General features: G+C 41.2%; 1 protein-coding gene across 2 annotated transcripts; it reads right to left on the reverse strand.

The window, feature by feature from the left end:
* Positions 1-7,989: 7,989 nt before the first annotated feature.
* Positions 7,990-60,461, reverse strand: NIPAL2 (NIPA like domain containing 2). Of its 2 annotated transcripts, XM_058833246.1 has the most exons (12): positions 58,708-58,832; positions 43,937-44,198; positions 42,378-42,446; positions 38,034-38,205; positions 28,463-28,522; positions 26,384-26,505; positions 20,386-20,482; positions 16,293-16,428; positions 13,880-13,968; positions 12,019-12,082; positions 10,598-10,692; positions 7,990-10,285 (listed from the first exon to the last, which is right to left on the reverse strand). In XM_058833246.1, the coding sequence occupies exons 2-12, from the start codon at positions 44,180-44,182 to the stop codon at positions 10,191-10,193; spliced, it is 1,245 nt and encodes a 414-aa protein (XP_058689229.1). In that variant the 5' UTR covers positions 44,183-44,198; positions 58,708-58,832; the 3' UTR covers positions 7,990-10,190. The 2 variants fall into 2 exon arrangements, with proteins under 2 accessions (XP_058689229.1, XP_058689230.1); XM_058833247.1 differs by lacking the exons at positions 43,937-44,198; positions 58,708-58,832 and adding an exon at positions 60,113-60,461.
* Positions 60,462-60,948: the final 487 nt, after the last annotated feature.

A 60,948-nucleotide genomic window follows, 5' to 3' on the forward strand; every position in this document is an offset into this window, starting at 1 on the left:
CCAGAACAAGAACATTTGTGCCAGAAGAGTGCTGCCCTTCCTCTGTAAGCCCCCCTCGTCCAGTCACATCCTGTTCTTTCTCACAGGTACGGTTATTACCAACAATCCTTGGCTGGCTATCAGTGTTTGAGACATACAGATTAGCCCTTTATCTTCTGGCTTCTACAGCTGCCTTTTATCTAAGTGAATTTATTTGTACTGCAGACACACCCATGGGCCCTACCCAGATGCCTCTGAGCACTCAAAAATGCTGCATATGAGACTGACCCAGAAGGGTTCAGGATAACACTGCAAGCAGAAGGTGTCAAACACCAGTGCATGCAGAGGACTCAAACTGGTGCCCTGACTGTTGACAGCTCTGGTGCCTCTTTCATTACCAGAGCTATACTTACTTAATCTGATTTCAATTTTTTGGAAAAGGGAACCAGCATATTGCCCTACCCACAAGCAGCTGGGAATTCAGGAGAGTCTCTTACCTGGACTGGGACACAGTATTTTGTAACTGCAAGCTCAAGGCAAGAGTCTGAATGCTTCCCAGTAGGCCCCCAGCTAGCCCCAGCAGTGTGGTTATTAACTATTAAAGTAAAGCACAGGCACTCTGGTATCTGCTGTGGCTTCTGCAGTCTGTGGGCACCAACAATTGCTGAAACAGAGGCGGGACCATTCCTGTAATTTTTTTTGGACTCTGCTGTAGTTTGATGTTGAGATAACCTTAACCAGTGCTTTAGTGAAGTGTGTGTTGCACATTTTACCCTGTTTCGTGCAGCCCAGCTGCCACCTCACTCTGCCAGTGGCTTGGTGTGTTTAAAGCCACCATTTAGCATAACAAAATGAATTAACATAGGCTTGCATTTTGGCCAGATGAGCATGATACATTTTTAAGGTATGGTTTTGTTTTGGCCGATGGTTAATGACATGTTTAAAGATGTGATATTATTTTGCATAAGAAAACTTACTTATGCATCATAATTAACTAATTTTACTGTGTGTTAATGACATTTACTGCACGTTGCACAACTTCAGTTCTAAGAAAGAAATAATAAAATGGTGCACTCTGAGCACTGAGTGGCATGGAATGTGGCACTTTAACACATGATAGGGCAGGTAAAATGAGATACTGATTAGTGCCACGTAAGTATCCAGTTAACCACACATACCCACAATCAATTTTTTCTCCAATAACACAAATTCCAAGAAAAAAAATATCCTGGGCTTGGGCACAGCTGGCAGCACTGCTTTGTTCTCTGCTGTAAGATCACATTTTAAGCTGAACATAAAAGTGCCAATTTTTTCCCATCTGAGAGGAAATTTTTCGTATGAGGACTTTACTTCGGAGTGCCACTGATCACTGTTTATAGTTAATGAACTTAACAGTATTGTTTAACTTCAGTGAAGAAGGTAGTGAAAACTGTTTATTTCTTAGCAAAACAACAGCACTGGATTTAATTTCTTTTTGACACAGAAGGAAAGAAGCATCTTGTCCTGATGGCAATATGAAGTGCTGCCGCACCACTGTCTGGACCACTGCAGCAGAGTCAAGGCTGAGCAGAACTCCTCCTTTCCCAATAGTCTGGTTCTTCCAGTTCCTGAAGACACTGCTAATAATCTTCAGACCGGGAATGGATTTCAACTTGTGCTTTTAAACTTCACATTAACACTTTTACCTCTAAGAGGAACCTGAAGCAGTGTGTACCCTGACCTCACTTAGGCCACAGAAAACCATTTGTTTTGTAAAGTGCTGCATCCTTTGAAGCCATGCCCACCTCTCGGGCCCAGGACTGCAGGGCACCCTCCCCATGTAGCTGGTGGATGGGTGATGCATCCCTCATCTGCTCTGAGCAGTGATCGAGGTGAGCAGAGGTTTTCTTTGATGGACAGTGATGGCCAGGAGAGGATGCTCAACATGTGCTGTCTAATGGTGCTGGCAGAGCTCTGCAGTATGATGCCAAGCAGCCTGGGGGAAATGCCATTTTTTACTCAGCACATTCTTTGCAAAATTACAGTTTGTCAGTGCTAGAAGTGTTTAGGAAATGTGTCTGGGAAGTACATGTCAGGGATGCTTCTGGAATTAAAGTGAGTACTTGTTTGACATAAATAGGAAACATGAAAGGCTCAGCTCAGTTAAGCATGTGTAGCATCAGACCCTGAATCAGGGAAGAGGGGCTGATGTTCAGATTGCTCCTTGGCAAAGTTACCCCAAGACTTCTCTCCTTTCCCTGCCCTTTCATGGGTGCCTTTTTGGGTTCCCAGCTGAAGACTTTGCTGACTGCAGCTGGAGATTAAGGGAGCACAATAGACAGGAAAGTAGGAGTCTATTTATCCCTGGCAACTCCTGCCTTTTTCTAGTTTGGATGGAAAAGAAGACGAAAGTCTATGGAGCACTTGAGTGAACAACAAATGGCACAAGAACAAATGCAGTGAAAGGGAATGCCAAGGTTGTCATCCCCCATCAGCAGTTTGGATGGGTTTCCTCCTCGGAGAAGCACGGGGGAGGCTGCGGGACCTCATGCAGGAAGCAGGTGGTGTGCCTTACCCAGAGCCATGCGTAATGGCCAGGGAGCTGTGCCGCACGCCGGCCAAGCTTCAGCAGATGGGCTGCAGTTTGCTCCGCTCAAGGATATTTTTCATGTTATGTGTGGAAAAGAGCAGTAACCCTTGTTTGTTATATGAGGCCTTGTAGGATTTTATTTGGAAAAAAGCCATTTTTGAGATTAAAAAAAAAGCCATTAAAAATGTGAGTCACTGTAATCACTTTTAAAGTGCTCTGACAGGGCCTTTTACTTGCAAAGACTTCACTATTAAAAGAAACTTTTTTTTCTTTTTTAATGAAAAACTCTACCACAAGTTATCTCAGGCTAATTGAGGTGACATTAGGGATCTGTTCCTTTGAAATTACCAAGAAAAGCCACCCCAAACACCTCAGAGCACTAGATCCAAACTATTCACCATGTAAAGCTGCCAGCAAAATAGCTGCATCTGTTCTGTGGCTTAACATAGCACCTTGGGCTGTAAAAGCACCACAATATTCCCTCCACTGCAAATGTATGTCAAATCCTATATCCCCCAAAGGGCTGGGGGCACTCATTCCTTCTTCAAAGAGAAGCAGGACCTGAAGCACAGGGTCCACCCAGGAGCTGGACCCTGTGGAGTGCCTTGGGAATCTCAGGGTGGGGAGATCCACAGCCTAAGTAAATAAATGGCTGCTCACCTGAATGATGATTCAAAGATGCCAGGGCTGGCACGCACTTCCCACTGCTCTTTGGGGTTTGGATGGCCCCAGTCACCATTGCCAGATACTTGTGTTCTCTTGGAGGGAAGATGCCCAAAGTACCGCTTTCAGAACACAGGCAGTGAGCACTGAGGGACAGAGAGAGCAGAAACCTTTCAGTTATATACTAGCATCTGTCAAATATCAGCATCTCTTCTGGTGCCCCATTTCCATCCTTGAGAAGAGACCAACTGACCTGGGCAGGGTCTCCCCACATCCAGGCACTCCTCCCAGAGCCTATTTACTTACCACACCTCAAACAGTCACTGAATTAGTCACCCTCCTCCCAAATCTGGGCTGAGCTCTCAAATCTCTCAGGTGCTGAAGAAAGGGCAGCTCTGTGATGCTGCTTCTTACCACTGCCAGGTACCACCATAGTTGTGTCAGACCCTGGGCCAGAGGCTTTCAAAGTCTGGACTGTGCTGGACTTCCTGGAGACCTCTGGGCAGGGGCACCTACTCTTTGGACCACCACCAAACTCAGGAATGAGTCAGAAACCAAATCACTGAAAATAACTGAGGCTGCTGCATCTCTGGGTGTGCAAAACAGCCGACGATAAATTACAGTGTCAAAACAAAGTGCAGGCACATCCCTGGAGAGGTGGCAGGGCTGCAGCTGTGGGAAGTGGGGAAGCCAGGCATCCAACCACGGCACGCTGGGTCTCGTCCTGTTCTGTGCTACTTCTTCAGTGCTGCTGCAACCTGATTTTTACTTTGTGTTTGGCCGAGTGCAGACACTGGAAAAATGGAGAGAAAGCAGAAAACAACCACAGGAAACAATTTGAGGGCTGACAGAAATATCTGATGGTGAGAGACTTAGAAAGTTTATTTCCAGCTTGGTGAAAAATCCATCATAACGTATTTTACTAGAGGGACTTACCAAGTACTTTAAACCACTGGCAAAAGGCAAATAGCTACAAGCTAAACAAGTTAAAATAGACATAAGGCAGAGTTTAAAAGCAAACAATGACTCATTGCTAGTAAAAATTACTAATGGCATTGGTGGTTCCTCTACTTTGACTAGTAGGAGAGGATGGGAGGTCTTCTTCTGTAGATGGGTCAAAGGGTTCACACAAGTGCTTGGAGGAGGTTGCCTGACTTGAGCTGTAAAGGAGGCCAAGCCAGATGACATAAAGCTGACTTCTTGTATCAACAACCTTCCTTATTCACAGCACTAAATCAAGTCCTGCAACACATCCACGCACCCAGAATCCAGTCAGTATTGTTGGGACATGTTGCTAGTTTACTGTTAAATATTGTCAGGGAAAAATAAACATATGGGTAACTGCCATGCTTAGTCATAGTAAATTATATTCCTCAACTCTTTTGCATTGTAAAGCACAGAACAGCAGTTCTTGAAAAATCAATAGAAGGTCAGTAGTTTTTTGTTGTATTCTATTGCTGAGCAATGTGTTACCAGCCATGACCTTCAGTGACAGGTAATAGCTGCTTAATTGGCAGCCTCTGTGCCATGCAAACATTCTCTCCTATTCTTGGCTGAGGGCATTGGAGAGCATTAGACAGCATAAAGCTCTGCAGCTGGTACACACGCTATTGAAACTCAAGAAAAACTTTATTTTTTTTTTTCAAATGGACAGAAAACTCCTGATCTTATGCTCATGCTGCTCTGGATTTATGCCCACAAGCTATCAAATGGAAGACAAATGACAGTGCTGTTATTTCAAGCAGTTTAATGATTCTGGCAAAAGACCTGGTAGCAGACTCCAAAGATTTCATCTAGGCAAGGCAATGCCTATTCCAAGAGTGGAAATCTTCAACTGGAGAGCTGGCAAGTGTATGTTTGTGCTGGAGGCTTAAATCAATCATTTCTATTTTTCCCAAAGTGATTTAGCAAAGTACAGAAATTGGCTCCTTCATCAATGGCCACAGGCCACTTTTCATGTTTAAGGTATTAGTGCCATGGACTAGAGTGATATATTAACTTCATGTAAAGCAGTCAGTGTTAGCACCACCTGTTTAATCATTCCTTTACAGTAGCTGTAGTTTGAAAACTGTCAACAAGTGCCTTGTTGACACTGTCAAAAAGGAGCCCAAGAGACCACTGTACATTACTGGTGCCCTGGAGTAATTTCTCTGTGTTCATGCAAAACTTTTCTGCCACCACAATAAATTTCTGAGTCTGCTGCCCAACAGTGTCCCTCTCATGGCTGCCTTGTTATACTGACACAGATTCCCCTGGGACTGATGCCTGAGTCCATTAGCAACCAAAATACTGATGGGGATTTGTACTATGAAATGCACTTTGAAAGTCTTAGACAAGCTTTAGGGGCCTAACTGAAAAACTGGGATTTAGACTAAGTAAAAAACCTACTCAGCAGCCACCTAATCTGTTACTCAGGCCTGGAGATTCTTGAGGTGCTAATAATTTTGCTTCTGTGGATACCAAAACTGTCCATGCTTACTCTAGTGGTAATCAGAAAGTAAAGGGAATGTAATCCAAGACTGCAGGTTTACACAACTTCCTTGCTGGGCACTCTCTATAAACATTTCCCAGGTCATGGGAATATGCTGACAGTACTGTATCTTCTTATCAGAGCAATCCTGTGCCATAAAGACAGCACACAGTCTAATTTCCCTATAGGGAAGACCCAGCAAGAGCTCTGCATGAAGGACAGTACATGCCCAAGAGGCATTGATATGATGCTCAAGGCATCCCATTTAGCATGTCTCAAAAATATGTTTATGTGCAGTTCAGGGGCCAAAATGGCTACACGTGCTCTGAACGGACTTAACACACAGCAAGAGGACAAGGATCCTTCCTTCATGGTCAGGAGTGCTTAATATGTAGTGATGTATTTGCCACTGCTGCCTCCTTTTATGTTATAACCAAAGGGTTACATCAGCCAGGTGCTTGGGAGGTGCCTCTACAAATTTCCCAGCTTCAAAAGGTTGAAGCATCTCCTATCTGCCAAGGGAATGTCGTATTTCCTCTCTAGGCAAAGAACAGTCATCCCTCCCAAACTGGTGGGAAATAAATAAAAAACCAAAACAAGACCTGAACTAAAACCACAACAAAATTATATGAAATCACTATTTATTCACTGACTCTATCCCAGAACCCAAAAACATTGCAAACTCAGGATTTCTCCAACTCCTGAGAATCGAGAGCATTAAACATTTCTCTAAGTGGCCTTGGTTTGTAAATCTTCCAGCTTGGCTCTCCAATAATAATTATGGTACTTAGCCTCTATCTCCTTTCAGCTAGTTGCTAACACAGTCCAGCTGATTTCTGCAGAAGGAATGAACAAACACATTTGAACAAGAAAAATGTCAAGCCTCAGAGGACAGTAACAAAAGGGCACACTGACAGCTCAGTCTAATCATCTGCACCCCAGTGTTACAAAAGGGAGCATTTTTCTCTGCCAGCAACCATCCATCCTGCATAAAGACGGTTGGAAGGAGACATTGCATGGGTGAGAACGGTTTGAGTACAGAGGACTTTTCAGTCCATTCTTCCAGCACTGTTTATGCACCTTATTGCAAACCGTCACCAAAAATAAAAAAATTAGCCCTTAGAATCATTTACAGTCAGACATGTGCCCAGGATTTATCTGTCCTTGGGACACTGCTGGTTGCCACAAGCTGCCTATCCCAGTCCCACTTTGGGCTATTCTTCACTCAGTATACACAAACCAGTGAGTCTGGCATTTGAAAGAACTTCAGGAAGCTGTCAGCTGCATTTGGGGCATGGTGATACAAGAAGAGTAGTCTTAGCAGAAAGGTTGCTATAGAGAATCTCTTCAGAAGGAGAGAAATAATATTACAGTTCCCCCGAAGCAAGAGAGGTTGCACTCCCTTTCCCCCTTTTCATATCTGTCACATCACACGTCCCAGTCGGTCTGGTTGGGGCAGTTCAGAGAGCCACCCCAGCAAGGGGAAGGATGCAGATGCTTTCTGCAGGATGGGTGAGCTGAACTGGCTTGGGAAAAAGAGGATGAGATTTTTGGCAGTGCTGATCCATTCAAGCAGCTTGCCAGGTGCATGAAACCACAGCTTCAAAGCACAGAAACTCAAACCCTTATAAAGTTCAGACTCTTTTCTTTGGTTTTAGGTGACCAGTGCCCTTACATGCAAAATGTGAGTCTGCCAAAAGCTGGGCTGGAGCGAGCAGCAGGTGAATACCAGGCCCCTCCCAGGGGAGAACAGATAAAACCAATCCAAACTTTGTTTATTTTTTGCCAGCTGAAAATATTGGTAAATGCATCCTGATATTTTCTGGCAAAAATCAAACAGTGCTGCTCTACTCCAGAGCTCCCATTTCCAGGCCCATGGCCAGTTAATACTTCATCTCTTGCTGCAGCGTGACCAGCAGTGGAACAAGCACTAAATGAGTCCTGCTGGTCCTGCTCTGTCAAAAATCCCAAGCTGGAGCCTGAGGGACCACGTGAGATGCTGCCTGCCCACCACACCTTCTCCTGGTTTGGTTTCTGCAGATCCCATGGAAGATCTGTTCAGGAAAATTAAGTCTGCAGGCACAAGATCTGCAGCTTATTTTCTGGCCCACATTTTTGATGTCAGGAAAACCACTGCAAGAAAATAAATAGTTTTTAATCAGAAGGACTCCTGAGACCTTTTTTCATTCCAGTGCAAAGGTTTTTGTTTTAGTAGGCATTTGCCTGTGGTGTTTGCAACCTAAGTATGGCAAGCAGGATCTGAAAATAACATTGAAACTGATTCTTGAAACAAGTCATGTCTGTTTCTTGGCAGAACAGTAATGAATTCTCATAACTGAGTTTTTCCAATCCTCTAATACATCAATTAGTTGGAATATATTAACATCTCAAAGATCATGTCAAATCAGAACTTTTAATTGCACATAATTTCTACCAGTGTTTTGGTCCACAAATTATTTTGATATACAATAATAGAGTTAATATAAAACATTTTAACCCTTGTATTTTTTAAATAAATGGACAGGAAAGAAAAAAAAATTAAGAAGAAATACAGTAATTTAAAATAAATAACTTTTGCCACAGATTTTTACATTTGATTTCTTGCTTTAAAGAGAAAATCCTACACCTGATAATCTTTATTACCTCCTGCAGCACTCCAGAGCCATGGAAACAGATTTCAGAAAGATGCCCAAGGCCAATCATTTAAAAAAACCAACAATACAAAATCCTTTTACCCATTTCACCATTCATTTCTCAGGTCACAGAATGAAAACCTGTAGGCCTCTTATTTCCATCTTTAGCACATACCCTCACTTGAGACTTAGAGAGCAGCTTAAATTTGACTTGCAAAAGAAAGACAGGCATGTCTTTACTCCCTGGAGAAAGTCTGTAAAAGTCACATGCTTTTAAAAAAATTTTAATCTTTAGAAACTTGAACTCGAGATGTTAGGCAGGAAAGGAAGACAAAGCCAAACAGTTGGTACAAATAAGGCGCAGACACAGAGCCTTGTCCTGTGTCAGCTGGAAAAGACCCACATTGAAAAACATCTTCACAAGTCCCCAACTGCCATAGTTCCTGGGACATTGCTGCACACAAAATACTGCAAAATGCAGTTCTGTGTGTGCTTAGCAGCGTTTGAAATGAAACTGTCTTATGGATCTTCAGCCGTAGCTATCTTAAAATTACATAAACAACTATTTGAGAAAAAAATAGACCTGAAAAAAATACAGTCTATGGCCCCTACCCATTACTGCCCCTACCCATTTCTGAAGATTAATTCAATCCTAAAACAAGACATGAACATTTTTCAAGAGCATTTTCTTTTGTTTATGCAGGGGATGTGACCAATCCCCACTGTGCTGCCTGAGGTGGATCAATACTACCACGCAGAGACAAGTACATCCATGATGAATGCCTAGAAGAAACTTTTTTGATGGGACACTGGGGTGGAGAGACACCAAATGTGAACACAAAGCCTGTACTGTCATTGTTCCCATCGCTGCTGGCTCTTCAAATCACTGTGGAGACAACCATTTAATGAAGGGGAAATTGTACAGTTACTGTGACTCTTCGCGGTCCTGTTCTTTACAGCCTTTCCTCATCCTCATTACCAGTGGTAACAGGAGTTGCCCAACCTTTTTAGGGGTATTTTCCCAAGACATACCAAGAGAGGGACCCTGGCTACCCCACTGCCTCTGAAGAAACATGCATTTTCTTATTTTGCTGAAAACAGAAGCGAAAACTCAGACCAGACTCTGTTAACAGATTACAGAGCCCAGCCCAGTCCAGCCCAGCGCACAGGACTCCTCTGGAAGGATGTAAAATGTCAGGTATAGTACTCTAGTCCTGCCTTGGCTGGGCACCTCAAATGCGTGCGTGTGCCCACGTGCCTGTGTTTATGGCAAATACTATCTTCCCACCCCTCACACAAGGACTGATTTCCTTGGAAGATAAGAGAATTAATCTGATGGTAGGAGATAATCAGGATTGCTCTTCTACACACAAAACAAAATTCTTTTTGTGTACCTGTTTGTGTCTACTGCATATATGCATACAGTTTTGACTCTTGAACAGGATGGAGGAGGTTTAAAAAGGGATTATATGTATAGCAGAATACTTTGAAATCACTTAGAAAATTCTAATTTCTCGCCTTTGTCTTTAAACATTGACACAGACCTAAGGAGTTCCAAAGGGGAATTTTTATAATCCTGTTCTGTGCTCATTGCATTTAAAAGCAATTAAAACTCTAAAAATGTCCTCAAGAGGCATTGATACTAGGAGACTATTTCATTTTATTAATGGTTATTTGGTTTATGTTAAGGCTTCCTTTATCTTTAGATCACATTTGGTACAATCATGGGATAAATGAATTAGGATTAAATAATACTATGACTCATCAACATAAAGAAGTTCAATGTATACTTGAACATGCTCAATAAAAAGGTGCTACTGATCCTTGTTCCAGTGGTGTTCCTCTTGTTGATTGGCACGTAAAGTACTTTCTTCTTTCAGCTTTGCCTTCTCACTGAGTCATCTTCCTTATTCAGTGTGCCATAGCATGAACTGTGAGAACCTGGTTGTATTTTGCCTGTCAGTTTTTGTCCTAAGGAAATATGGTGAGAGAAGGAAAAAACAACAACTCTGTAAAGAATTTTAATAGAACAAAATTCCCCACCAATCCATCATTTAAACATTCTTTGCTCCAGTAATCATTGTTTTCATTTGACTAGTTGTAACAATAACTTGGAAAAACCCAGAAAAATTATTTGAAAAATCTGTTGGGAACAGGAATAGAAATTAAGGGAACAGTATATTTATTAAATATGACTAGAGCACATTTGTGACTCAGTTCTCCTAGGTCATCCCATTATCTGATACCTCATTTAAATAGAGACAGAAAAAAAGTCCTACTTACCAGGAATATGTCCACAGTCAATAAAAGGAATTTGTAAATGCTTCTCTGTTTTATTTCTTGCAATTATAATCACACCAAGGGAAGATAGGAGACACCTGCAAAATAACAGTGGCACAGTATCATTAGAAACAGTTCACTGCATTGAGATGAGAATTTCTTTCCATGTTTCTTTTTCAGGGACTTCCAAACCCAAGTTGCTGAGTTTATAAAGAAACACTTCTTCCTGGCAGCTCTGTAAATTTATTTTGGGCTTCTTTCAGTCTACTTTTTCCCTTCTGAAGCTTTATTATCAGTTCCAAAGGCTCCACAGCCAAAATTACACTTCCAGCAATATATACCTAATCAGATGCCTGTGAGTGTGAGACCTCAACATTTGAATCCCTAAGCAAATCTTCACAGAGCATCCAAGCTAGCATTCTAGCATGTGCAATTTCATTAACAACTCAGTCTATCTGCGGACAATCATCATCTCTGTTGTTTTTCTCATTTGATTGTGTGTCTCAGGGGCAGGCTGTAAGCCAGGAGCAGTGAAAAACTGCTGTGGTTGGACACAAGTTCTATCCGCTGTGTGTTGGAAACACAACCCCTAATTCCTATCTGCCAAATACATGGTTGCTCATCTCCATTTTTTGTCTCTTTTCCAGCAGTCAGACAAGACAGCAGCTGTGTGCACCTACTCCAGCCCAACTGCAGAGGATAGAGATGTCTGTAGCTATCAGCCCCATTTATATGACAGCACCGTGGCAAGACACCTCCAGCAATTCTAGGAGATCTTTTAAACATTTTGTGCCCATTATTATAATTGTCACCTCTCCCAGAAGTTTTTGTGGTGCTGGTAGCCAGAAGAAGGTTTCTGCTCTCACAAGACCTAGGCCATTCTGCAAAAAGTTATTTAGCATGCTCTGAATTTTTCTGCAGACACGCTGTGTCTTTCTTGACACTGGAAGATGGGGGAGGGTTCTTACAGTGTTATTACAGGACTGCCTCATAGGCAAGCAGCTGATATAATTGCCCATGCTTAGGGGCAGAAAAAACCAGCCAGACACACCAGTGGAAGGTAACATGGGAGAAGATGTATCACAGCTGTAAAAGCACCTCCTATAATTTGATATTTGGTGGAGAGCAGTGACTTCTCCTTCCTGCTGGAGGAACACATGATGCTGGTTTTTCATTCCATCATGAGATTAGTAGTTCGCAAGTGTCTCACATTTTTACATATTTGGATTCAAAACCAGGCCTCTAAATTCCCAAGGCACAGACATCAATCTTTCCTGTAATGTTTTTTTTATCCTACTATAATGGCTATTCCATAATACTTTAATAACAAGTCAGGTTTCTTCTTACTGAGAAAAGAAGAGATTCCACAAGGCAATGCTGTTTCAGTACAAACCTTGGTGCAGATTTTAGGCTGATACACTTACCCGAACAGAAACATGAACACGCTCAGTAAAGCTGCACCTTGGAATTCCCGATAAAATATGACCCCTGGAATGTGACAGAAACAAGAATTGCAGATCTTGACTGGCTTCCAAGTGATATGAATTACAGCTGAGAGGGTCAGGAGAAGTGCCATGCTTAAATGGAGCAAAAAAATCCCAGATAAGGTATTGATACACACTGTGATGTGTTCACTTTATGCCCTATATTCCACAATCTAGGCTTTCTCAAGATACTGCATAGGACTGGTGAAAATTTAGTCAGTCGGGTTGGAACATGTGGTGGGTTAGTAATTGCACAGATGCACGTATCTTTTGCATTGTCAGCAACAATTTCTGTGCAGGTCAAACTTGAGGTCTTATTCACAAGCAGAGACATATCAATACAGCTAAGAGGTTCTTCATGGACTTCGTTAAGCTACTCCAGCAGACCATGTGGACATCTTAAGTCCAATTGGGAACAGATTTTCAATAACTAACTGTGTCCCTGATGTTTACACCATGTGAAATGCTCCAGCGGCCAAGTTTGCCAAATCTTTCTGGCTGAATGGATCACTAGCTCTTTCTGGTCACCCCTCTTCCAGGAATTAGCACCTCTGTAGTGGAGGTGACAGAACCAGATGTGTATCTGGATCTCAGCTGCCTCTATTAACAGCCAAGTATATTAGCTTTAAACCACTGATGAGCATAGCTCTGCTTAGAAACGCCAGAGTGGGACCCGGTGCAGGTGAAGTGTGACCGTGTCTTCAAAGGTGTAACTGGGAATGGGGGAATCATGAGACAAAGTGCCTTCTACGAGCACACCAGCAAGATTCAGCAGAGGTTGTTCTTCTAAGCCTACACTAGTTTAACTAACCTGGTGCAAATGCATGTGTATCCACTCTCAAAGCCATTAAGCCATTCCTGAATAGGTACTTGATCTTTTAAGGAGGCACCAGGCCAAATTCCCCATATGGTCACAGGAACACAATCCCTTTTGGCACAAGTTTCCTCTCTGTCACAAAGTGTAGGTCTCTTCTAACACAGGTGTTGAGGCAATCTGTGCATGAAGCTAACTCCCCTTCTCATTAATGGCAGCTCTGCATGAGAAACTCCTGCACAGCAATGACAGGAAAGCCCCCAGCGTGTGTTAAAATGAGTCATAAATGTTCTAACAACATGATCATTTTGGCTCATTGCTGATACAGCATCTTAGTCGTCCTCCCAGCTCATGTTCTTACGCTGCACACCATTTCCAAGATTTGCAGTCCCTCTTTAACAATGCTGAGTTCAAAGTTCTCACCCAGAATAAAATGTTAAATGCTTAAAAACTTTTTGTAGTCATTTTATTTCCTTCACTTAACCCAGAATTCCACCTTCTGAAATGGAATGAACACTAACTACTATGAAGCACAGCTGGTTGTCATTTGGGTAGTTTGCCAGGCTGTTAAAATTACTCTACCAGTTCGTACAGGGAGAGACGGGAGTGCACATGGTAAATGCATTTACTGGATGTCAATATGAGGCATGGGTAAATGCAGGTACTTCTAGTAAGCCAGCAAGGTACAGTAAATCATACATATCTATTTTGGAAAGGTTAGAATTTGATTATTTTTATAGAATTATAGAAAGATTTGGGTCAGGATGGACCTTAAGGATGATCTAGTTCTAACACCCTGCCATTTATTTTGTTTCAGAAGTTGTGAACTTATTTATTTTTCAGAACTTAAGCACCTATGACTTAGGAAAAACTTCTTTCTATGAAGACAAATATGACTGGTTTGGGTTCTAATTCACAGGGTTCCTGCTCCTGAAAATCTGATGTTTAAAAAAATCTTTCTCCGGAGAAAGAAGGTCAGAAACAAACCTGAAATGATGGCACTGGAGGTGGAGAGCACAAAATTAATGGGGACAACTGCTGTTGCTTCATACAGATGCATTGCTTGATTCAAGAACCTGCAAGAAAAGCATTATTGCATCTCATGCCTACAGGAGGTTCCTTGCACTTTAGGTCAAGTTGAGCCACTTCTTGTCAGTTTAACAGTAAGTGAGACCATTTCTTACCACAAGAGCAAGTAGCCCTGGACAGCACACACACTGAATTTACTTTCTGGTTTCGACTCTGCAGAAAGCAAGAAGGTTGGCATGGATTCTTCTGGCCATAGGCTCTCACTGGAGAGATTTTTGAAGCATTGCTGGAAAACTTTTATCTACCACAGATAAGGGAGGAATGCTAGAGTATAATTATTTATGATCTGTATTGGTTCTTGGAAGCAGTGCTGCCTGCAAGCAGCCAGGGACAAGTTGCTCTAATTCGACCAGGTTGTGTAAGGGTATATTGGCATCATGGACATGAACATGTGAGTTCTTCTGTTCCACTTTGCTGAAGTTTACATTGCTGCTACTGCTCAATCCAGCTTAGCTGAAACACCTATTTATATGCTTATCCTTACAATCACACCCCAGAAACACTCTGTCCTGCTGGGAAAGTTCAGGAAGGTGGCTTCAAGCTTGTGCTCCTTGGGTTGGAAACTCTCTGCCCTGCTCTTCAGAAAGGCAACATGAACTCTCACCAGAATCATGAGCAAGAGTGTGCAGGACCACAGAAGCATACATTGCATACAGACCTGCAGGGCTGAGACTCTGGCTGTGGAGCAGCCTGCACAATCTGCAAAAAGGCAAAGCAATTAACCCACTTGTACAGAGACCACAGCCATCAACATTCACCCATAGAGTGATGAATCATGAGCTGACATTGTGGATGCACCTGTAGATATTCTGTTATGTGAATTGTTATTTCAGAGAGAAAAGTCAGGAATCTGCAGAGTATATTCAAGCCTGTAAAAAGAACCACACTTGAACATTTCACTGGTGCAATATATGTGCACAGTAAAAATCCAAGCTTGGATCTGTTTTAGCCATTAAAATAATTGCGTGGTTATTTTAGCAACTGTTGAACAGTCTCCATGGTGCTTTAAAAATAAAGAAATCCTACATATCCACAGGATAGTCAGGATTTTGAAGTCATTGAAAACACCTCATTATTTTCTCCCATTTGCAACAAACTTGGTCACAGGGACTAAAACAGTGATAGCAAGGCCCAGAGTTGGATCCAGGAGATTGTTGCAGCACAGGCTTCTCTCAGCTAATGAATGACAGTCAAAGAAAATAAGAGAAAAAACAAATAGAATGAAAAATTCAGACTGACAATGTCCCTGGTAAAAAATGCGTTCAAAAGACTAAGAAAAAGGGACACTGAGCCCAGGGAATGAAATGGGCGCGTTTCACTTCGGCTTTAATTTTGGCCATCAAAAGAAGAAAGAAAAATATTACAAGATGGAGAGTTTGATCAGCAGTTTCTTCTTTACCAAGCTTTTATTTCCTATTTAAATGCCCGGAGCTGTTATCCCAGCGAAGACAAGCTGGATGTAAATCACTTTATAATCTGTTACAGGGGAGTTCCTGAGTCAGCCATGGAGAGTCAGTGCATAATAATGCATGGACTTTCTGATTCCACATGGGAATGGTATGTTCTGCCATGAAAAAGCTGGATTGGCTTTTCTACTGGAAAATAATCATGCAAGTAACTGCTCAGGCTCACACTGGAGCAGTCTAGATGAGATTACTGAAGGCTGCTATCAGCACCAGAAGCAGAGGGACAGGCAGAAAGGGAACAGACTGTGTTCAGCTGCAAGACATATTTTACCATGCTGCCATCCCCAGCAATCTGCAAAGGCAGCATAAACCAATCACTTCACAGACCAGAGGCCTGCAGGGGAAACTTGAAAGGTACAGTCATACAGGATAGCAAAGTGCAACATGCAGATTTAACAGAGGTAGGGAGAAAATTGGGAGAAATTCTCTTCTTCAGTCTGACTCGGGCCATAAAGCTAAGGAACAGACATGAATAATGAGGATAAACATGGCCATTTGATTATTCAGCAATAAAGATTTCTAAAAGTAACCTCCAAACAACTACATAAGCATAAATTTCACTTAGTGTGTTAAGAACTGTGCCAAAACTAGGCAAGTACATTTGGGAAGACCTTGTTGAAGGTGATAATGAGAGGAGGTGGTGTCCATAACAATCAATTATAAACTAAGAAATAAAGTTTAAATAAACAATACAACCAGCTGGAGGCAATTTATGCATCTGTCAAGGCTCTGCCAGAATTTGTTGCCTTAAAATGCAACTTTTATTTGGAATCATTATCAGTACCAAATAAAACTTTCAGATAAAACATGTGTGAAGGTTAGTAGGTAAGTAGAATCTCACTTACTTGATTTGGAAAGCACAAGAAGTTGCCATTAAAATACTCATGACATAGAAAACGGAGTAAGTTAGCTGCATTTTCCCCTTCACAGAAAGTGCTATCATGCTGGACACAGCCTTAACAGCAATGACAGTCAGTGATGCTGAAAGGGAAAGGAAGAGATCAGCAGGGCAGGACTCGCTCACTAGCAGTGACTTTAGCACATCAGTGAGGGAGGACAAGGACCCAGGTCAGAGCCACAGGCCTGATCACTTAAAATAAGACTGAGGAAGGACTTGGGCACCTAAAACAAGTGTATGTTTTTATAAATGCTTGCTAAGTACTGTCTAAGCTCAGTGAGTGGCCCTAGATCACAGTATGCTTTTTGTTTTGCCTTGAGGTCTTTTTAGCACACTGGACTCCCGGTTGAAGGTGGTACAAGACCCTCCATATCTTCCACATATACTTCATTTAACTCCATCTGCTAATCTGGAGCCCCTGTCACACTATTCAGGAGATATCTGAGAGGTCTGATTATGTGTTCAAAGCAGTTAGGATGCCTCTTTATAGCAGCCTGCATGTGTCACTGGCAGCCTCAAATAACTCATCACCCTCAGGATTTCTTTCCTGAAACGGGAGCTGGACAAAGTAAACTTCTGGGATCACATCCCAAAGCACCTAACTCTCCCCATGCATTATATAGCTATGAAGAGCAGACAAACAACACAGGGGTCTGTGTTTCATTTCAAGGGCCAGGCTCTTGAGACCATTTACTGGATTTATCCCACAGAAAGAGTATTTCAGTAGTGTGTTGTAAATCCATTTAATCACTATCATTGCATCCCCACAAACAAATTTCAGACAGCAAGCAACGGTTTTAATACATGTCACCAGTTCAGAGAGGTTTTGCAAGACAAATCTTTTAGAAAAGGGGCTGAGGATATAGCTAAGGGTTACTTTAGATTTTCCTTTTGGAGCTCTTGGTTTGTGGAAGCTAACCCACGAAATCTGTGATTACTGCAAATAAAATGTAACAGATTCAGAAAACTCTAAAAATATCAAGAGTCAGGCTGCAGAAATGACCTTTGAAGAAAGGTAGTTAATTGTCAGAAGCACTATTCCCCAGCTGAGATCCAGTTCCACCCTCGTGCAGAGCTGAGGAGTGTTGGATTTCAGTGGTCTGGTCCATCCTCCTGCAGCATTCAGATTGCCAAGGAGACCTGCACTATGCAAAAGGTTCAGGCCAAAGGCTGGGAGAAACGGAGCGGGAAGAAGAATGAGTGCAGGTCTGTGGGTTTGATTGCAAACATTTTTCTTATAGAAAGTCCAAAAGTTCAGGGGGAGTTTAAGAGTTGCATACATCCTGTGATGATCCTGTTCATCACCATGAAATTCACTGCTTTCATGACAACCTTTCCACCCAGCACTTCGCTTGTTTCTCTGTAATGGAAACAGGTGAAGTGCTTTAACAAACACAGCTGTAAAACTGAGCAGAGGTCAAACACTGGCCTGCAGTGGTGCAAATGTTATGATGCAAAGTCAAAAATACACTCAAACCCCAACAAGACATCCACATAAAATTGAAATTTGCCCTCTAACACGGGGAAGTTATTATTTTAAAAGAACACTTATGGGTAAAAATGAGTACTTTAAATTGTCCTGCCGAGGGTAAAGATTGCTAATTTATTTTTTTTTCTGATAAAAGGGCAGTTTCCATGCCTTATAATTTTAACAAGACAGAAATGAAAGCACCAGGGGGGTTGTTTGTTTGGTTGGTTTATATTCTTTGAGAAGTGAAATGATATTTTTCATTAAAGTAACTCCAAAACAAGTTTCAAACCTAGAAGTTGTTTTCTCTGTCAGAATGACTTCTCAAAGTTAGTGTGACAAATGATGTCACTTTCCAGCTGTTAGGGTAGAAACCTCTGAAATCCCACTATAATAGGAAATGTTTTCCCCAAACTTATGATAATTGAGTATATATACGAGGTTAGTTGATTCTCACCAATTGAATTTGCAGAGTTGTACTAAGCAAAACTTTATCAGATTTTGTGATCCCTTCTGTATTTTCTTGATGATGAAAGTGGCTTGAATATCCAGTGAAACACAAGGCTGCCCTCTCTGTAAAGAAACCTTTCTACATTTAACTTACATCTGTATGAACACTCTACCAGGACTGTATCACCTTCCATGAGCACCCATCCCTTTGGCAGGCAGGACCTTGCAAGGGCAGTGCCTGTGTAACACAGCTGGGAGCAAAGCAATGGACAATTTTTCAGCCCCTCCATCACTTCACTCAGCAGGATGGTCACAGTCCAACCACAGTGCTCTCAGTGTAGATTTGTGGGGACTTCCAAGCTCCAGGACAGCTGCAGGAACCAGAGTCAGATGCAGTTCTGAGTTTCATGCTCAAGGGAAATGTGAGTATTTCAAAAGGTCTCGTGAACCAGGATTTGTTTGTGTCTTTTTTAACAGAGCAGAAATACTGGCACATTTTTCCTCATGTTGCATAAGCTCACAAAAACCTCGGCAGTCACCAGCTGAAAATGCATTTTCGTTTGACTGTGGCCAGACCACCAGACTGCAGTTAGTGCCTGCCAGGGCACAGGTCTGCAGCCCTGCTGCCTTGCAGCAGCTCCACATGTCCCTTTCTCACTGGCAGCATCAGGGCTGGCAGGAGGCAAGGCAGAGTCAGCAGGGCTGTACAGAACAACTGCCCACATCTCCAAGGGCTTGCTCAGGGCAGTTTCATGGTGGGCCTGCCCAGAACTGCAGCAGTGATGTGTAGAAACACATCTGCAAATCTTCAGGCTTCCAGTTATGCAGAAGGAGGTCGGACCTTTGCTCAGGAGTGCACGGTGCTTCACACTCCTCATGGCCCTGTTGGAAGCTGCAGAGCAGCTCAGGTGAGCTTTGCCAAATCTCCAAGGCTCTGTGCTAGGGGCTGGGGGACAGCCACATTCACACTTCCCTCCTTCTAACCAAGAACAATTACACCTAAGGCTCTGGGGGCTCTCCCATCTCTGCCTCATGCAGGGAGCATGGAAATCCTTCACTGCTTCTGCAGAGCCACAGATCCTGATATTCCTAGGGCTGGGAAATTTACATAGGAAGACTGTCCCCAAAAAGTTGTTCTGAAAGAGTAAGCAACCACTCAGGGATCTGAAGGAAGGGAGTTAATAAATCTGTGAGGGTTTTTCACATACAGTTAAATCCAAATTTTCTACCTGGCAAACTTTAGTAAAATTCTATTTGATTAAAACCCTCATGGTCATTTCCATTAAAAATGTAAGTCTTTGCAGACTGATACATGCACCCACTGAACTCAGAGGAAAAATATCCTTTGACTTCAATGGCACCTTTCACTTCAACCAAAGACTTGTGTCCAATGAGGGTTTCACAGAGAAATGATAAGACAAAGACGGGAGACTTTGTCACACTGGGTGGTGAAAATTCTTGATATAACACTGCAAGAATAGAAACTTTAGAGATGAACTCCTGACATTTCTCCAAACTGATTCAAGTTAACTTTACTGAAAGCTGCTGATAGAATGATCTTCTGTATTTCCTTGGTTATTGATTGTGGTGACAATGACAAAGAATGAACTTCAGTGGCCCACTGAGTTCTTGTTCTTCCTCAGGAAAGGTGGTAAAATATGAAATGCTGCATATACAAATAGTCACAGATAATTAAAAGCTGTTGTACAGTCACAGCATTTCACTGCATTTGTTTACAGAGCACTTACAAGGTCTTCAGCTGTTCTGCTCTAGAGAGCTGATTTTCACAGCCTGCTCTCCAAAACAAAGTTTTGAATAGTTCACTTTCCCAGGATCTAAACCTAAAGTGTTATTTAAAACAAGTTTCAGAATACCATTGCGCATAGCATATTAATTTGAGGGTTTCTGTAATACGAAATAGTCCCAGCAATAAGCATAGAAACTGTGTTTAATAATCAGCTTTTCTCTTAAAAAAGACACCGCAGTAAAAATCATGCAAAATGTTTCAATGATTCTTCTTTAGCACACTGCTTTGAAATAGCTCTAATATAAACTGTCTGGAGAGATGGAGTGAATTATCAAGTAACAGACAGGAACATTAAAGTGAATAATATATTCTTACCCAGTAGAGCTACCATCATTAACAAAACCACGATGTGTTTCACAGCCTTTCTTTTGTAAAAATAGAGGAGAATGCAGAATATTATAATTTCTAAGATCTGAAAATAAAAGAAAAGAAAGTTAGAGCTGTGAAACTATGTAATAAATGCTTCATTCAAAGTCTTTGAGATGTCACATTCATTTTTGCTGCTCTATCTGTTCAAAGTAAAGAATGTCTTTATGAAATATCTTCTGTTAAAAAGTAACTATTGACAGTTGACTGAGCTATTGAACAACAGTTGTCATTTATCTTTCCTGTTATAGCAAAAGCTAAACTTTGAGCATTTTTTATATCTTCAGTTTTTCATTTTGGGCTTCTATCTATATTTTGTTACTGGTAATGTTGAGAAGACTTTTTTTAGTGTGACAGCAAAGGTACCAATATTAATCAACAATAATACTTACAAAAACTCTGTCTATAATTCCTATATAGTAAAGCACTTAGCTTAAGAAAGAGCAATCTCTCATTTTAGCTATTTTATTCCTAATGTCACTCACTCTTTGTTATGTGCAAGCTTATTTTTGCTACCCTCTTTGCCCTTCTTCCCTCAAAACTAAAATCTCCACTCAAAACTTTGTCCAAATTTTCTGCCATGCATCATAAGGAGGAAAACATTTATTTCATATGGTAGTTCTCAAATCACAGGTACCTGCCAGGACCTTACCTTGAGAAGTTCAATGACACACTAGCAGACCACACTATTGGACATGTTGAGATGCTGAAGCAGCTCCACCTGCACCATGCATGGTCCAGTTTTGCTCCTTCAATAACATGTGACAGCTAAATGACAGTTCAATTTGCTGACCTCCTGTTCATATGTCTCTGCAGATTTCTTCAGTAACTCTCAAAAGTATGGGTATTTTGCCTCCTACCTAACCCAAAGGTGTTGCCCAAATATCCCCCTATGCCTAAAGAAAACAGCAAGTGCAAGGGCCATAAAGCCTCTGTGAAGCCTGGAAGTCTTATGAAAGCAGGAGTGCTCCGCCTCTGCACTAAGGGGTGCTCAGAAGCCTGGCAGCCTCAGAGACAGCATGAAGATAGAGAAGTTCATTTGTTCATGTCAGAAAGTAATCTAATGGGGAAATAAGATAGAAAATGAGATTGTCATCATTATTGAATTTCATTTTTGTTATTTTTGCCAACAAAGCAAATCATAGAAACATCTGTTAATCTCCTTGATTTTGTGACCAGCATACTATTTTATGTTTTATGCCACTTCACTCTTTAACCAACAGCCACCATAAGGCAGCACTAGACTCAAAAGTACCTGGGTGTTGTGGTGATGAAATTTTCAAAGAGGTGACTCAACAGTTACTAGCAATGGTTATAGTGGCCCATTTCTCATTTTGGAGAGTGACTGTAGCAGGAAAGCTGTCAGCTCTGCCCAGTCTCTGCCACATATATACCCTCCCCAATTCAGTAATGTTTAAATATATTAACAAAACATAATTATACTTCAATTCCATTTTTATTTACCTTCACATGGATCCCTTGCTCCCAAAGACAACCAAAAGACAACTGTGTTTCAAAACATTAAGAACACAAATTTAGATTTTATACCCCCTTTCCTTAAAAAAATGTGAAATATTTATCACAAGATTAAAAAAACCAAAACAACAAAGTTGAGGGGGAAGAGATGTTTGGTTGGTGTTTGCTTGTTTGTTTGTTTTTCAGATGTGTTGAATAGAACAAACCATTCCTGGATTACCAGGCTAATCCTAATTGAATAATCTTCGCAATCTCTTGTGAAACGCTGATCTCATCTTCCTCCAGATTGATGTCCCTCCCCACCAGGCTTAGACCCAGAGATGCAAACTTGGCCACCAGCTGGGGGAAAAGAGGCTTTTGCTTCAGTCTCACAGTTAGTAACTTGGCCAGCCTCTTCAGCTTTATTCAACAGTGCAACACTGGGTAAATCTAAATCAGGCAAGGCACAATAAATGTCAAGATCTTCAGACAGGTGAGTTCATCTTGGCCTCCCTGCTGAAAAGTATGACAGGGTTTGGAGGGGACTTGAGAGGAGAAGTAAAGGTGGCAGCTTTGCTTTTTGTGCCACTGCCAAACACGTCTTAGGGCCAGAGGGGAATATCACATTATCAGGCTGCAGCTACAACAGCCACCAGGTAGCTTCATTTGCTATTCTGACAGGGAACAATTGGTAACAGAACAGAAAAAATCTGTGCTAAGCAAATATTCCCCACTCAGAAAGGTAGCCACATCAAGGAAGAATGTCCTAGGTATCCTCTTCCATGACACACTAGTTCAGGACTGGCACACAGGATGGTGACTGGGTCTGGGCCACGGCACCAGGTAACGTAGCACTGTGAACTCTGCTTCCCTGACCAGTGCAAACCTGAGCACCAGTCACCCTTCCCAGACCCTTGGTGTGGTTACCACAGAGGTGCAGAAGCCCATGAGACACCCCTACTGCAAGCAGCCACACTTCTATTGATTTATTTTACATCCTCTAGACAATCACAGCAGGGGGAAGCACCATCACCTGTCCTGTCACTGAGATTTCAAACTATGCAAGAACAATCATCCAAAGCCAAGCCAAGGGACAGTCACTAGCTCAAACTGTTCCATCACAGCAGATGTCATTCACCCTCTTCTACCTCAGTCCAACCCCCTGAGTGGCAGGCAGTGCCAAGCAGCACAAGTTTTGACTGAACCAGGTCATCAGAGCTGGCTCTATCCATCAGCCTTCTGTTGGTTCTCATCATTTCATCATCTCTTCTCTTGCTAAAGCTACAATAAAGCTCCTCTGTGATCTCCTCCTGCTTAAAAGCAAACCAGCCCACCAAGAAGAAACGTCTGAAAGGAAACAGCCAAGCAAAAGGACGAAAGGACACTGGAGCTCCCAATGGCAGCTCTGGATGGGGTGCACAGGTCTGTGTGCCTGGTCATCTCTACATCCTGAGGAAACCCCAAGAGCAGCCATGGTATAGGGCCAGAGATGGCAGTCCTGTGGCCAAACCCAGGGAGATAAACGATGCTTGCTTTCCAGGGCTGCTGTTTAAGTTTAATCAGCTCTGTCAAGTCTCACATACTAAGCTGGAAATCCAATTAGTTGTCAGTGCTGCTCAGGAGCCTAATTGTTCTTCCATGGTTCTCTGCCACTCAGTGCCCCACCTACAGGTCATCTTTAATAAGAAGACAAGGGAGAGTCTGTGACAATTAAGTTACTCTGCAAGCAGAGTCCATGGCTCCTAACAGGGCCACACAGGTGGGGTACCCCAGCTGCTGCGTAAAATTGTCTTCTGAGAACTACCCAAAACAGCCCTTAGCCTCATCACTGATAGCTGTGGTAGTGATAAATATGAAGTCCAGGAATGGAGGTCATAGATTATAGCAGCTTCACATATTCTGTTTAGAGGAAAGAACTTCACCAGCTTACAATCATCTTTGCTATGACAACTAATCTCTACTGAAGTCTCCTCAAGCCCACATCTCATCAACATTTTTTAATAATCATGGTTTCCATGTTTCTAAGCATTACCAGAAGGCACCAAAACAAAATACCATATTGTCTGCCTCAAATGCCTTTCTGGCATATACAGGATGGTCTTCTAGGCACTTTGAAAGAAAAGCAGAAATGTTTTGAACCTGATTTTGCAGAGATTAAATATTAACAACCCAATTCTTACTAGGCTTCTGTTTAGGGAAACCTAAGAGCTTCATCTATGATTTATGTCTTCTGTCGAGACTCAAAGTGCACATAAGCAACAGAGAAAAAACAAGCTAGGAGAGTCATTCTTGCTCAGACATAATTATGTTACTGCAGAGTCTCAGAAGGTGACTCAAAGTTGTCTTGTGGGAATTAGAGGCTACTTCTGCAGAATATATCAGTGGAGTGCCACTGGTTTACCACCCACAGAGAACATTTCATATCATTGGAGCTTTGTATTTCTCAGCAGACCTCTCTTTGGGGCTACTTTTAGAAAGATCATTGGACTGCATTGTATTTCTGTACTGTTTCCTCATTGTATATTTATACTGGAAATTCTGCAGCTTCTTCTGCACTTCTTTATATCTCAACAGCCAACCTGTGTTGGCACTTTACAACCAGTTTTGAAGAGCTTGTCCCCTGCCCAAAAAGAATGTTTACAGCAGGGTTTTCTTGATCTTCCAGCAGCATACCAGGGTAATGAGGCTGATATCTGAGTCTCTTGTGGAACCTTTCACTCATCCCCTTTCTTTGGTCAGAGGAAGCTCAGCACAGATGAACCCACGGAACAAAAGGAACACATAAAATCTGATATATTGTTGAATCAAGATTTTATGTGTATTTGCTCCATGCTTCCCTACAACCTATGCTATACATGTAGAATTAGGTGCTGGCTGAGGTAGGGAAAGAGATAGGAGAAAAAAAGTTCAGAGGTTAACTACTACCTCCTCAAAATGTCTCCTAAGAAGAATACAACAGTCTTTCAATTTTATTATTGAAAACTTTTCCTGAAATTAAGTAAAAAAAGTCCTCAGGTGTGGAAAAGCCCTTCTCCAGGAACCTGTTGTTTTCAAGGAAATGTGTCTGGCATACCACACAGAAATTCCTGGTGGGTGTGGATAGGGAGTTTTCTCTCTCTACCATTTCTACACAAATGGGTGAATCAACAATGTAAAATCAGTGCCTAAAATGTCAGGCTACTTCATCATCTGTAAGTGGAACTGCATGGTAGAGGGTGATATTCAGTAGAAAAGAAAGAGCATCAATATCCCTATTTTGAACGCCCTCCTCTTACTCTGCTGATTGCATGGGCTTCTTGAAGCTCATGTAGATGCTGAAGCTGCCCTTACTGGGTACCCAAAACTCTTGGGTATTGCCTTCAAAAGCCTCTCTACTGCCTGATTGAAAGTACATGTTGTGAATTATGCAGCATGAATATTAATTTTTTCCACTGAGTTTTTCCACCATCTTTCAGGATCTTTTAAGGGGCAGAAAGAATTGAAAGACAGTTTAAAATGCTCAACAAATTGAAAGAGAGGATCAACATTTTTTATGGTAGCATGTAATTTGTGTTTAATCAGTAGTTCATGGATAGTTAGATACATGTAAAGTCTGCAGGTTGGCTAAAGGATTACGATCCTTAAACTGTCTACTCAGTGGCTTTCTAACTGAGATTCCTACTAAGAAAAGACTGGGCACTAAGAATTTAACTTCAATGAGTCCCTTTACTGGGAAAAAGTAACTGCTTCTGAAGCTCCTATACTGCATCTTTTACATTCAACTAGAGGAAAAAACATTTTCAGCTTTCCAGAGGAAAAGAGGGACAGAAGTTCACCCTACTCACTCTGGTCTTGTTCCTGATGTTAATTAAACACATCAAAGAAGATGGATGGTGTTTGAAGTTTGTATACAGATACTTTTATCAAAATGGTACTTTTTTTGTGTTTGAATTCTATCTCAGGTTCAGATTAACATAAGTGGCAGTGAAGTAGGCCACCCCTTCACATCTCAGCTCCACACAGAGCTCCTTTCAGCCAGGCTTAACAACGTGTGAATAAAACAGAGTGATATGAAAGACAAAAAGCAGGACCAAGAATACACATAGCCTGATTTTTAAAAGCACAATTCCATCACATTCCAGAAAAGCCCTGAAACTTAGATGTACAGGCAGACAGGGTGGCATGAACACATACACAGAAAATTTAAACAGTACCAATATTTAGGTTTTTCCTCAAGTTCCCCAAATATCAAAATCTTTCCACTCTTGTTAATCCTGCTCAATTATGACTTTCCCCTGACATGTAGTTAAAAAATATATTTCATTGCTGCATATTTTCAGTTTGGATTCAGTAGGATGATAAGGAACTTTCTCTCCTATGAAAATCACATAATTTATCTCCAGGAGCAGTTTTTATACCACTAATTCATAACGCTGTAAAAAAGCCCATTCTTTCTAATTAAAAGTAACCCCATTTTTTCTAATTAGGGGAGTAGTGTGAACCAGATACTCACTGAATATACCAAAAAAGGCCAGCTCACTAAGTAATTCTGCACTTGTCTTGCTGTGATCTCTTGAGGTACAATTGGAGCGAATGTCACCAACAAGTATGTCCCTGTTATTGTCAGTGCTCCTCCTTTAAAGAAAAGGATATGTTACTTTGGCAATACAGTATTTGGTAACCACAGTCATACTTGACCTCCAGCTGATTCAGAAATAGTTTCTAGAAGAAAATTTAAGTCCATTTAAACAGATCTATACTTAGGCAATTGTATTGCCTTGCATTTGTGCTCTTATCTAATCTAATTTTTATTAAAGACTCAAAGAATTTTAGAAATGTGAAGAAAAAGGTTGTCAGTAAAGTCATGTGGATTCAGATTCCAACTCAATAATGCATTTTAAAGTACTGTCAGTTCTAAACCCAAGTGTATGACAAAGGAGAATTAATCCTTTGTATTTCTCCCAGGCACAAAATACATCACACAAACTTAGCCTGAACTGAAAGGACAAGTTTCCTACTAGTGCAGTCAGTCAGATCATTAACCACTGTAAATAAACACAAATGTCCCAAAGTCATTTGTGGCCACAGAGATCTGCACCAGCAATCAACCTGCCCTGGAAGCATCAGATGCAAGACACACGTGTCAGTCAGAATGTCTGTCATAGGGCCAGCATTCTGGCTGCTCCCTGCTGTACTTGCAGATCTATGAACTGCTCTATAAAAGGATGATTTGCAATAGACTCTTCAGCCACTAGGTTGCCAGGGCTCTTTTTCAAGGTCAAAATTGCATTATTATGCTTTTAATAAAAATCTCCAAGTTCTGCCTTGTGGACATCTGCCTGTGACAAGCACAGATGTTCATTGAAGACAGAAGTGAGATGATCCTAAGATCATAAACTGTGCTGGATTAAGGAAGACATTAGCTAATCAATTTTTCTTCAAGTAATCTTTAAAATTCTTGGTAAACCTATAAATCGGTGAGGAATGCAAGGCTCAAAACAAAGCACATCCGGAGGGCTTTGTTGGCACTGCTATCTCAAACAGTTCCCTTGGAAAAGCAGAACTGTGTTATATTTATGTGCTTGCAAAACCATCACCATATTTCCCATCATACAGCTCATTCTTATGGAATGTAGCAACATTGTTAAATCCATCTTGCAAAGTCAAACTCACAGAAATAAAATAAATCAGCTGAACACTAGATACAGCAACACACAGTGTATAAGGCCATAAGGGAAACATGATCAGTGAAGGGAGGGGGGGTTTTGAATTTAGCAGCTGAGCTGGCAAACTTGGATTCCAAACCTAAATAAATCGTATATAGTATTCCTGGAATGATACTGAACAGATCTCTCCAACACATTTGTGAGAACAGCCGTCCTCACTACAGTTTGGACAATCAAGCCTAGATGTTAGGAGCCCACAGAAATATCGGGTGCCCTCCATCAGGTGCACTGTCTCAGCTGAGATGTCTTGGTGTAAAGCCCAAACCCTGAAATGTGCTTTTCTCTCACTATTACTGTGTTAGAGGTAGGCAGCTTTGATATGCAAAAAAATCTTGTACACAGACAAAAAGTTGACAGGCTTTTACAGTGAAGACCACATTTCCCAACTGAACACTTGACAATATGATTATTTGTTTTTTGAAGTGATAAAACTAAAACCAAAGGGAAATTATCACTTTAAATTGAGCTTGAGTTTTTGTGCAATATCTATGCAGTAAGAAAAAAAATCTTATATTTGAATAAGTAACTCAATAACTTCCCTGTTTTATTAATTCTGTGTTGTACTCATAAAGATAATACTAAAGACAACCTCAGAGGCAAAAATAGAAAACGAAAATAAATTTGAGCAATAAGGACACATAAGGAATAAGTTATGGTTGTAAGAGTAGAGGACTTGGGAATACAGTCTTTTCTTCATGCATTGAAGATTCTCTCTCTTTTTATCACTTTTTTTCCAATTTTGAAAGTATCTGCCTTGAAACACTTGCTTGGGAAAGTGGGAGTGTGAAGGTGGGGGGCTGCGTGAGAGTTACAGCTTGCTAAGCATATGGCAGCACACATGTCTAAATTAGCAAATGCTTACTTACCCAATATATCAGCAGTCCTCATGGTCTTCTTTAGGAAAAAGACAGAAATAAATGCACTACCTAGAACAGAAATATAAAGACCTTTATATATATATACATATATTTGTTAGAATATCAAGTGCTATAGCAAAAACCTGCCCTGGGACAAGTTTAAATATACCTAATGGGTGTTGTTGTTGCACCATACCATGATATAAACAGCCAGCAGTCCATTCCTGCAACCCACCAACACTTGGTTTCTGTAAGATCTCAGACATATCCAGCAGGCTTTTACGTGGTTGAAAAGATGCAATACCCTTCTTATTTCCCACGCAGGGACACTGCTTAAACTGCTCTGAATCAGTCATGTGTGGAAATGTCAGGAAAACTGGGCACTGATCAACCTTACTGCTTCACTCCCCATTTTGCTACCAAGTCACTGTACGGACTTGCTCAAGGCAAATTGCATCATAGAACAATAAAATTCTGCTTCTTTAGTCTTCAGTGTGTTAGGGGTTTATAAGCAGAGCAACAGCAGTACAGCTGAGAAGAAGAGAGTCACTGCAAAAACATAGTACTTAGTATGAACTAAGTGCTCATGACATCTGCAGATGAACAGGGAGAAAACCCTACACATGCTGTACAGAAGCACTGTCCGTGGTCTTTGTCTTTCAGGGTTACTTGCTCTGAGGAAGGAGAAAACTGGAAGTGAGTCCTAGAAATTATTTCCTGTTTTCTGGGAAACACCTTTCTCTTGTTCAGCTCTTGCATCTGACATCTGCCAGGATGGGCAGCAGTGGGGAGATGAGCAGCAGTAGTGGTTGGGGCAGGTTTTGTGGTTAGGAGCTCAGTGTAGACATGTGCTAGAGAGGAAAGAAGGGCTTTGAAGGATGGATGAGACTGGGAGACATGGCTCTATGCCAGCACACAACATCTACCTCTAAAAAGAAGAGGCTGGATAGCTCTTCCATAAAAGAGATGAGGAAAGTACTCTGTGAGAGGTGCATCAGTAATGTTAGATTAATTCAGAAACCTCAAAGAAAGACTGCTTAGGAAGGACAGCAAAGGGACACACTGAAACAGAGTCATGGGATGCTGCTACAAGAGCTCTCTACTTGTCCACAGTATGGTTTATTTTTGAAATAATAGTTCAACATTTTTACAACTATCTTTGCCTCTTTATCTCTATTGTTCTCATGGAAAAATTAATTCATGGTTAGCTAGTAGATGTACTCTACAAAAATCTAGAGAGGTTCATACCAAGACGTAAGCAGAGAACTGGAATTCAGGATCAGGCCTCTGTTTTCCAGCCAGTAGAAAATCAGATACAGCAGAAGTCATAAAATTAAACTGTAGCAAGAGTGATGGGTATCTGTGCAAACGAGTAAGTGCAATAAAAGAATCTTCAACTGAAAATGCCTCATTGAAATTAGGCTGCCTGATATGGTTTTCTTTATTCAATTTTTCAGTGACGACTTTGCTGGAGTGAAGACACTGATGGTATCCAGGCAACACTGGTAATAGCAGAGCTACCTAAATTAAAAAAAAAAAAAAAAAAAAAAAAGACAAAACCCAGGAAAGAAGCAGCAGCATCCAAGATACTGTAGGAATTCAGGAATTAATTACTGCTCTGTCTCCCTGCTCTCACAATTTCCACAAATCCCACCTCAACCCACTCACCTAGTCTCTGTCACAGCAAAGGTTAAAGGACTGATACCTCAGTGATTTTTTTTCCTGTTTTTTTTCCTTGTTTGTTTGTTTGTTTGTTTGTTTTGAGTACTCCATGTCTGAGCTCACTGCATTCAGCAGAGGTCTAGTAAATGCAATTTGCAAAATGCACTGTTGGCATCCAATTTGGGGTGAGTTATGATCAAGTGTCAGCTTAGGGGAATCACAACCTCTGAGGCTGGCAGTGGGCACAAGGAGGTGCTGGAATTCAGCCAGATAATGAAACTTGTCACTCTGCTTTAATAATGTATTCAAATGCAGCAAGCTCTGTCTCCAGAGATAGCTGGTATTGCACCAGAGATCAAGAGCTTAACAGAATCTGTGTATAATTAATACTCTTTATGATGTAGAGTAATATGTAAAGGAATCTAAAAATAGGAGAGGAAGAAAAACTGAAGTAGGAGGGGAGGTACAGCACCAAGGTGAGGAGAATGAGACCCAGGAGATACTCTGAACACAAGAGACAACTGCCCCTGTGGGTAAGCTGCCAATGCTCCAACTGCATTCAAGTGAGGAAGAAAAGGAAATGGGATAAATCTAAGAGAAAAAGCAGAGAACAGTTACACAGACCTGTTGAGATGCTAAAAGACGTACATTACTGATCAGAAGCCTCGCAAACTCTGGCTGTTACCTCCAGGAATAAACTTTAAGAGAGTTATGGTAGCATGGCCAAGAGACCATGATATTTTAATTTTACTTTTGTTAGTTTTCTGGGGTTTAAACTCTCAGGCTTGACTTTGGTATAGTCTTCCATATTCTTCAATTTTTGAGGTAAGCTTGAATCAGATTAAGGTAAAGAAACCAAGAGCTGATTGTCTTGTTGCAGATGGGTCAGGGGGTATGAAAGGAGCCCTGGGAACGCAGGCTGGTGTTTGCAGTTTCGCCTTCTGCTGGCTTTGCAGCCTTTTCTGGCTGGCAAGACAAATGACAGACACCAAAGTGTTCCCCAGGAGCCCATTGAGAAATCCACAGCCCTCCCAACTGCTCTGCTCCTCTTCCTTAGCTCCATTGTGCTCCCACTTACATCCTCAGGTGCACTCAGTTGCTTTAGACATTAATTCCTCCTGAAAACACAGTTTAAGACAATCTGCTAAAAGGCCAACACACAGTCTCTGCTCTCTCTGCTGGATGGCCTCCAAGCTGATCCTGCTTTGAGCAGGAGGTTGGGTAGGCACTTTCTGAGGTTCCTTCTAACCTGAATTACCCTAGGACTTGTGAACTCTTTGCAGGAAACTAAGTGGGCATCCAGAGGCTAATAACTAGTCCCACCAGGTACATGAATATAAGCCCTTACTGTACCCCAGATTCAGTTCTTAAATGCAGACCTGCTGAAACTCTCCAACTCCCCTCTCCTTTCCCACCCTCCCTCAGATCACAGGTGGGGTGTCTCACATCTTCCCACCTCTCCTCTTCTCTACCAGTGATGTTATACCCCCATACTTTCCTCTGAGCCAACTTCCCCTTGATTTCACCCCATCACCACTGAGTAAGTTTAATTCCCTACCACTCAGCCCCAATTTTTACTTTCCCATTCAAGATCTCTTGTTCTCCCTCCACAGAAACATCCTCCTCCTCCACCATTATTTTGATGTGAGAAATAAATTATTGAACATTATGTTTAAGTCTGTGAGTGTATAGACTGAGGAACTTGGGCAATTGCTGTGCTGAAAAGTATGAATGTATCTTTGCAATGGGTTTTTTGTTTGCTTTCTTTTTTGTAAAAAACAACCATAGACAGTTAAAGAGATTGAGATCTGTGTCAGAGTGAGGAATAATTTTCTTCTTGTCATTTTTTTTTAAATTGGTTAGCAATAGAATACAACAATACAGAAACACAGACAAAAAATTGTGTCAAAGAGCAAGATGGCAGTAGCTCAGCAACAAAAGCAATTTATCATTGCTCTGAAGCCTCACTGGTTTTGAACCACAGGCTTTAGGAATAAGCACATGGACAACCACAGGTCTGGATTATCAGCCTTCAAGTCATCAAGGCAATGACTGCATCCCTGGTCATTTGAGAAAACTTGTGTACTTTTGGGGAACTCAGAATAATTCTTAGCTTTTTCACTAATTATTATTCACTAATTATTTCAAAAGTAGGCAGAGATCCAACTCCCATTCCCAGTGACAATGGTAGCCCGTTAGATGAAGAGAAGGGCAGAAAATCTGTGAGATGATCTGCTAAAGATTAAACATTACAGAACCAACACATCCTAATGTAATCCTTGAGTTTGTTTCATGCCTTGATTGCATGCTCATATTAATATCCATAATTTGAGAAGTAAATAGGTCCTGTAAAATGCTTCTATATATATGACAGAGCCTTTCTTCATGTTCATGAAACTCAAATGTTAAATATGATTTGACACTACATCAAAGTCATGATAAATAAAAACTGTTGGGTAGGAAATAGAGTAAAAGGGTTTGTTCATGAGCTTAATTGTTATTTAAAAATCTTCATCTTTTCATACATCAGCATAAACCAGGCTGGTTTACATTAATTATTGAATGAATATATTAATTATATATTGAATAATCACATATTCACATTATTGAATGAACGTGTATTCATTGCAGCATGTGAATTTCAACGTAAACTGAAAAAATGATAAAAAATGTTTTCATTTTTTCATTATATGCAATTAAGTGACTTGAGGAAGGGCTGTAATGGTGCTACACGTAGCTCAGTCAGCTGCTCATTCTCTTAGGAGAGTGGTCGCTTACAATTATCTCCATATGTAGGCTTTCTCCAGCACAAATAGAAATAAAAAGCAGTGTGATGTGTGGGTTCTGCCACTAGCAGACAATGAATGGTGAGAATCCAGCTCACAAAATAACTCCTCTGCTTCCTAGACATGAAAGCTGCAGTTGGGATTGGGTTTTGTTTGTTTCTTTAAGAAAGGGATAATGCACAACAGAAGAAGTAAAAGATGGAAAATGCATACTGATTCATAGTATGTATTCTCTGTATTTTGTCCAATCCAGCCATAAAAAACTCAAGTGAGTGTGCAAGATTTATTTTTCCTATGCAAAACTATTTCACTATATTTCACTATTAAGCTGTTTGCCTGAAACTCAAGCTATTTATAAATATGATCTTTTACCTCTTATTTTTACTGTCAAATCTTACATGAAATATTTTTTGTAACAATTGTTCATAACTTCAAATATTTGTACATCCTTTCTTTTCCTCTTTTTGATTCCTAGATGAGCTTTATGTATTATCTAAAAGGATTAGTGCTCTCCTTATAAATGCATAGACTGTTTGCACTACTTCTGTCTTCTCCAACAGTTTTTAAAAAAACCCAAAACAAAACCCACAAAATTTTATATATGTTTTAAATGTTCATTTTTTTAACAGACTCAGATGAAGGCATTTAAACTCGCCCATCCAGAAGAACACTTCACTTGTGGTCTGGCTGAAATACCAAGGGAGGAGATCTAGATATGCTTCAAAGACTATTGCACCTCTCTCAGTTTGTGCAACAATAGTTCACTTTGAGACCAAACATTTACTCTGTTTTATGCAGCTTAAGGGTGTGCTTCCATCTAATCAAGCAGCTTAACTTCACCCAGTTGATTTTGCCCTAAATCAGCTGGGCGGTGCTCAAATTACAAGGATGCAGCTGCTGCCAGTTACATTCCAAGATGTGACCTCAAAGTATGCTTTATATGAACAGACCCTCAGCCTATCTCCCAAGCTGAAGTGATTCAGAACCCTCACAGTACCAAAATACTTGAAGCTGCTTTAATCCATCCCCAAACAAAAGCTGTCCGTCACAGAGTCAGGAAAATCTGGAGAGATGATGAGTTACGTAGTGCATTTAATTGCTGCAGCTCAAATGACACCTGGGAACAAGTTCATTACATCTAATTGGTTTCTAAAACCTGTTCTTAGTTTATATGATGGATATTAATGCTTCACTGAATACAAATAAAGGCATTACAGACACCTCTAGACAGCTGTCCTGCACAATGAACCTGTAACATTTCTAACATGATCAGAGATTAGTACTGGAAAAGTGGTAAACAAAATTTGACACATTTTTCTCCATCTGAGAAATTGCTCAAAAGAGAGACCATTAAAGTGAGATTAATTCTGGAACCCAGATCATAGGACATACACACTGCAGAGAAAAGGAAAAAACCTGGAAATCCTTTTGTTGCATCTTCTAGACGTGTACAAATCAAAGTATTTTAAAGAATAGTTTGGTAAATGTTTCCTAGACATTATTAGTAACAGGGTCCTCAGAATTCCAAGTTCTTGGGCCACAAAGGTGTTACATTTGAGTGACTGGGAGAAATCCATTTCTACAAGACTACCTGAGAATCTTCCTAAAGTACATCAGGAATATAACTTTTCAAAGCCTAAAGCCCCCCACTGCTGCTTACAAGGAGTATATAAAAATGCAGAGGGATCTTAACAATGTCAGGCTGAGTGAAGCAAGTAAGTGTAAGTGAGGTAAGTAAGTGTAAAACAACTCCCCATAGAATGATAAACACTGCAGAAAAAGTCATCTCCAAAGCCACTGGCCTCTCCTCACCTTTTCCATCCCCAAGTCATTTCTGCAGGCAAGAACAAGATGAGCTAAAAGCCTCTGCAACCTGAAATTACCCAAGCTACGTGTAAAACATGAGTTTTACTTTTAAGTATAGAAAGTTTCTTAATGATCACATCAAACATGTATTACTCCTCCACTTTTAAATTAAAAATTTACTAATTTCTCCTCTTGGAGAAAACAACTGCTGTCTTCTCAAACTATTTAAAACCCTGAACAGATGTAGAGCTTGCATCATTGCAACCACACGCGGAAATACTTCCACTGTGTAAGAAGAAAAATATAATTTTTCTATCTTAATTCTAAAAAAACAAACATTAACAAACATCTTGGTATCATGCCAATTCATGATCTTTGGTGCTTTATTCTTTTTAAAACAAGACACTGGAACAATCCAGCTCAATAGAAAGAGGCACAAACTTTTCACTATTTAATTGATACCGGCTTAAGTACAAAATTCAGTTGGATGTAGTTAAATGTGGTAGCAGAGCATAATAGATGTTGGCTCCATCTATTTTAAGATGCTTCCCGTCTCAGAAGTCTGGAGATATATGATGGGTACAGCCCAAATCCATTCTGGGCAGAGACTCCAGTCTGCCTTATCCTCCTCCAAACCCTGGTTTCCAAGCAAAGGAAACTTTCCCTCTCCTTTTTTCTCCAGAGTCACAGGGACCTGCAGAGAATCCTCTAGATGACTGGACACACTGCAATGCACATTTCTCCTCAGTACACCATATGTACTGCATTTCCAATGTCAGTGAGAGTCAGCCCTTACCATATGGGACATGCTGACACTGAATTTAGGAACAAAATGCTTCTCAGAAGGTTGGACTTAAGGTTGAGGCATGCATTTGGAGTTTGTTATCAAGTACTTAATTTGTTCATTAAAAAAATTAACTTATGAAAGACACACATTCAACAATACCTCAAAAAAACCTGTCAGCTAGACTCTGCAAAGGCCACCCTCCACCACTTAAAAAAGGTCACAACTTAATGAGAAAAATATTTCTTGATCTTTTAAATTGGAAGACTTGCTGCCTAACTACCCTTTGCCCAGTTGTTAGCAGATGATGCACATGTGACTTGGGCAGTTTGTCATTGCTGTAAATGATGAACTCTTTTAAAATTAGAAGGATGATCTCTCTCTGGCTTTAATATCTGAAGACAGGAAAGTATCTTGTAGTAGGAAGTGTTACTGAGAAGTTATTGCTGTAATTGGCTGTCTACACAATTTTTACTTGCTCTTCCTTAAGGGAATGTTTGCTAGACAAAATAAAATTTCAGATATTTCTATTGTTTGGGCTATAAAATGGATACTGTCAGCTGATTCATAGGAATGAAATATAAGATATTAAAGTGCTTTCTGGGATCATCCAGAATAAGCATTCTGGGTTAGTTTAAAAAAAATAACAGTGGATGAGAATTTTGGTAAGAAATAATAGTTTGGAAGATGGTGTCTTGGTATTTATTGTAAGTAAGGGGAGAATGAAGGAATCATCAGATGCAACATTTCCTCACATTTTGCAAAAGCGAATAAGGAATCTGCTCAGAAAAAAATCAGCCCTAAATGTGATCTCATCTTTTTCCATTTAATAAATATTGGGATTTTTCTTCCTACTCACTGCTTTTTGCTTTTCCTTTCTAATTTTCTGTATTTACATTTTATTCAGGTTGGACAACAAATGAGATTAGCCAATACTCTTTGATGTTCAGAGATGTCTGACGATGTCTACTGTTGCAGTCTGCAACCTCAGGATCTCGTCCAGGGAAGCAGCAGGGTTCTGGGGACCAGCATGAAACACCAACGAGACGGGCTCCCGTTCATGAAACCATTTATTCAGCATGAGAACAAACTCAGGTCCAGAACAGAGAGCCCTGAACAGAGGCACAGCAGGGGTTTTTGAGGGACAGAACCGAGGGTTTACACCTTTGAGGGTGGAGTTCAGGGTCAGGGACCATTAGAAACACACCAAGGGAGAACCCCCCAGGGACTCAAACCCAATCAGAACTCCTGGGCCGCCCTTCACAAGGGGTTTGGGGTGGAACAATGTTAACTCTTTGTCTCCCTGAGGCCGCTGCCACAGTCTACAATTGTTACAGATATAACTACTGCCACCAAAATCACACTGGGATATGTAATATTTATTTACATTTCCATCTCAGGTAATATGTCATTCCTTTCTTTGAGAACTCTTTCCTACTATGATGAACTAACATGGCTTTATATCTGAAATTCTGCAATAGTTTAACATTAAAGGTTACAGTAAATTGCCTGCAGTTTCTTTCCCCCTCTCTCTCCGCTGAATTGCACCCACGTATTGTTAGCTGCTTCCTTCCACTGCAGCTAGGCAGTCCACTGGGAAAGTATTTCATCTTTTATACCTCCCCATGAAAAGGCATTCACTGCAATGTCACTTCCAAGCGTGCAACTGGTAGCTGGAGAAATGTTATCACTTGCCAATCACAAGTAAATGAGCTCCAGCATATTCAGAACAAGTTGAGATCTCTCAGTTCGGGATGTTTCAGCTGTGGATGTGAAGTGACCAGGTTAAGGGATGCAGCTGCACCCTGTATTCCCATTTTTACAGCTCCTGTACAATAGTGCCCTGTCTACCCTGCTTTACACTAGCACAACATGAAGACATATTTTTAAATGTGTTACTTTATCAAAGAAACAGACATTTCATACCCGAGCACCTCAATAACAAAAGCCCCACATGAAGTAAAAAGTGAGATCATATCACTTCAGCTAAAGTCCAATTAATCTGTACATAAAGGAACAAATGAACATGTTTAATAATGTCCATAAATGTACTAAACATTTCTGGAAATTTCTAGGCCCTTTGTGTCACACACTGCGGAGTGTCAAGCAAGTTTGCCCATATCAATATGAATCATGGTGACGGGCAGGGAACAGGCAGCAGAAACCACTTGGTGTGATGGTAACACAGAAAATGCACTGTAGGTACTCAGGATCAGAGCACAGCTCTGTGCATGCAGCAGGATGCCAATCCCCCTCTTTGGGGGCTTGCAGAGCTGGCAATACTGTCACAGCACTGGGCAGGAGCTAGCAGAGCACAGAGTGAGGCAAAAGACAAAACCATGGAAAAATAAATATTTTAGAAGAGTCTTTGATTTAAGCAGTTTTTTTCAAATGTAATTATATGAATAATTTCTTTTCAAACCATGACATTAACATTTTCCTCTTGTGTTCCTGCTGCAGTTTCAGTGGTATTAGTCCTCTAACCAGAAGCAAGCATTTGATTAAAGCATATACCGGAGCAAGAAATGGCAAATCGTCTCACCTATAACAGAAACACATCCCAGTGGAGCGACAAGAGTAACGGGGGCGAATCCATAGGCTGTGAAATTGCCCACCTCTCCAAGCCCCAGGAGGGTAATCCCACACCACCAGAGCTTGCTTGTGTAGTAGGGCTTCTGCTCTGCTTGGCAAACCAGTCGGAGATGAGCGCATTTCTAGAAAATTAATTATTAGGAACAGGCATGAATAGAAAGGCTTCCACTGTGCTCTTTTGTCTGACAAAAGTGGAATAATTAAGGGGGCTGTCAACTTCAAGTTCCAGGTGCATCAAGGTTTTCTTTTCAAACATGACTATGACCCTGTTGTTAACTCAGTGCTGCTTCAGATGTGCTTTCTCAGTTGTGATGGAAAGGGCTGAAAAATTAGGTCTCTGAATAAAACTGAAAAATGTGAAGTGAATATTAGCTAGTGCTTTCTAGCTACCACTGCACAGATCTGTTCTTGCCTCAAAGCAAAACTCAGCAGTTGTGCTCTGAATCTGGAAACAATCAAAGGAAGGAGACGGGGCAGAATCACAACTGTGGCAACAAACTGAGACAGGGGGAACAGACAAGAGGGTATTCCTGTCCGTGAAACCTATCTTCACCAGAAATACACTTTCAAAATTAAAAAGGCAGCACTTAATCACATCTTCTGTAGGGAGCACTCTAAATTAATTAAATAGAATTTATGATTTGGCCACAATCTTCTGTTTGACCTCAGAAGGAGATCATAAGTAAAGCATTATTTTCTAAAGAAAAAACAGTTGGCACAGGTATAACATATACTCAAGTAATACTTCATCAACGCTTCCGGTTACATGAAGGTATCATTGGCACAAGCTGTAATTGTTTTTCTCTAGCAGTACAGCAAGAACATGCATATAGCAAGACAATTTGTCTTTGATCACACTGATCTTCTGAAACAGAATCCAGGCAGTCTCCATAAAGAAAGTGTCATAACTGGGAATGATGCAATGTTTACCAAATTAATTCTGCAGATTATAATTTCCTTTCTCAAATTACTCTCCAGCCTTTCTGCACGTGGGTCAAAAAAGGTAGAAATCAAATGACACAGTTACAGTACAAACTGTAGTAAAAGAAACTTTTTTCTCCATCACTTGATAGTTGATTTTAAAAATCTCCCTGCAGAGCCTGGGGAGGTTGTGAAGGATTTTCCTCATGCTCCCATCCTTCTCTGTAGGCTACTTGACAGAGCATGGGACAAACAGTAATCTAAGTCTGTAATACCCTATAGTCTTAGACAGTGGTCTTATTTAGAAGATGCAGCACATTATTGCAGCTTTCAGCTGTGGAATGTGTTCAGGGGAAGAAATTCTACGAAGAAGTTTAACCCTCCAAGGAAAAAGAGCAAAAGGAAATAAAACTTGAGCCATGGACCTGGATGTTCTTCACAGTAACATCCAGGATTTTACATTTTTATAAACAAAAACCCAATAAAGATACAAGTTAAATTAATATTAAATGATATTCAAATTATTATTCAAGAATCCAAGTTTCTGCCAAAAATTAAATAGGACAAATTCTTAACTGAATCCTGAGATGTATTTTCACCCCAGATTCTTGTAGGATTAACTTTTGAAGGCACAGAGAGATTGAAAAGATGTGCAGCAAACAAGGAAGGTGAGCTCAGCAACTCCCCTGCAGCCTTCTTTCTCCAGATGTCTGTCTTCTTTACACAGGAATGTGTGCAAATGGTATCTAGGTGGAGGCTGTTTATAACTCAGCTGAAATACACTGTAAATGATGAGCTGTTCTTTAGAAGACAACCTGCTAGTGGGAAGAGGATCAGGAAAATGGACTACTGTGAAAATAAATGTTGAGATCTAGGGAAAATCATTATTCATATTTTCATATTTAGAAGTTACTGTTACAAAATAAAGAAAAACCTAATTGAATGGGGAAAAAAAGCAGTTTAAATTTTCTGTCAAATGGCAATGAGAGCCATTGAGTTTCCCTAATCAGCATTTTAAAAGCTGATAGTTCAAATTCAGTAAGGGCTGTTATGATTACAAGTCAACAGAAGTCTGCTTGTATGCCTCTGTACATCCTCATGCAAATCATCTACTTTGGCACCCAGAACCCTCCACAGACAAAAGATATGAAATCTGAACAACCTCATTATTATGGCTAAACTGAATTTCCACTTCACCTTCACTTTTCTTTACTTCACCTTTACCTTTCCAGTACAACTTCAGAGGTTTTCCTGGAGCCTGTCCTAGCACTGTCACCATCCACAGGTTGGAACTCAGGTTGGAGAGGCAGCAGTCATCTCAACTTGCCTACCACCTCTGGCCAAACTGGTTTCTTTCTATAGGATTCTCCAGCTGATGATGTTTAAATAGAAGGGAATCACTGAAGAACCTTTTAGCTTTAGTAAACTGAACAGAAGCTTTCATATTCCACTTCCTATTTAATCCTTTACAGAAAAAGCAAAGAAGTAGCTTTATATGAGACCTGTACAACTTCTAAAATACTAACTAGCAAAAATACTTCTTCTGGACAATTTACACAACAATGTCTCCTGTGCTTTAAAAACTTTAATTAGAAGACCTAAAAATACAATGAAGTATACAAGATACAGATTATAATGAAAAATTTAACCTTCTACCAAATATGTATCCTAATTATTAAAACAGAAAGGATTTTATAATTGACATCCTGCAATGCTTTACCACAGTTGTAAGGGCAACACCTCCCATTACTTTTGTGATTTAAACAGTGTTTACTCAGATTATTTCATCTTAATTGCAAAAGGAAAACTAAACTGGCTGAAGTTTGGAGTCCAATATTGTAAAAACCCTTATGTCTTTATGCATTTATAGAACAGGTCCTCAGGAAGCTGATTCAGAAAGATGCCCTTCTTGATCTGCTGCTTGTCAACTCTTGTGAGTGACGTGGCGACTGGCGCCGTCTTGGCCACAGAGACCACAAAATGTTTGAGTTTAAAATCTTTGTTGACAGGAGGAAAAGTGCAGGAAAACCTCAGCTCTGGACATGAGGAGAGCAGACTTCAGGCTGCTCAAGGAACTAGTCAGAAAAGTCCTCTGGGAAGTGTTTCAGTAGTGCTGGTCACTTTTTAAACATCACCTCCTAAGGGCACAGGAGCAGCAATTCCCCAGTGTCAGAAGCCGAGCAGATGAGGCAGAAGGCCGGCTTGGCTGAACAGGGGTCTTCTCTTGGGTCTAAGGCAAGAAAAGGAAGGTGTGTGACCAGTGGAGGCAAGGTCAAGTGACCTATGAAAATACAGATGCAGCTTGCCACTCTAGGGAAAACATTCATGCAAGAATGATCAGTTGGAGTTGAAGCTGGCCAGAAATGTGGAGAACAATAAAAATATTTTTTTCAGATATATGATAGCAAAAGGCAGCATAGAAGTAATGTCAGCCTGTTACAGAATGAGGATGGGCACCTCACAAACAGGGACATGGACAAGGCAGAGGTGTTTAATGCATTCTTTGCCTCTGTCTTCAGCACAGATGATGGACCAAGGGGGTCTCAGTGCCCTGAGCTGCAGGACCATGGCTGTGAGAATGATCAAATCCCAGATGACTCTGAACTTGTGCTGCTCCAGATGGATCCCTACAAATCTATAGGGCCTGGTGGGATTCATCCAAGAATCCTCAAAGTACTAGCTGATGTAATTGCAAAAGCTCAAAGCTTTTGAGCTTGGGAATCTGGAGAGGTCCCAGCTGACTGGAAGCTGGTGAACACTGTCCTGATTTTCAAGAAGGGCAAGAAGGAGAACCCTGAAAAATACAGACCTATCAGTCTCACTTTAGTTCTGGTAAAATCATGGAAAAGATTATTCTGGGAGGTATTGAAAAACACCTGGAGGACAACACAGTCTTCAGTTTCAGCCAGCACAGCTTCATGAGGAGAAAGTTCTTCTTGTCAAAACTGATTTCCTTCTGTAACAGGGTAACCCACCAAGCTGAAAAACCCACCCTTAGGAAAGCCAGGAAATGTCATCTTTTTTGACTTCAGCAAAGCTTTTGATACTGTTTCTTATAGCATCCTTCCTTACTCCCAGGTTCAGTGGGACCACAAGTAACTCACAGCTGGTATTTCTCTCTGGCACATTAAAAGGAGGAGGAGTTATGAACATTTCTTCTATTCCTGTATGACAATCACAGGACGGAACGGGTTGAGAGCTCCCAACAACTCACAACTCCTAGCAACTATAGCAGGGCACTGCTAGATTACAAGTAATGAAAGAGAAGGTTTATTAAATGCAACAAAATTAGCATTTTGAACTTCCTCAAAACCAAACTGCAGTGTACTTGCTAAATATAAACAACGCTGAATAAAGAGAAACCATATCATACCTGTATATTCAAAGAGACACTGATGAGAAAATTTGAAGCAGCAGCAAGTAAAACTCCCAAGAGCTGAGTCTGCAAATCACAAAACAAGGAAATATAAAAATATTTATTAGTTTAAGAAGAACAATATGATGGTGGTTTTCTGATAGCACATATAACCCAATCAAAACCAAATTATTGTACTTTTCAGTCACTGAGCTCATGCTGCAGTGAGTAAAGTGATAAGAAATACCTCTGCATAGTTGAGTAGGGCTTAAGTAGTAAACAAGTGGGAATGGAAAGGGTGTGAGAGTGGTTTTGCTTCCTTCAGTAGAACACCTTCTTGAATCTCATGAAAGAGAAAACTAGGCAGGTTTCAGTTGAAAACCACAGACAGGGTTTTTTCCCCCCAACAAGGACCTGATTTTTACATTATCCAGAAGGAAAATAATCAGCAATCAAACTGTTCCTATTGGAATACAATTATCTTACGTGTTAACATGTCCACTATTTGACAGGGCAGCTAGGAACATAGGTCTCCTGACAGTTTAATGTATTGTGTTATTTCATTAAATAATTTCCTAATCTGACTGTCTAATTTTCAGTAAGATTTGCAAGCTTTCTACAAAGCCAAGAAATTAAAAACATTCAAGCAGGATTCATTATTTCGGAAATAAGTCATTTAAAGATGCCATTTTAGCAAGGTCAAACAACAGGAACTTGATAGAGCTCCCTGTCCACTTCCAAAATGTTCTAACATATTGCAAGCCATCCTAAGGGTATTAAAAACCCATTCAAGGTCACTTCTATCATGCTGTGAGGAACCTCATTAGCTTGTAGAGAAGACAAACATACCAACAGTTTTTATAAACCAGGTCATGGTAATACAACCCAGCATAACAACTGTTTCCAGGCTGTAAAGTAGCATCCTAGTCTGTGCTTACAGAGTTGCCTGTGCCTCAGGTTTCATGATACTTATCCAAGGAGGTCCTGCACAACTCTGAACTGCAGTGCCTACCAGCCACAGAGAGTGCTATCCCAAAACATTTATGAAGAGCAACATGTTGTCCCAAAAGCACTTGGAGGGGGGGTTGTTGTTGTGGCTAGATAGTTCCCAGACTAAGAAAAGGAATCCCCAAAAGTGTGAAGAAACAACAGCCTTATTACAAATCCAGTATAATATTTGAGCCAAACAGCAGGCTCCAACTGTTTCCAGTGCCTGTGTTTCTGTAGTGGCTTGGAGTCAGCAGGAGAAGCAGACAACAGAACTGCTCTGAGAGAAGTGCTTGGCTGCCTGCCAGGTGTCACCAAGACATGACTGATGGGTCCAAGGGGATTCAGAGACAAGAATGCAGGAAGTGAGAGGGCTCCCTCTGCTAACTATTATAGCATCAGTGCTACAGCCTGTGTACAAGAAGCATTCAGTGAGAAACATTACACAAGATTTTAGCCCATACTCTGGTGCATGGCCACTGGAGGCCATTCCCCTCTTGCATCCTCTCCCCAGCATCCCAGTGGGTGTTCCAGCAGCATGTCCTGGGCTCTCACATACACACTGTGTTTTTCATGTTCTGGGAGCTCACCTCGCTGGAGCCAGTGGGAAGTGTGTGATGCGACATCGCAGCACAGCGCAGCACAGAGGTCCCTGCTGAGATCAGCACTCTCTGGTACAGCGACACAGCAGCCTCCTCACGCTCTGGGGAAATGCTGCCACATGGACACCACCCAGGCCTTGCAGAAGCAGAGGGGATGGGGTTTCCTTCCTTACACTGTAATGCTGTAGCATCAAATCCTGAGCAATGATCTTGCCCAAAGTTTGACCACTTCATCCTGCACACACAACAGCTTCAAAAGGCAGCAACTAAATCAAAACTGTTTTCTTGCTCCCAAACACTTGTACTTTTTAAGTGACAACATGTTCCCTTGTGAGGAGGTGGAGAAGTGGCCTTGTCAGCCTTGTCACGAAGTGTTTAAGAAAAAGGAGACAGAATAGAAAACAGAAATTGCCCCCTCATTTACCCCATCATTTTAAGGCACTTACATTAGTAATTGTAACAAATCCCCACTACTCCCAGCAGAGAACTCAGTTGCACCGTGGCTTTTTTGTTCCAGAGGCTGATCCCACCATAATGGCTGCATTTCTGGATGCAACCCCTTGCAGCTCCTTCCTCCCAGTTCTCATTTGGGGGTCACAAACCTTGCACTGGACTCAGTAGGCAACCAGCACACCAGGGAGGAAACACCACTGGTCTTAAGCCAGACCACAAGAGGGTCTCCATCCAGCTCTTGAATGCAGATGGTGAGCAGAGGATGAGGTCATGTGTTCCACTGGTCATCTAAAATAATGTGCTAAATCAGATCCATGTATGGGTACTGGTGATAACCTGAGTACATGCCCCTAGAGGCTGTGAATCAAATCTCCAGTAGTGGGGTTTCCAGTGTCCTCCATCATGGGTGTCCTCCCCAGAAGAGCAACCACTACAAAGTGGTGGTACGTGTTACTTCACCAGTGAGCTTGGCTCAGATATCACTGTGGGACATATAAGATTTCTATCATGACAACCAGCCTGTGTCTGAACAGAAACAATCTTACAAAGGTCAGTTCTCTTCTTGGAGAATCACAGAATAGTTTGGGTTGGAAGGGACCTTAAATATCAGTACCAACTTCTCTGCCATGGGCAAGGACACCTACTACTACATCATGTTGGACAAAGCCCCATCCAACCTTGAACATTTTCAGGAATGGGGCATCCACAATTTCTCTGTGCAAACTCTTCCAGTGCCTCACCACCCTCACTGTGAAAAGCTTCTTCCTTGTATCTAGTCTAAATCTACCATCTTTTAGCTTAAAATTATTATGCTGTGACACTCCTCTGTGCCTAACTTAAGCACTGGTCTGCACCCAAGTAAAAGCAGTGCATGTGTACAATCAAGTCAGATGTGCAGCAGCAGGCTGGGCTCAAACCTCACCCTCATGGCTCAGGTAATTTTATTGCAATGACCACATGTTTCACCTGAGTGTTGCTGTTGGCATATATACTGCACTGCCTGCTCCAGGCTGACAGGTGTTAATGAGCTCTGCTTAGCATGGTGATAGCACCATGCTTCCAAACCCAGCGCTGGACAGACCCCCTAAAGATTAAGAGCAGAGTACAATGCCCTAAGGAGATAAAATATCACATGGATCCATTCAGGGAGATGAGATGAAAGTACAGTAACACCATGCAGCTACAGCATGGCAAAACTGTCTCATGAGGGTTCATACTCACACGTGCTTATATTAGACAAAAAAAGGGGGAAAAATGCAGTAAAGAGGAAAATTACATTGCAAACATCTTAAATCAGAGTGACTCTTAAATCAGCAATTTCTAATGAAACAGGGTTATCACACACAGCAGCACTCAGAGGAGAAAAAACAGCATGGCATATCTCAGGCTAGGAACACCATACATGAATGAAAGATGACCTGCAACTGAAGACAGATCACAAAATGTTTGCTGCACTGCCCTGAAGGCCAACAGAGCCCTTCTATTCCCACCTTATCATCTGAAAGGCTTCATTATTTGTGCAGTGTCTGCCATTGAATATCCTTCAGAGGCTAAAGGACTGGTGAAACAGCCAGTTTAATAAGTAAAAAACATGATATTCTCTGAGTTTCCAGTTGTGATATCCAGTTGTGATATCATCCACAGCACTGCAGAGCTTCCCACACATAAGTGTCAAGACAAACCTCAGTTGGGGAATTCAGTTGCAGACACAACTTCAGAGCCATGGTACTACTTCAGTCAAAGAAGGACTTATACAGGAAAGAGCTTTAAATATTCAAAACTGTTGGCATAAAATGCAAGTGTCTTCATCACCGAAACATCTGTCTGAGCATACAGGCCACTTTGTCAGACCCCAGATTTCAAACTGTTGACACATTCTTCTAGTGCTTCCAAATGTATGAGGCTTGTCACAGAAACATCTTGCCCTTAAGTTTTCCAGAAAATAAAAAATACAGACATTTAATTTACTTCATTTTAATGTGTTTTGGAGCAAGCCATTAAAGTCACGTACCCACTTTGAAGTCCTTCCTAGATAACTCCTGAGCACACACACCATAGACTGAGATTGTGGATCTGCCAACATTTTACTTGGTGGCAAAACAGGGCTGAGGAAAGCTTTCCTCTGGCCTGCTGCTCCCTCACTGCCTTGCTTAAGTGCCTGAAATAATCTATCCAAAACATACCCCATTACCATTATGTTCTTTATCAGCCACCTGCCAATGTTTAACACTGAAGGCTGGTCAAAATTCGCAGTCCACAGCAAGGGTTTTAAACTGGTGACCCTGTGCAGTTTGTCAGGAATGACACTGACCTGTACAGGTGGCGCCAGGGTAAATGAGCTCAAGAAATGGCAAACTGGCCTCAAGCAAGGCACCCTCAACACTTGCCTGGCATCCCCATCCCAGCCACATGAGGGTCCTGCGCAAGCTGAGGCATGAGGGAGGGAAGTTTGAACCATGAGTCAGGAGAAATCCATTTGTCACATGGAGTAGCAGCACACTGCTATTCAAAATAAGTGAGTGGCAGTGTGGCACGTGGCCGGGTATGGTCCTGCTCCCAGCACTCAGGCAGGACCTGATGCTCAATTACTAGGGCACCTTTTCACATCATTCTGACAGTATTTTGAAATGATATTTTACATGCAAACTCTCTATTTATTGTCAAAGTAAAATAAGGGGTTTATGGCAAATGAAAGCCAGGCTGAAATCTGTATCTTTGGCAATAATTCTAGTAAGTTTATCACTTGCAGACTAAAATCTGCATTGGAGACTCAGTTATATGGTGAAATGCAACTATCCATATTACATGTGTGTTTTCCTAAAGCACATTAAACTGCAGTTGCCAGATCTGTGAAATAAAAACTTAGAAAAAAGGAACTTAATTTGCATTGACTAAAAGGTATGCACTATTATTTATGGAAACTTGCTATGCCTATAAATTGAACTGATGAGCAGAAAAAACCCCAAACACTTTAAATGTCTCTTGTTGGTTCACTCATCAAGGCTAGTTAAACTGTTGCTCTATTTTTTTCTTGATTGCTATATGTATTTGTGATCTAAAGGTGTTCCCAACAAATTTAATGGCTTGTACTGTTTCAAAAGCTATGCACCATTTCCGATAATTGGGATTTTGTCAGACCTCAATGGATCTTATTTAAAAAAAGAGAAAGGGATGGAACATGTTCTAAACTTCCAATTATGAGTTAACTCTGAAGCAAGAGGAATTCAGAGTCCTTAACAAAAACCATATTTTTCAAAGAGCTACCATGTGGAATTGGGAGAGGCTTATCATTTAGCTATTATTATTCACAGAGCTCTGGCTGTACTCAGTACTTTACAGATGTATAAATAAAACAAGGTCCTTGTTCCAGTGGTTTTCATAGTGCAATTCATATACTCAGATATGAGTTAAGGTCCATATGAAGAACTGAAGGACAGCTGAAATAAGAGTAAGAGGGCAATTACCATTGTGGGAACATGGAATGAAAATACATTTGATTTGTTCATTGTGACATAAAAGAAAAAGGACATTGTTCAATATATGAGAAGGAGAGAATTAAAACATTTGGCATCATCGTTGTTAGGTTTAGAGAGAGTAGGCTTGGTAACTACATTATCTCACAAATTTAAAATATATCTTTTTCCAGAAAAGTGACAAATTTTAAAGGCTGGAATGAGAGCCTGGTAAGTTATGAAAAAGGTGGGGGAACTTGAGAGGATACAGCAATTACAGAAGTGGGACTCTTATTTACCTCTGTGTTTTAATCACTTTCATGAGATCCTGTTTATATTCATCACTCCAATTATTTTAGTTAATATAAATAGCAGGTAACAAACCAAGCTAGAGAATATGAACTGTGAAACAGAGTAACTGAAGTAATTTTTTATGTGCTTACTAAGGTTATATACAAACATATCCACCCACTGTATTGTTAGCAAGCCTAGAATCATAGTTATTTAAGTTGAAAAAGACCTCTAGGATAATTCAGTCCAATTAATCCAGTAATCCAGTACTGCCAAGTCCACCACTTCAACCCTGAGCACCACACCTACACATCTTTTAAACACCTTCAGGGATGATGATTCAACCTCCTTCCTGGGCACACTGTTCCAGTGTTTGAGAACTTTGTCTGGGAAGAAACTTTTCCTACTGTACTATTTAAACCTTCCCAACCTGAGGCTATTTCTTCTTGTTCTATCACTTGTTACTCTGGAGACAAGAACTACCCACCTCACTACAACTGACCTTCAGGCAGTTTTAAGAGACCATTATGAGTAGCAATTTTTTTTCCTTTTTGAGAAGTTAAAACCAAACCTCTCAATTTCTACATTTCAATTTCTTATTCTCAGGAATGAAATCTTAAAATTAGAAATAAATGGGAGAATAGAGAAGGGGCAGAATGGATTTTTACATTGTTTCCATGAACAGCCTGTGATACTTTGGGACACTAGTTCCTGGGATATTTTGCTGCATAATCAAAGACAATTTCATGTTTTTAATAATGCCTGCTAGATTGCAAATAAAAACCTCTCCCATGACTGTATAAAAACCTCAATCATAGATGAAAACATCTTAATAAAAGATTTTCTCAAGTACTATCACATATCATCTCCATGGCAACTACAGAAATTACATACCAGGAAAAGCAAGAATATGATTATAAACTTTTGCCAGTTTCCAGGTTCCACAGGAGAAACAGGGAGACAAGCTAGCACTGTCGGACCAGCTTGTCCCACAAAATGACCAGCTGGCTTGGGGATATATTTCTATTGCTGCCCAGGAGCAGGCTTTCTGAATATTCCTGTGTGACCTAGGTTAATTCCTGGTATACAGGGTTAGGTCCAAGCCAGATCACTCCAAGCCCAGGAATATTAATCCCCAGAAGCTACAGTCTGGCTCACACTGAGAGGCTTTGCTGTTCCTATCTCTGCTTAATGTGGCTCCCTGGATCCCTAAACTGAAGGCCAAGGAGGTGACACAAGGCTTATGGGAAGCTGGAGGTGAGCTCAAAAGGGAGTTATCTGAACTGAGTAAATAGTGCAGTATTACATCAGGCAGGGCAAGGCACAAGGAGTACTCTTGGAGAGATGTCTCACTACACATATACACACATCCTCTGCATGTACACACAAATGTGCCTCCAAGCCAAGCACAGAGAGCTCGTTCCCTCTTGTTATCATAGTACAAGTCCTGCTGAAGTATAAATGAGCTATTTCTGACTCCACCTCAATGACAGAAATGTAACCAGCTTCATACATTATTTAGCAAATCCTCAAAAGAATTTTTACATAAAAATCTCCCTTTACCAGCTGAGAGGAATGGCATGCCTCTTCCAGCATGCACCTCTCCAGCATCACTTTCAAACAAAGGCAGGCTTGTCTCCCATTCTAACTCAAATAATCTTCTGTTAGCTGTAACTAACCCTTCCTTTGATCTTCACTGAAAATGCTTCTCCGTGTCACAACCTGAGTGAACGTGCTCAGTTGTTGAAACACGGAGTCACCCATGTCAGACAGGGGTAAACACAGGCAGGAAATCACTATGCTTCCAAGCCAGTGGCATGCCAGAAATATTCTAACAGGAGTAACAACAGGGCGGGGAAAAAAGAAAATACTTGTCTGCATTAAGAATTAAGTTAGGCCCATCTGTTTTTAAAATAATTATTTGATTTGATGGCAGGGGAAGGAGCAGCCCAAAGGCCCTTCCAGTCTGCTGTTCCTGCAGAGGAGGGGTCCCCTGCAGTAGTTCCTTGCTTTCCTTCCTGCGTTTCTCACACTTGGCTCTCCTAGTTTCATTTCCAGAGAGAGTGTTAATCATTTACAGATAGCTCCTAACAAAACAAAACAAAAAAAAATAGTGGACTCCATAAGTCAAATCCTTCTGCTTAACAGCATTATTAATCTAAATATAAACAAGTGCTAGATTGCCAGTGGTGATTAAAAACAAGAGGTCCTGCACTCTCTGAAATATTCACATGTATGTAGATGGGTGCATACACACAAACACATATCTGGATGCTTTTAATTTGCAGATACTTATGTTCAAAACTATAAGATGCAAATCTCGGAATAAAAAAAATAAAGTCTAAAGAAATGGCCTCACATTCAAGTTTCTTGCAAGGGCCTGAGATATAGGTAGCGGGCTCGTGTTTGTTCAGCTGTCTCCCTGTGACATATTGCAGTTGTACACTTCGACATTTTCCTACAAACTGTAGTTAACTGGTTTAAAGCATAAAAGTATTATTAGCATTTTGTAATTCACAGTGAATGCTGATATAAAGAGGAGGTGTTTAGTTCACAAAAATCCAAAGAAACTATTTCACAGTTGCCTTCTGCAAGAGAAAACTAAGATCAGTGTAGCTGAATGATCCCTTGTATGTACCTTTAAGACTTTTTTATATGCTCTTTTGTATTTACAGAGATAGCAAGGTGGTGATATTTCTCCCCCTAGTTTTGAGTCTTGTTGATCTTTCAGCAACTGTATCTAATGTGGATTCTCCAATATAGAACTTGCTGTCTTTTTTTTCTGCTATTTTAGCATTAGTATAGAATATAATGCTTATAGAGTTTCTTCTTGACAGGGATGACATGACTGTGGCAATGGGGTCAGGAAGATAAATTCCTTTTCAGGAATTAAAGAAATGAAGGAGAACTGAGTATCCTTTTAATGAGCCAGATGCTATTATCTCTCACATGCATGCTTGTTAAACCATGCATTGCTCTTCAGTTTGTCCTGGCAGTCTCTGATGTGTGGTTATCACAGCAGCCAGCAGCTCAGCCTCACACAGCTGGAGCCACTCTTCCAGCAAGATGGGGGAGAAAATTGGAAGGGTAAAAGCACAAAAACGTGTGGCTTGAGATAGAAACAGTTTAATAGATAAAGCAAACACTGCATGAGAAGCAAAGCAATACCAGGAATTCATTCACTGCTTCCCATTGGTAAGTGTTCAGTTTTCATCTCTACAAAAGCATGGCTTCATCATGGGTAATGGTTACTTAGGAGCACCAATGCCAAATGTCCCCTTTTTTCCTTCTTCCCCCTGCTATATATGCTGAGCATGACACCATGTGATACGGAATATTCCTTTGGTCACTTGGGGTCAATTGTCCCAGCTGTGTCCCCACGCGGCTTCTTGTGCATCCCCAGCCTACACATTGATGGGGCAGTATGAGAAACAAAACACACCTCAGTGCTGTGCAAGCACTGTTCAGCAGTAACTAAACATTCTGATTGCTAGCAATACTTTTTTCATCACAAATCCAAAAGATAGATCACACAAATTACTATGAAGAACATTAACTCTGGCGAGAACCAGTACAATAGTCAAGAGATGGAGCAAGTCTTGATGAGGTGAAAGCTGCTATTATTTGTTTGACTGAAGCTTCTCCAGACACTACAAGCTTTGCTCTTGGTCATCTTGACATGACGACTGAGTCACTGCTACGTGAAAATAGAGACACTGAACGAAAATGTTCATGGTGCTTTAGTCACAGCTGGGAGAAAGACTCAGTGAAAGAGAGAGAAACAGAGGAAAGAAAATTATATGATAAGTCAAAAAATACAAGAACCTTGTGACAATTACAAAACAGAAAAAATATCCCCAAACTCACAACAATACCCCAAATAAAAATGGAAAAGAAACATTAAGAAATAGTAGGTTAGAGTCATAAAGCAAAGTAAATGTAGCCATGGTCTATTTATTCCAAAACTGGAGCCCAGCAAATTAAACTAGGAGTTAAATTTTTTAACTGGGATTTAACTGTGTGGGTACAAGTCTGTTATGCACACAAACCCCATATTTTGGTTGTTTTTCACAGGTACGTCTTTACAGTGGAGATATCCTTGATTGTAGAAGAAAAGGGTTTCAACTACAATATGTATCAGCTGGCAAAATCACTTTGTTTCTAGTGTAGATTTCAGCTCCCAGGAGGTTGATTTGGTTCTAGGGAATTAAATGTCAGCAAGAGGGAGACTTGTCCACAAAGGGATATGCTGTGTTTCTACCTCAGCCACCATGAAGAAGTCCTGTCCAAGGAGCCAGTATTTGCTTTGTTCTGAGTCATTGTTTTCATATGTGGAGCAATTTCCTACAAACTTTGTACTTCACCATAGATCTCTACACTACAGGGCTGTTTCTGCAAAATACAGCAGGATACAAAGGGAAATATAGCCAGAGAGTGGCTTTGTGCCTCGTCCAAGACACAAACTCTAACAATTCTGTGATTTCTCGCTATCATAGCTCCATAACCTCTCTTCATTTCCCCTTTATGGGCAAAACAGTTCATATCACCAAACAAAGCTGAAGCTTCCGGCAAAGGTGATGTAAATCAACCATGAACGTCATTGAGGAGAGTGGAGTCATACCAGTATAACCTCTGTTTAAGCAGCACACATGTGTTTAGTTTGATATCGACTATTTACTTTTGAGCACACTGCAAATATCCATTTCTTAAGAGCTCTGCTCCAGGCCTGGTGTTGATTCACACACCAAATGGCTGCTCTTTGAAGCTGATGGCCACATGCTTCAAAGTCCATATTAGTCAAAGCAGGGAAAGCTGCTCACATTAGTGAATGTCATTCTTCTGGGACAGTCTGTGGTGACACTATAAACATAAGCATAACAGTTTATACATGTCACCAAAACTGCAAATGAAATAATCAGAGTCTTCAGTTACCAAGTTAGTCAAAGCTCCTCACCTCCCTTATGACTGAAGTGCACAGTCTGCTGTTTGTTCATCTTCCTAAAGCCTTGTTTTTTGAGTTTGGTCAGATTTCTGCTTGAGTAATTTGTTTTCTTTTGATCCCTTCAAAGAGGACTTAAGCAGAGATGGCTTGGAGACAAGCAAGGATAAGATTCAGACATCTTTTTTATCAGTGTCCAAAGCAGAGTTCAAGACCATAGTAAAAGAAGGTTCATACTTAAACTCCAAAGACCAATGATGTCTTGGATCACAAAATCATAAGGGGCAGGTATTACAGGTGAGATTTTACATGAAAGACAACTTTTATTTTAAAAATTAAATCAATAAGTGTTTTCCTATCAATTTACCCAGACAAACTGTCTCATCAAGGAGTCGAATGCTAGGGCAAATGAAGCAGCAGAAGCACAGATTCAAGGTGGGAGCAACACAACTCCTTTGTGTGACAGCAGTGTCCCAGATCCATACAGCAACCTCAGGAAATCTCAGGAACAGACAGGTGTTGGTATGAGCAGCAAGACTTTCACCCTACATCACTTTGCAACTCACAGACCTGCTGTGAGACTCGATAATCTACACAGCGGCCACAGCCAATTTAATTTAAAGTCATTACTTGTAGACTAGTCTAGAAGATGGGAACAGGAAGGGAAAGCACTACACTGAGCCAGGCACCTCCAGAGCAGCGTAAGGATTCAGATTCATCCCATGCCTGGTCTTTCCTGCTCAATACTGACTAAAGGAAGAGGAGGACTCATCCTGCTCTGCTGGCTCCATAGTTTAAGCCCTCTAGTCAGTGGCTAGGCTGGATATTAGATACAGCCTGCACTATGCACCCCATTTTTCTGTAACATACTATTTTGAAGCAGTCTGAAATAAAACTAAATTCTGCACTAAGTAGGATATGTGTAATTAGTGACTCAAGTTTCTTTGCATCTGTCTTCTGCACCCCACTTTCTGACAAATGACAAGTATTGTAATGTTACTTACTGCCTAGAAATTTCTTAATTAGCATTCTCACACCTCTTAAAACAGATTAGTGTAATTACAAAGCTCCTGTTTAACTTGCAATCACCTCAATCATCAGTAAAAAAAAAAAAGAAAAACAAATGCAAATGTTCTTTAATGTCCTCAGAAAAAAATTAAAACTTATTTTACCATAGCATCTGCTGGGAAGGGAAGCATTGAAAACAGTCTGAGATTTGTGAAAAATAGCCCAATGAGAATGAGACAACAAAGACTCAGACAAGCTATAGCTGGTGCTTAGCATTGCCCCAGCTCTGCAAGAGCATTCATTTCCAGTGCCCTGGATGAGGAGTCCAGGAAGAGCTACCAAGACTTCTTCAAAATTAATTGTGAGGTATCAGCCTAAATAAAAGGGTTTTGCTCACCAGCTTCTGTTGCCCATCAAGCAAGGAAACAGTCCTGCAAGCAGCTCTGCCAGCAATGCTGAAGAGAAGAAAATGTCCAGAATAGATGGACTGTGAGCCCTCTCATCATCAGCATTTGCTTTGAGTCTGTGTGAGCCAAGCTCAGAATGTGGAGCTGGGTTGGTTTGCTGTTCTCTGCTGCCCAGCACCACGCTGGGCTTGGCAGGGCAACTGCCATGGGCACATGACTCCTTCCAGGCTTTATAGGGAAAACCCAAGCACTATTATTGGCCTACCAATAACAAATTCTGTTCTGAATTTTCACCGAGAAGTGCCTGGTGGAAACCAGATAAGCTGATCACTCCTCAAGCAGACTTATAAAACTGCATACTGCCTCCAGTCTTTGAGCTACTTCCCCACTGTTCCAGACCTGCTGCCCCATGTCCAGCCTCCTCCATATTCAGAGATATAAACAGCTCCATGGTTTACTCCTACTCTGCTTGCAGTGGTTGATGGAAAAACCCTGTATTTCCCTATGGCATTTGAGAGCTGGAATGATACAGACATGCTTATTGTGCAAAGGAACAGGCAAGGGATAATGCTTTCCTGTACTTATTTCCCTTACGTTTGAGTAATGAGTAAGTTCCCAAGCAGCAGCTGATCTCTCTTTAAGCTGGAGGCTGCAGTCTATAAGCTGTGTGCTCATTTCACATCAGAGATGTGATCTTTACATCTGCAGGGACAGTTGATGTTCAGCACAGCAGAATGGATGTATGAGGTTGAAAAAAATATATGGGCACTATTTTCTAACCAGTGTTCAATTTTGCCTTCTCATGTCGGCTTTTTGGTCACACTAAAGCTAATCAGAACACAACCCTCAGCAGATCACATCAGATCAGCTCTCTGTATGTCTCAGATCAGACATACAGCTCTGGCAGAGCCTGAGAGCTTGTGTGCAAACTGGCCCAGTTGACAGTCCTGCATTTATGAGCCAAAGCCACAAATCGTTTTCTAGCAGAAACTAGTTAAATGGGCACTAAACCATGGAAAGTTGCTGGATTCTTGACAGCAGAACAACACCAGAAAATCATTCAATGCTTCTTTCTTCTAGCTACAATGGACAGAAAATTAAATATAGGAGGTTCCATCTGAACATGAGGAAGAATTTTTTACTGTGAGGCTGACAGAGCACTGAAACAGGCTGCCCAGAGAGGTTGTAGGTCTCCTTCTCTGGAATGATTCAAAAGCTTTTTGGACAAATTCTGAGCAACGTGCTCTAGGGGTCCCTGCTTGAGCAGGGAGGTTGAACTAGATGATCTCCACTGATTCCTTCCAACCTTACCCATTCTGTGATCGTGTGCTTCATTATAACATTTAAGTTTTGAATTCCCCTATGAGAGATTCAAAAAGGTTGTATTTGAAAGGCTGAACAAAGTCTTCTTCCTAAGTTTTGATTTATTAGGGCTGAAAAGAATGTATGTGTCTCGTTAAGGACTTTTGGATTTGGGTTCTTTTTCCCTTGAACTGAAGATTGACGAGAGGGAGGTTATTTTCTCTTGTTCAGTCTCAGTTGTTTATTTTTTCTTATCAGTATTACAAGGTACAAGGAGCTATGTGCACTATGATAGAAAAGGGGTAAAATGGCTAACAAAGATCCTCTTCAAGGTTTTTTATATGTCCATTTACCCAATTAACAGATGCCAACTAAATTATTTTTCTTAGTGACCCAATGACCCAACACCTGTGTGCTGCACTGCGGTATTTTCTATCCAATCACTTACTACTACCCAAACACCTCTAGGAGAGGAACATGAAGAAGAAAGAAGAAGGACAAGAGACAACACCCTAAATCCTCCATCTTGTCTCTTGTTCTCTAAACTACTTTTTCGCTCAGTGATTTAAGAAACTTTCTAATCTACACACTTACACTTTTCCTATCTAACTTTAACATTTGTTTTCATATATCACCATGAAAACATGCACATGAATTTCATATTATATGAAATTCAGTGTTTCTTTGAATCCTAGAACTAAGTATTAGAAACAAGGGTGCACACTCTGTATCTCAGACTCCAACATGTATGTTTCCCTAATACCTGTGTAATGGCATGCATTTTCTCCCAAACACATTTTCCAATAAGATAAAGGAAACTGAAACTGCATGAACTCTGAAATCGGACAGGTAAAGGACAACAGGATGAAATAGAGTCAGGGTTTTGATACCCTTGTCTGCTTTCAGTGAACAGTTTTAGCACAAAGAGCTGGAAGGATGGCGTTGAACAGGAAAAACTTCACTACAGTCTTCACAGATGAGTACACCAGCGCAAGCTGGGTGAGGACATTTGTCTCTACTTTCCCCATGGACTGGTTTACTGATTAACCTGAAAAAGCTAAAGTCTGCAGTGCATCAGGGAGCAGACTGGAGACTGAGGCATCCTACAGAGACTGAGAAAATAGCATTAAAAGCCCAAGGAGGGTTTGCCTTCACCTTTAACAGCCTTTCTCTTCCTTCTTGCGGAGGAAAGATGTCCTGATTGAAATCCACCTGTGATGTGGCCATGCTGCACTCTGACTCCCAGCCACACTTCCTATGGACACCTTGACTTGCTGTGGAGCTTTTCCTAATTTAAAGTCAATGTTCCCACCTTGCTGAGGCTCAGTGACAGTAGACATCGAGCCCCAAGTAAAGAGGGGAAAGTTGGAGCACTGAAGATGTTCTTGAACAGAATGAGTTAAAAACCTTGATTGTGACATTCCACACAAAATCTAGATTTCATCTACATAATAGAAGGCAGAGCAGAAAAATCTCTGCAAGAATCTGCTTAATCTGTGGGATTTCTGATCACACCTGATAGCAGCCACCACTGCTGATGAGACCACACAAGGCATTAGGCACATACCACCTGACAGGCTGTGATGGACTGTGAGGGGACAAGAGGCCACAGATCCATCTGAAGAAACTGTCAGCACTGTCAACCCCTAAATACAGAGCAGAAATTATTTATTCCTACAACCCACAAAATAAGACAATCTTTCGAGGTGGCAGCCAGTAATAAGTCAGAGTCTATGACGTGACAGGTAAAGAGGAAAAAAGAAGCAGAAGTGAAAAAAATTCCTATCTCTGGCTCAGCTTCTTACACTTGAACAACTACACACAGTCTACACACAACAGAAATGTGAAATGCTGAGTTACAGAAGAGTTGTTTGAGTTACAGAAGAGTTGTTATGAGGCTCTGAGTAACATGGTCTACTGGAAGTTGTTCCTGTCCATGGCACGGGATTTGGAACTAGCTGGCCTGTAAGGTCCCTTCCAACCAAGCAATTCTATGATTCTATTACATCTGAACTCTCAGTGACTGTTTTCACCCAGTTGTTTTCTCCTACTCTGATACAAAGTCAAACCAAGATCAATACTGTAGATAATAATCTCAACTAATCCCGCAAATTGGTTTTGTCCATAAACAACAATACCATAAGTAAGTAAAAACCTATGAGAAGTCCTGAGGGAAATAAAAATGTATTACACTGAGGCAATTACATACACTTTCTATTAAGCAGACAAGGCCCACATGTTGTGGCTTCCTACACTCATGACTCCAGCAGACACAAAAATATTACAACATTAGTTTGCAGGAAATACTTCAGGTACCTAAGTACATATTTCATCAGATTTTACTGCACCATTAAACACATTCATGTCCCATAACACACCATGCCTATACAGGGAGGGCTGTGGGAACACGGCTTGTGTGTTGCTGGTTTCAGAGATGCAGCTCCTCCAGCAGTATCAATCAAGATGGATCCATGCTGATGCCAAGGAGAAATCCTACCTTCAACTTTTTTTCCCCATGGCCATGTGTGCCCCCTTCCACCAATATGCCAACATCTAGCATCCAATCAGGAGAATAATTCCAATTAAATCAAAGACAAAGAAATGAAATTCCAACATAAAGATTATATTACACAGCCATGTGGACACAGTCACTTCAAGTTTTTCCAGGGACCTGAGTGTTTACAGACATCACTGAAGGCCTACTCTAGTGCCATGTATTTCCCTAAATAATGTATCAGATCTGCTGATCCTGTGTGGATGTGTCTTATGCCCATGTGGCACTAGGCAACTGCGACTGGCAGCCCTGCCAAGCCCCTCATGTCTAGGAGCTCTTGTAAGGGGATCTCACTCTTTCACCTCCTGATGGGGTTGAAGGGGCTGAAAAATACTCCCTCAAAAGTAACTTACCTCAGCTGTCTTGGGATGTTCCCATGCAGATCAGAGCCAGTGCAGTTATGGTCTCTTGTAGAGGGAGAAAACAAAGAGCTCCTTTTCAAACCAAGAGGAAGAAGTTACCTCAGGAAAAGGAAAAGGGAAAGAGCCCCTATGTGAAGACCTGAAAATGGGATGATCCACTGAATTACAGCCAGGATAGCCATGAATGGGAGGAGGAAATTGTTTCTGAGGCTTCCAAAAATGTAAAATGTGAAAATGGGGGTGGACAGAAGAATTTAACTGTTGGAAAAATTAAGGTTGGCATCAACACATGACCCACCATTACCCATTACGGCTACAAAGCTACAACTAAAGTAAATAAAAGAACAGAATATCAGTCTCACACACAGACACCCAAGTGGCTCTAAAATATTATTAAAGTCTAGCCAGAAAAACTACCATGTTTAAAAAACAGCAATACTCATGCAACAACCCCAAGGAGTACAGGAGCAGGACTGGGAGGTTTTCCAAGCAAACAAAAACCCCCCACCTTGATATGCAGGTGGGTATCCCCATGCCAAGGGAATTCCCTGCTGCTGCCATCTTCTTGGCAGCTGTGCAAACTCACAGCCTTGGGACCCAAATTCATAAACCCACAGTAAAAACACTGGCTCCACATTCAATGTCTCCAATAAGAGACCCCAGCCCTGGTCCTGGGAAGCACTGCCACCAGCCATCAGCTAGGAGTCCTACTGCACCAGGGACCTGTGCACAGGAATTATCACTTTTCCTTTGCTCTGAGAACATGGGGCTGAAAAATGCGTGCTGCCAAATGGATATCCACCCAGCAGCAAATGCAGAATCCAGAGAGGAAAGTTTTTGGGATCTTCTTCAGGCTATCACCTGCTATTGAGCTGCTCCTAGAAAAAGGAGAGCAGCTAGTTGCAAGTCATTTTATGCACAATTTATACCAATACTTTACATCATGAAAAAGTGGTTTGCTTCTCATGCAGAGAAAATCAAAAATGTTGAGTATCCTTCCATGCCATTTAGTTTGTGAAACAAAAAGCAGAGAAAAGGTTTAATCAACCTCCAATTCATTTTTATTGTTAGCAGATGCTTCAAATTGCTAGTTCTCAGTCTCTCTTTTGCAGTTGCCTAAATCCGTTGTCAGCACTGACAGGGACAGAAATACAGATGACAAAAGCCAGTGATGCTCAGCACAGAACAGAACAGCTCTGTCCAGTTCCTGCTCAGAAAGGACTTGCTTGGGGAGAGGAGCCAGGGCGGTGCAGGCTGAGCAATGGGGTGAGGAGGGAGCAGAGCCAGCAGCACAGGTGCTGAATGGGGCTCTTCAGAGGACACAGGAGAGAGGCTGAAGTTAGTACTCCCCTCTCCCCAAGCCCTCTTGTTCCTGTGCTGCACAGTGGGCACTTACCTTGTGTGTGCTGTACCAGGGGCCAGACAGGGACCCACTCCTGATGCCCGGTGCCCCAAAGGATGCATTCCATGTGCCTGGGATGATGTCCATGCCCCTGCCCTCAGGCCCCAGCCACTGACCGTGCCATGCACTGCCACACCAGTGGGGAGGGGTGGCTGTGAGGAGGAGAACAGGAGGTGGACGTGGCACTCTTCCTGGTGTGGGGAAGGCTCCTCACATGGGTCACTGCACACAGGTGTGTGCGGCCAGGCTGCAATTGCTGGTGTGCACCAGGACACCCTTAGCTGGGGACTAGTTGGAGCATAGGAGAGGAAGGCGACAGAAGGTTTTCCTGCTTCTTCACAGGGCATTCAGGTGCCTTTTTTTCTGTCTCTGACTTCCCCAATGCCCCACCCTGTTCTGAAGAGGCAGCCTGGAAATTTAACTCCTTCAAATCAGTGCCTAAATCTAACGGTTAAGCATTAATTCTTCACTGCTAGATTGCAAACCTTAGAAGTTTTCCCAAAGGCAGATGATCACATAAATTCTCACTTATGCCCTGTATTTTTCTCTTCTAACTATTTCCTGAATAGTTTCTTTGCAGACAATTCAGGCCATGTGTTTGTTCCCAGTCAGTGGCTTTATTCATTCATTCTTTTAGTTTTTATTTGATCATTTATTTCTTCTGGGGAAAACAACGACTCAACAAGCTCATTAAAGGGAGAGTAGAGATAGCAAGGTAGGAGCTTGGTAGAATTACACAGGAGACAGGAGCAGACTTCTAGAGAAACATAGAATGGAATATTAAGATGCCACATCTTCAGGCTCTGGACAATAAAAGTACAATACAATCC

The sequence above is a fragment of the Poecile atricapillus genome, chromosome 2, assembly GCF_030490865.1.
Source record: "Poecile atricapillus isolate bPoeAtr1 chromosome 2, bPoeAtr1.hap1, whole genome shotgun sequence".
NCBI lineage: Eukaryota > Metazoa > Chordata > Aves > Passeriformes > Paridae > Poecile > Poecile atricapillus.

Excerpts from the sequence above, each read along its gene's own strand:
- NIPAL2 (XM_058833246.1), bottom strand. The coding sequence starts at position 44,182 with ATGAAGTGGTCAAACTTTGGGCAAGATCATTGCTCAGGATTTGATGCT. Across the intron at positions 28,523-38,033 it reads GGGATGTGTTTCTGTTATAG|GTAGTGCATTTATTTCTGTC; the intron begins GTGAGACGATTT and ends TTTCTGTTCTAG. Across the intron at positions 12,083-13,879 it reads CTCCAGTGCCATCATTTCAG|GGGTCATATTTTATCGGGAA; the intron begins GTTTGTTTCTGA and ends GTCACATTCCAG.